We start from the raw sequence: 60948 nt of genomic DNA, 5'->3' as shown, positions 1-60948 counted from the left end.
TTTTAGGCATTGATTTTTTTTCTGTATTTAATTTAATTTAATATAAAATATAATATGTCAATTTGTATATTTACTTAAAATTTCGTTTCTGTATTTATGTGGAATTCTTCATTAATTCATTCCCAATTCTGTTCTTTATGAAAGAAGAAATACATAAATAAACAATTACACAGAGAAACAGAGAACAAATAAATAAATAAAACATAGTCATACATATTTGTCATTTTTTAAATAATTTTGTTTATTCATTTATTTATTGAGTCAAACATACAAATTAGCCACCAGCACAGCATCACTGCACTATATTCTACAAGCCTCTGGAGTTGCACTGGAGGGATGAACACCATTTTTCCAAAAGATATTTGGTGTTTTGATGATGGTGGTGGAGAGTGCTAACATATTAGTCCAAAACCTCATATACAGTGGATTGCAGTTTTTGTGATGTAAAAAAAAATTAATCCAAGATAAATCATGATAGATCTTGTCCCACCTTTAATGTGATATAGCAACCAACAAAATTCAGGTGAAAAACAAACAGAAAAGTTTTAGAAGAAAAAGGAAAAAAGTACATTAACCTGGTTGCACAAATGTGCACACCCTTTTACAATGAGGTATGCGACTGTGCTCAGAGTTCAGATTCAGATTCAAAATCCAGATTCAAACGCATTTCCAAAAGTAATTATCATACACCTATCATCAATGAAGTGATTCTGATTAACCCCAACTAAAGATCAGCTTTTTCTGTGGGATTTTCTTGACATCATTTTGGTGTCATCTGACTGCTGATGTCATAGTCCGCAAAGAGCTTACAAAGCCTGTACAGGATCTCAGTGTCGAAAGGTATCAATCAGCAGAGGGGCACAAAAGAATTTCAAATCATTAGATGTACCATAGAACTCAGTGAAGACCATCATCAACAAGTGGAGAAAATAAGGCACCACAGTGACATTACCACGAACAGGATGTCCCTCTAAAATAGAGAAAAGGACAAGAAGAAAACTTTTAAGGGTTGGGGGATTCCAAAAGACCTGCGGCGAGCATAGATAGCTCCAAAAAACAATCTATTTTGGCACAAAAACAGCAGGCCTCTGCAAGACCTTCCAGCAAGATATCAACCCAAAGCACAAATACAGGTCAACAAAGAAATAGCTACAGAAGAAATTGATCAATGTTTTGTAATAGCCCAGTCAGATTCCAGGTCCAAATCCTATTGAAAATCTGTAGAATGACCTGAAGAGGGCTGTGCACAGGAGATCCCCTTGCAATGTGATAGATATGGAGCATTTTACAACTAAGATTGGAATAAAATTTCTAAATCAGGATATGCTAAGTTACACCAAAACTTAGCATATCTTACACCAAAAGACAAAGTGCTGTATTACAAGCAAAAGGTGCTTTAAAAACAGTATACGTTAAAAGCTGTGCACACTTGTGCAACCAAGTCATTGTAATTTTTTCTTTGTTTTTTTCACTAAAATGTTTATATTTGTTTTTCACTTGAATTTTGTTGGCTGCTAAATTACATTAAAGGTGGAAGAAGAGCTGACATGATTTATCTTGGGTTCATTTTTTTTACATCAATAAAACCTGCAATTTTAACAGGGTTGTGTAGAATTTTTTTTTAGCCGCTGTAGGTGTTCAAATGAAAAATGGTGACTGCAAGGGCCATAGGATTTTCATCATTTTCATACTCATCAAATCATTCAGTGAGCCCTTGTACCCTGTGGATGGGGGCATTGCCATCATTTAAGAGACCAATCCCATCAGGATAGAAGTGTGTGTGTGTGTGTGTGTTTCTTTTCCTTCAGTTGAGCACATCTGTTCCTCACACCATTCCGTCCTGAAGACTGTCACTCCACCATCTACATGTATCTTGGTGGAAGGTTATTCACATACAGAAGCATAACAATCTTTTTATATAAAGTCATATCAGATTTCTTTCACATGACAGTACTGTTGTCCCTTTAGGATTAGAATTAAGATGTGTAAGAAACTATTTGCAATCAGATATTTATAGGTACAGGACTATAGTTAGAGAACTACAATGCAATACTTTAAAATAAAAAATAAAAATCTTTTAAAAAATCTGAATTTAATATTAAAAACGTTAAAGTTGTCAACAAAAAGGTTCATGCAAAATAATGACCAACCCCCAATAGACAGGTCAGCATAGTCCTTAAATAGTTTTAATGAAAAAAAAATCGATATTTTTGCAAATCAGCTGAATGTGTAGCAGAAGTGTACAATATGTACATCACATACATTTTATTGCAAAGCATCATATGTCACCTGATCACATCATACTCTTTTCATTATGATATTTGTACATTGGCAGGACACATCTAAATATTTTTAATAAAAAATACTAAGGTCAAAAATACATGCATTTACAGGATTCATAACATGCACCACTTTTTCAGCTCAGGAAAATATACCACCGCTGACAATTTAAGTGAATTTTTTATATTTTGATCTAGTTTAATTTAGTTCAAAAACCACAATGCAAATATGAATCAGTAAATAATTTGTATACTACAACACTATACGTTTTAAAATATACACATTACTTGATCAAAATATTATAACATATTATAACATATTATAACATATTATCTCTGGTGATGCTTGTTTTGGAGCAAATTTCTCCAATTAATTTATATAATTTTTTAATGATAACACAAACTTTCTATATTTCTTCCAAGATAAATAAGCTCTCTAATGTTTCAGCAGTAATTTTTTTTCCAATTTGTACTGACCCCATAGAATGCCAGCTAAGAGCAACACTGAATTGAAGGCAGTTGTACACTACGATGCTTATGTAATGTTACCAAACTATCCCCCAGTATTTCAGTACAGTTTACAGAATCCACAATTCTGGATATTTTATCATACATTAGCTATCCTCAAGCCCTTTCCTTAGATGACTTCAGATAAGCTTCATTGTAAACCTCCCTGTGTCTGCACCATCTCCACCTCCTCCCATAGAAGAACGTGGCACAAAGTCAATGGTGGCTGTGTGTTTAATCTGGCCCTTACTTTGGCTCCAGAGGAACATGAACACAAAACAGATGACCACAGAGCTTAGAAAAGAAAGGAAACCCATAGTAGTAGCAATGACAAGAGTCTTGGCATCAAAGGGGTAAGGGCTTGACACTTGTGCTGAAGAGTTGGTGGAAGGAGGCAATGAAGTTTCAACCCAACTGTCATCAAAGAAATTGGGAGTTGTATAGTTTCGAGGGGAGTTCCTCACAAGAAGACTGGCAGAAATACTATCATTCCCTGCAGCATTAGCTGCAATACATCGGTAAGTTCCAGTGTCCTGCACTTGGGCATAACGCACTTCCAGAGTTCCATTTGCATGCACTCGTATTCTCCCCATACTGCTGAATGGAGTCTGCTGGGGTGATAACCAAGTTATAGAGGGTGGGGGATACCCATCTGCTTTGCATTCAAACTGCACATTTGTTCCCTCATCCACCTTTGCTTCTTGCAGCTTACGTTCCAGGATACACGCCTGTCTGCAGATGAACACTTTTGGGAGCTCTGCCTCTGAAAAGTCCCGAAACTCCCGTTTGTGACCACGTTCAGGTGCAGAACATGTAGGTTGGCGACCATCAAAGTTTAACCTCAAACGGCGTCGCACCACCCACAGTAGCCTACAGTCACAAGTTAGTGGGTTCCTGTCTAGCCGCAAGGTCTGTAGGTTTCCGACTGCGTGGAAGGCACTCTCTTCTAAGGTTGTAAGTCGGTTTGAGGATACATTGAGCAGCTGAAAGTGAACCAGACACCTAAAGGCACCTGGCTCAATGCGGAGCAGTTTTCCACCTACCAAGTGGAACTCCCGAAGTCTGACCAATTCCCCTAGCATATTGCCCTCTATAGATGTAATAGGGTTGTAGGACAGATCTAAGTAGATCAGGTGTGTTAAATGGCGCAATGAGGCATATGGTATGGCACTCAGATTGCAGTTACTGATAACCAAGGTGGTGAGGTTTAGACTCATAAGGCTGTTGCTGTTTAAAGTCTCTAGTGAGGGCCACTGAAGTATCTGCAGTGTATGCAGCTGGTACAGCCGACGAAAGGCATTGTTGGGCAATACATTAATGTTGAGTCTCCGTAGGTGCAGTTTGGTCAGGCTTTGGAGCTGAGAAAATGCTTCAGTAGGGATAGAGGTAAGGTTACTGCGGTCCACGTTCAGCTCCTGTAAGCTCTGCAGACCAACAAAGGCCCTCTGTGAGATAAACACCAGGTCATTTTCCCCTGCATTCATTTCCCGTAGGTTCACCATCTCCTGAAATGTGTAGTCTAGAAACACAAGTATCTCATTCTTGCTAATGTCCAGGCTGAGAAGGTTCGGCAAACCAGAAAAGACACCAACTGGAATGATCTTAAGCCGGTTGTTTTTTATTTTTAAAATTTGTAGGTTTTTCAGACCCTGAAATGTTTCCACTTCAATCATAGATATAATGTTCTCACTGAGGTCGAGCTCCTCTAGTTGGGTTAATCCATAAAACTGTCGCCGACTCAGTGTCTTCAAGCGGTTGCCAGAAAGATTCAGCCGCCTGGCACTGATGTGCAATCCTTCTGGAACAACTGTTAAGTGTTTTGAAGAGCAGTTGACCTCTAGTGTGTCCTGCCTACAAATACACTTTTGAGGACATGGCCATAGGAAATCGGACGCTGATAATTGCAAACAGTATAGTAGCAGGAGTGCTACTATAGAGACCCACTTCTGATGACACAACTCCACAAACATCTTACTTCCTGCCTGTTGGAACCACAGAAACAGTCTCAGTTAGGAGTGATTTATAGAGCAGATCAACATCAAATGAATAACATTATAACAACATTGCTTAATATTGCTAGGGGTGCAATGTGATATACTGTGAAGGTACAAGCACCATTTGAAAATACAAGCAAGTTTACTTTTGCTCCCTACTCAGTTTGATCTATTTGGGGTTTAACCATGTTACCAATAGAAAGAAAGTGACACATATGTATTTACACACTATAAAAATGTCACATGCTAGCTCCAAACCTAATTGTAAGTGAAGTATGGTGGGAGTTTAGTGAAGGCAGTGTAGCCATATAATAATAATAATAATAATTATTATTATTATTATTATTATTATTATTATTATTATTGCTGCTGCTGTTGTTGTTCTTGTTGTTGATGTTGTGGCTATTCTTGTGCATTTTTAATGTGTACCTTATAAACTTGGATAAATGTTGGACAAACATACAAGAGGAAGTTTCAAAAATATTTTAAATGAAGGCTATTTGCTACTAAGCAACATAACATGATCATGGCATATAGTTTCCCCAAATATTCTAGATGGCAATTATGTACTCTTTCTCTAACGTGTTGTTTTTTTAAAAGCTTCCTCATTTTCAGTTAGTTGTACACTACCAATGAATACAGTAGAGCCATTTAATGTTAATAATCAGTAACATACAGCCAATATTATTCAAAGCTATTATAATTTCAGATCTAGATCATTCTGAAAAACACAGTCCAAATTTAGATTTTCTGATCTGATAGTTCAGATTTTTGTTATATAAAATAAGCCTGATAACCACAGCGTTCAAGATCATGTGTTGTCTGTTAGAGTTAATATAAACATTAATTCTGCCTCAGTTTGCACTGTATTAAAGAATGTACTCCAACACAAACAAAATAAACGTACTGAATACACTCAATTTCCTATTAAATAGACATAATTAATATTGAATAGATTTTTTGTAACCACACGAATTACATGAACAATTTGAGTAAAGTTAAATTTGGTGCATGCCAAAAAGGAAAACATGTAAATCCCTTAAATAAATCACTCGTTTATAACATAGAAACCAATTCAAACCTGTGCAGCTCAAAGTCACTTGCTGTTCTCAAGGACAGTCAATTTTTCCTTCTGATATAATTTAAGAAGCAGCAGGCACATGACTGTAGACGCCAATTCAATTTGGTTTCAAGCTTAGTATTCCCACAGAGGGTCTTCTACTTTTAATGCGGGTCTGGCAGCAAGAATGCTGGAATGGGCTGTCCTATTCTAACAGCATGGAGACTATCTGTGGAGTGAGAACCCGGCTTACAAAAATGAAAGTGTTGATCCCTCTGTTTGATTTAGACAGGTGCACAAACTTGGGTAGTGCTTAAGGAATGACTCGCTTTATTACCTTCTGTATTCCTACCTTTTCATTCATTCACTCAACATGTACCACATTTTCAACATCCACAATAGCTTTGGGAATTTTATGGTTTGTATGTGCCTGATGTATGTGCCTAATGGTTTAAGGCACATACGGTACATCATACAGACATTTTGAATCCCTGTGTTTCATAGTAAATTGTATACATAACAACAAAACTCACTTAAATATGTGATTTTTTTAAAAAATCTAATGTAATCAACAATGACAAACAACTAAAAACCATATTATTGCCAACCTGATTACAGTACACTTCCCCTTAAGCACATGTGTGGTCAGTGTTCTCCAATTTCACCAACAGATAAACCTCATCAAGGCTGGACAGCTTCATTAGGTTGCAGCTAAAGTCTTAGGACCAGGTCAGATATGACTTTCTTATAACACTCAGCAGAGAAATCATAGCAACAAAGACAGGGTGAATAGTACTCCATGTAAATGTACCTTTGTTTGAAAAGGACTGCTGTTTCAGGCAGTCTGACATTGAACAAAATATACAATAACCTTCAAGACTTTTTAACTTTATTTAATATTCCATCTGAGCCAATGAAGCATTAGACAGAGAAATGTATGAAAGGTCACTGGCCTCTGTATCTAGCCTGACATTTGACCTCCATGTGCAGACCTGAAATGCTGACTCGCTTGCCCTCTTTTACACACTGTGGTGCTATTCCTACCTTGCCTGTGTGAGAACTAACCCCAGCTGCTCACTAATCCCCAATTAGAATTCCACAGATAAAACAACAATAGTTTGTGCATGTGAGAGAGAGCTGTTTATTGCTCCAGCAACTGGCGCCATTTCCACGCTCTGCAGAATTCAGCAGGACTGCACTCGTGAGTATTAAAGGCTCCTCCAGCAAATAACAGGTGCAGGAATGAGTGATAGAAGATAACAGAACGCCTGAGTGTTTTCCCCATGAGAAAGGGTACAGATTGATAATTGGTGCAGATTTCTTTTGTTTTCTTCATATGACTAATTAATTAGGTGATTCTTATTTGTTTGATTAATATGCCTAGAATTACTATATGTAAATGTCTATAAAGATATGGCCTTCTATGTTGGGCCTCAGAAGTGACATATTTTTATATGGGTTATCAGGACCAAGCCCAGAAACTTAGCCTGTTGGGACAAACTGGGAAACAATAATGTAAAACAAATAATATGGTAAGTAAGGTGTAATGTAATAGTTGAAGGGTCATGTATAAGGTATGATTTATGGTCTTTTCTTAGCCATAGTGGAAAGAGAAGTGTGTTTTTTTTGTTTGTTTTTTTTGTTGTTATTCCAGGTACTAATATAGTCTTTTACAAATCTGATTATTATTAAGTTTTAAATTTGCTTTCCTATCATTTTCTCTGCTGTAGCATTTTATTTTCACAATCTGCATTTACTCTATGCATTGTATAAAAACTGTTCTTGTACCCAAATAAACACTGACAAGGAATATTTTATGCCTGATTGCACTTGGTCATTTTTGTAATGAATACTCAAACATTCTTACAAGGAAAAACATACACAAATATGAGTTATAAAACAAATAAGAAAGGCCTATGGATTTCTTCACTCTTGCAAATTTGTATATAATATAGGTTCTCAGATTTATTCTTGGTATGTGTAGAACAGACTGATTTCTATGCTTAAAACTAAAGGAGAGATATAAAAACAAAATGAGGTTTGTGTACAAAGGCTTCAGGCCCATAACAAAAATGATTACATTAATCATTGCTTATATATACATCAATATCAATCCCAAGGCTGTTGCACATGCAGAGGTGGGGCGTGAAAGCATGCAGCTTTCTGTATTGGCTTATTAGTCAGATTTGATTTATTTTTTGCAAGACACAATGGAAAAAATGTCCTAATTTGTTGTCCTTGTGTTTAAACAAGGAACAGACACAGGATAACCTTATTTTTTTTCATCTTTGGTTAAACTGACATTGACATTCACTTTTCTTGGCTACATTTTTAAAGAGCTAAAGGAAGCTTAATCCAAAGTCTAACAGAACATATTCTTAAATTGAAGATTATTGAAGATTATTATTTCAGCCTTGTGCTGTACTCTATAGCTGACTAAAAAAAGGATTGCGTAGAGAAACGGGACATGCACTGATGACATACATCTGTGATGGACTGTTTTTTAATGAAAGGATCTAGTTTTACCTTTGTATGTCTGATTGGCAGCACTAGCATGTAAACATATCACTTGTACTGGGAAAATGGATGACCCGTGCAATACAACTGAATATGTATGCATTACTGTAATAAGGTAATTACATTTGTTCATTGCACTTAAAGGTTGAGTTTTAAAAAAAATAATAATAATTTTAAAGCAATGTGTTCCTCTACTGAATGCAGTGGATTAGACACCATATAACCAGTTCACAAACAAATATTTGCATAATCCCTTACAGAGAGCAGACAGCTGGCTTCTGTTTGACACACATGCTGGTTGGTTTGAGCTGATATAATTTGCAAAGTCCTGGTTTCAGACCAGATTCCAGTAATAGGAATTGGCTGTTGCTGGGGGAGGAGTATGATTCAAGTCTGTTTCATGTGTATACCAGCCTGAGATTCCTCGTAAGCTTAGAATTAGATCATATACTTAGATCAGGGGTTGTTTGGCCAGTTTCAGCGTATATGGACTACTATGGACTTTCTAACTACATAAGGGTCAGACTGTTTCCTGATAGATTTGTGTCTGGGCAGTCCCTCTGCTTCTCACCATCAAGATTACAAACAAAAATGCAAATAAAAATGTGGAAGTGACAGCTGACCAAAGACAAGCTGATTGCTGCCAGCAAACTTTCACACACTGAAAGCTTTTGAAGCTAAAACGAAATGTATGAACCTACAGGGTTTATATGTTAATGGGATTACCACTGATATATTTACATTAAGTGATTACTTAGCTCATATACAAAGAAAGGCCTTGTAAATGTATGATGTGTATAATAAGTTGTATAGCACCACCTATACAATGCAGCCTTTCATCAGATTCTCACTCACCTATAATTGGTGCTCTTAAATCCCAAACTAATTAATTTGAAGCTTGGTAGGCAATATTGACAGAGTGACTGAGCAAAACAAACCATCAGGGCAACCACTCCAGGAATTACAGGAGTCAGAAATAAATCAAGCAGCAGGTGGGGACTGTGACACGGGCTATGTATTTAAAGTTAGCTGATTAAAATGCTCATTTGGATTTTCCCCAAGTCTTCTCGCTTTAGCCTTCACTGAGAAATTCCCCTCACTGCACATTACTGGTAGAACAGGCTGCTGTTTAATCTCCCAGTACAGGAAACTTTCACTAAATGCAGGCTGCTGTGCCCCTGCTCTCAGTCTGTACAAGTGCCCTAGACAATACAATTATTATATATACGGCCACCAGGAGGCAGGATATTATGTGGGTATTAATTTACACACTAATGAGATTTCAAAGGGCAAAAAGGCAATGTTTTAAAAAATGTAGTCTCAGGAAATAAGCAAAAGTAAATCAGACCATTTCTATAATAGGCAAATACACCTCAGTGAAGTGTATTAAAGTCTGACGCATTTTTGGCATGTGAATAGATATAATTTAATGTGTGTAGTTGTCATATTTCTCAAATTTAAATATGGTAAATGATATAAAACATGTTTTTTAAAAACCCAACTCAAGGAGCTTATATGACAAGGCTTACCATTGAGATTTGCAGATCTGGGATCTTATCAAGGTTTGTAATGACCCCAAAAGGTAAAATTAGTCTTTGCCCAGCACTATGAATCTCAGACATTGTAGAGGTTTTTTTTTAGCCCTTTTTTTTAATCTTTAATTCTGTTCCTGTAATAAAAACATTTATCACTGAAGGTTAAGGTCTACAGTGTATATAAAAACTCAAAACATCCCTGGTAAAATGGCAAGTTTTTGTGATGAAAAATATTAAACCAAGATAAATCATGTCAAAACATTTCCCACTCTCAACTACAACATATAAAAAATAAGTGAGAAACAATCAAACATTTTAGGGAAAAATAGGAATAATAAAAAAGTTACAATAACCTTGTTGCATAAGTGTGCACATCCTTTCATTATTGGGGATGTGGCTGTGTTCAGAATGAACCAATCACATTCAATTTCTTTTTCAAATGTAATTATCATACAGCTGTCATCAATGAAATTATTCTGATTAACCCCAAATAAAGACCAGCTGTTTCTGTAGGATTTTCTTGCCATCTTCTTGGTTTCATCTGACTGCTGAAACCATGGTCTGCAAAAAGCTGAAAAAACCTGTACAGGGTCCCAGTGTCGAAAGATATCGATCAAGAGAGAGGTACAAAAAATTTCCAAAACATTAGATGTACCGTGGAACACCACGAAGGCCATCATCAACAAGTGGAGAAAATGGAGCACCACAGTGACATTACCAAGAACAGGACGTTCCATTTGCAAAAGGACAAGACAGAATTTACCAGGGAGGCTACCGAGAGATCAACAGCAACATTAAAGGAGCTGCAGGAATATCTGACAAGTACTGTCTGCATGTGAGAACAATCTCTCGTATTCTTCATGTGTCTGCGCTATGGTGTAGGGTGACTAGACAGAAGTCCTTTCTCACAAAAATATATCCAATCCCAACTAAATCACCCCAAACCATGTGGCAAAATGTGTTATGGTCTGATGAGACCAATTCCTAAAGGTATAATAATTTCATAAATCCAAAAGGTATGTTTGGCACAAAAAAAACACATCGCCAAAAGAACACCATACCCACGGTGAAGCATGGTGGTGGCAGCATCATGCTTTAGGGCTGCTTTTCTTCAGCCAGAACTGGGGCTTTTATCAAGGTGGAGGGAATCATGAATACCTACAAATACCAGCCGATTTTAGTGCAAAACTTTCAGGGGTTTGCTGGTAAGCTGAAGATGAAAAGGAATTTCACCTTTCAGCACGACAATGACCCAAAGTATACAATCAAATCAGCAAAGGAATGGCTTAACCAAAAGGGGATCAATGTTTTTGAAAGACCTAGCCAGAGCCCAGACCTGAATCCAACTAAAAATCTGTGACCTGAAGCGGGCTGTGCACACGAGATGCCCTCCCAATTTGATGGATCTAGAATGTTTCTGCAAGAAAAAGTGGGAAAATATTGCCAAGTTACGATGTGCGATGCTCATAGACTCTTACCTAAAAAGACTGAGTGGCTTAATAAAATCAAAAAGTGTTTCAAAAAAGTATTAGTTTAGGGGTGTGCACACTTATGCAACTAGGTTATTGTAAGTTTTTTATTTTTCTTTTTTTCCCTATAAAATTTTCTGATTGTTTTTCACTTTATTTGTATACTTTGCAATTGCACATTAAAGGTGAGAAAAGATCTGACATGATCTGTCATTCTTTTACTTCACAAAAACCTGCGATTTTAACAGGGGTGTGTAGACTTTTTATATCCATTGCATGTGATGTCTATGTGAATTGAAGCTGAAGTGATGGTAACAGAATCTGTGCCATGTGCCACACTAAAGCCAGGTTTGCTCAAAAATCACATATAGTAAAAGAATTATTTGGTCTTGAGCTGAGATTTGCAGTCTTAGAATGCATAATGTGACGTGGTCACCAGTTTCCGATTTAGTGCCATTGTGACCAAAGATGGTTAACAACAAAGTTCTGGTAGTGTCCGAATTTTTTTAATTAAAATACCAGAGTGTGGTTGCTACTAAACCACTTGTCTAAAAGCCACCAGCAGGAGAATAGGACTATGTGAAACTCATGGGACAGCTACAAAAACAGTGATGGCAATGGTGAAACATGAAGAAAACATGCTAATGGCCAGAAAAATATCCTTATTACCTCAAGCTCACACTGAAGAATGTTTATGCGATGCATGAGCCCAGATTACACTGATTGACTGCAGAAGGCAGTAATTTTCTTTAATAGCAAGTCTATTGTTAGACAATGTTCATAGAGAAAAAATGTTATTGTACAGTCTGTTATAGAATTCTGCCAAGATTTTAACTGCGTTCATCTTATACAGTGTGACAGGTAATAATCTTAAAAGACTACTGTAATCAATCACACAGCCTCAAATCAACTTAAGACAGTGACATACTCGAAAGTTGTCAATGCCATTACAGTACGTCTTGAAAGAACATTTGTTTCTTGAAGAAACCACAAATCTAATGTGGCTAGCTTGACCCAAACACCTGAACAGTGATTAGCTGTATTATGTCCTGTGTCTTCCTTGAACACAAGGCAAAGTTATGAATAACAACTAGGTAAGAGTAGTGGGTGTCGTATGTGTGTGGGTGGTGAGAGTTATGAGATGGAGGGTGCCTTTTTTCCTCTTTGATCTCCCGAGCACCAGAATGTGTGTGTACAAGCCTGTTTATTAATATTAATTGACAATTTGTGCAGGCGAGCCAAAATCTGAATCAGGAAACCTGAGCTCATCAGAATGTGGCAAGAATATGAAAGGAGCCAGATTTTTTCCCCCTGAACCAGTAATTTGGCTCAGTTGGAAATTAGATTGACTGTCAGAGGTTCTTGTTTTAACTGTGACTCCTCCATTTTACCTCCTTCTAATTATCGGGATGACTGCCTATTGTAGTAAAGTGAGAGTAGTAATAGAGACAAAAGCCTTGCTCTTCACCACATTCCCTGCAAACCTGTAGCATAGCAGCGGTGGAATGAACTTCCCTATCTGTCTGAACAGCTGAGTCACTAACTGCTTTCAAATGAAGACTAAATACCTACCTCTTTACCAAACACTTAAATGAGCACTAATCTATGTTTTGTTTTGGTGTTGTTGTTTTTATCCCTTGACTTGTGTGTTTTTCTTACTGTACTAACTTCTTTCTAATACAGTTTTAGTTTAAGGGTATTGCTAGACCCTGACTTCAAAGCACTTCTGTAAATTGCTCTGGATAAGGATGTCTGGGTTACAGTCATTCAAAACGCATGTGTTATAATCTTGAAGACATTTGGGTTCCTTAAGTTTAATCACGGGGGCACAGTGATTTAGTGGTTAGCACATTTGCCTCGTTTGCGGGCGATTCCCGTCTCTGCCCTGTGTGTGTGGAGCTTGCATGTTCTCCCTGTGCTCCGGGGGATTCTTCTCCCAGTCCAAAGACATGTATTGTAGGCTGACTGGCATCTCTAAATCATTACATAATCACGGATATGTTTTTGGTGTTATTGTATTGATACATGTTTGTTATTTGTGATAACTTATTAGATTTTTATTTTAGGTTGCCACCTTAAAATTTGGCAAGGGGCAACAGATGAAAATTAGCCTGCTGGGCTAATTCTGGCTTATTTACAGTATCTGACTGTTGATTAATGAGCACGTTTCCTATCCAATAAATAAAATTAAAAATGTAGTAAATTGTCCGGGGTGTGTGAGTGTGTGTGTGATTGTGCCCTGAGATGGGTTGGCACCCATCCAGGGTGTCCCCCACCTTGTGCCCCAAGTCCCCAGGGATAGGCTCCAGGCTCCCTGCAACCGTGTATAGGACAAACGGTACAGAAAAATGGATGGATGGATGGATGGATGGATGAAAGTTCAGTTACCTAAGCTTACTACCATGAGTCACTTCAGATAGTTCTTGATATCTCCAGGTGAAAAAAGGAAAGAATACATGTATGAATGAGAATGAAAGCAATAAGCTATTGTACAACCCATAAATTTGGAACTCTAGCAATTGCTTATTTTCATATTGTTTCACTGTATTGTTTCATATTTTCATAAATACTTCTTACTACCCCATAAATCTTTTCTCCTATAAATGAGAATGCTATAAATGAGAGCTCTTACACCAGCAGGCACACTAATATGCTATTTATCAAATCCACCATGACCTGTTACAGCAGGCTTCTCCCCCAGTCCAACAGTGACATCCCGGATCAAAACAAAGCTGCTAGCAAACCATAGGGGTAGTTTCATAACGAACCAGGAAGCAGTGTGATCCTCAATACGCACATGGAAACTTTACACACTATTCATAATATAAAACAGGAAGTGTGCGGTTCCCCTCACATTCAGTTGAGCAATATGATAAACAAACATGCGACTTACGGGAAAGTTAACGTGAGGTCTTACCAATGATGCAACGAAAAGCTGGCACAATTTTCCCAGGCGTTATCCGCATGTCTCTCCTCATTCAGCCTCCTCTGCTCTTCGTGTCCTCTATCGCGGTAATGAGCGAACCTGTCTGGAGACAGGGGTCGAGCGTTTTAATCGTTTTACTCCTTCACTAATTCCTTCTGTCTACGCCGCCTTGTCCCCTGGGTCTATAAAGATAATTGCAACCATAATTTAGGTCGACTCTCCTCAGCCCTCCCGCAACTTCGACGCACTTTGCCATCGCGCAAATGGAGCGAGAGATGAGATTCATTTGGGACTTTATGATGGCTCGTGCATAGAAGAGGGGAAAAATGAGCTAACATTATTCGCTCGAGACAAATCAAAGCATCCTCTGCGCGTGAGCTCTTGGGTTTAAAGAGTGCGCTCGTGAGCTGCGACTGTCCTGACAGGATTTTGTAGTGTATTAGACACACACTCACGGTTGGAGTTCATCCAGGACAACACACACACACACACACACACACACACTTATCTATCGTGAGAATAGAGAATAGGCATTATTGTTTTATTTATTTATTTAGGCCTGTTTGTTTGTTTACTTATTTATTCATTTTTGAGAATAGACATTGTGTATAAACCCAATTTTAAGTAAATTTGAAGGTGAGCAGCAAAAGGAAACAATTAAGGCTTGTGCGAATAGAGCAATATCCCCAGTGTCCTCTACAGCACTGGTTAAAAGTACAGTGTGTCAATAAACCTAATTAGTTTATCCAATTGGGATTGTAGTGTAAAATATAAATTGGCTGTTGCCATTAAAAAAAAAAAAAAAAAAAAAACTTACTCTCAAATACTCCCACTCTGTTATCAGTGCATTTTCCCAGTGCATCTCCTTAAATGGACAGCTGAATGAACAGTTATTTTGTTTTTCAAGCATACAAAAGGCTATCTGGCCCCTAACAGTTGTGTAACAAACTGGCACATTTGATGGCAGGGTTGACTAACATTTCCGTAGGATCGTGTAATGAACCATATGGCTATCTTACATTACTACATACATGCCAGCTGCTTCAGAGAAGGAAAAAAAAGGGTTTCTACAAAATCTCATTATCATTCAGAGCCCTTTCTTCATAACCCAGTTTCATATTCATCCAAATAGTTTGCGTCCCAAATTTAGGCTAATAATAATTGTGTTAAGCCATAATGGATTGGTAGAATGACTACCCTGGATTCAAAGCCCACATTAGTGGGAGGACCACATGAGCTTAAGTTTAGATATTTAGTTACTTCTTGAAGCTATATTGCATAGGCTTTTTTGTTAAAAATGGGGGAAAACGAGTATATACTGTATAATATGATCCTGAGCAATTTGTATGCAAGTAAGTTATATGGCAGCTCAGATATGTCAAACACCAAGCATCATGTACTTGTTTTCCTGCTTCAGGGACGAAAGAAGTCAGACTATATAGACAAAAAAAAAAACCTTTACTCGGTGAGGGGAAAGATATTGAGAAAGCGTGAGAGTGTAAACATTGCAAATATGAGTGGGAGGTAAAAAGTCTGATATTGTACAATAAAAGGAGAAAAGAAGCAAGATTTATGTGGTTGGGTCCAGGGTTCCCAGTTGGGTCCTGAGCTCAGGTTACTGTCTGTATGGAGTTTCATATGATCTCCCCAGTGAGCATGTGTTTCCTCCAAGTTCTTCAGTTTCCTCCAACCTCCCAAAAACATGGTGGTTTAGGTATGCTAAATTATCCCAAGGTGTTAAGGAGTGTGTCAGTGTGTGTATCCATGATGCCCTGCGATGGACAAGGTGTTCACACCTCGCAGGCAATTTGCCTGGGGTAGGCACCAGATCCACTTTGAGTCTGACTAGGACAAAGTGGTTCTTGAAGAAGAATAGATGGGGTTTTAGGTTTTTTATGTTGTTGTTGTTGCTGAACAGCAAGACTCTAATTTGATGAGAAGTTAGTGAATAATAGTCATCTGATCTGTGTCTCTTTATTTTCTGGTGTCAGTTTTAGCTAGCATGCTAACTCTATCTGGCTCATGCCAAACTTTCCTGCCAGGCAGGAGAACAAAATACAAAGATTACATTAAATATACAGTATACAGCAGTATTCACAATGCACAGTCACAGCTGCAGCAAGAACTAACCAGCTGACGCTAGCTAGAGGTTTTGCTTTTTCATCTGGTTCTCAGTAACTGTGACAGTCACAGTCATGTGCACTGTGATGTAATGAGCAATTGTGAAGTCCCAAACTGTTTGCTACTATAATAAAATAGTATGTCACTACACCATTGATGTTATTGCTACTTAGGCATACTACTTAGTGCGCAGTATGTGGTTTATGCATTAGGCTGCTTATTTGTTTTGGGATTCAATGGTTTTTAGACATTATAGGCCTATTATATCCTCAAATGATCCATCTGCCAGTAGCTGGTAAGCTATTCTCCCGCAGTATGGAAGAAATATATTGGTCTTCCCTTAATGTTAATGTAATGCACCAAACTGAAAACAAGAAAGGGAGATAGCAAATTATACTTTATGGACTGCTTTCAGTAGGAAAGGCAATATAGTGTAACAGCATGGCCAGTAGTAGGATCTAAGTGCCAAAGTGACATGACAGACAGAGAGAGAGAGAGAGAGAGAGAGAGAGAAAGTTTTACTGTGGAAGTATTAGGTTAGGAGTACAGTGGCACCCTTGGTGTTGCCTCCAGGAGTCTAATTAAATCTGGGAAATGAGGAAAGGGATTGAGAATCAACTTTTACTATAGTAATACATTCACATTTATTCCCATTAATTGTTGACTTCGTTAAATGCAAAAGAAGTTCTACAGCACAGCAAAAGACTGTCCCAATTTTCTAGAGTTTCTTGAGCATTTAGACAGCCAGGCCCTTGTGACTGACATCTGGCATGTGGCCCTCTACAGCCTTGGTATTTAGAGAGCATTTATTTTTCTTAATTAATATGATTACTCTGGATTCATTGTGGGTTTGTCTCATCACCTTGCCCCCAGTGTTTTTTTTTTCTTTATTTTGCATGTGTGAATAAACCACTTTAAAGGAAAATGGTTCGGAAGGATGTAGACCGAGCTTTAAAGTCATTGACAGAAATGAAAGTAGAGGAGGACAACTCTGTTTACCAATTTATCACATTTGAACATCTAAGGGCATGAAGATTATAAAACTAATAACAGAGATAGGCTTATGTAAGTAAATAAAAGACAGAGGACAGAAGGCCTGCAATGACTGCACTACTAAAAAGGCAATTTATGGTGATGCAATGCATTGTACAGTACAAATTTCAGATTACAGATTGCATTAATAGCATTTAGGGCTCTTCTGAGTTTTAATTAGAAACATTTTAAGAAATATATTTTATGCATAATTATATGAATTTTAAAGAACAATACTGAGGAGGTGCTGAATGGGAAATGAAAGTCACCATTAGTGGTATTAACTGGGCTCTACTAGTCTAAATACTATTGTTTATACTTCTGCTTCGCGTGTTTTTCTTGCTTCTCCATTGACCAGACATGTAAGACTCATGCTCACACAATCTGTAAGACAAACCCCAGAGTTGGCCTAAATCCCATCAATCCCATGATCACATGCCAGATGGTATCATGTGAAAATTGTGAATGTGCAGAGGATGTAAATGTGCCTTGGTCCTAAGAGTGATGGATATTGTGTTGTCTGCACTGATTTACAGTACACCTAATCCTCAGCAGGGTGACATCTGTACTTCAGTGGAAGCAATACCACCTCTGTCAGCATGGAGCTGTTATTTATGAATAATCTAATGCACTGCAGGCTCACAGACCATGTGTCAGTTTAAGATACACCTTATCTCTAATTTGGGTAGTTTTTGGCACCTGTTTTTATGTACTTCATTTTGACACTTTTTGTGGAGCATCTTGGTTTAATTTTGGTTCATTCCTCTTGGCAAACTGTGTTCAATTCAACAAGGGTCCCTCTGATGGACTTGCAATTTCAAAGTCCTCCATAAATCTTCAATGGGATTCAAATCAGTAGATTGAATAGGCCATCCAAGACCTTCTCCCCAGATTAATTTTTTTTGACAGATGAGACTAAATTCTCCTCTAATATGTCCTGGTACATCACTCGATTCATGCTTCCTTTGATGAAGTGTAATGCCCCAGTACCGTTTGCAGAGAAACAGCCCCATATCATGATGCTCTCACCCCTATACTTCACTTTGGGTATGGTGTTCTTGAGATCATATGTGTAACCCTTCTTTCTCCAAACATGACAAGCTGAAATATTGCTAAGGAGTTCTATTTTTGTTTCATTTGACCAGAGTATATTGTTCCAAAAGAGGTCTGATTTGTCTAAATGCTTTTAGATTCACATCTCTATGCTCCATTTTCAGTTTTGTATGGGGTGTAGGCACAGAGATGACTGCAGTGCAGTATATTGCTTATTGTTGTCTGTATACTTCTTGTTCCTGCTGCATTTAGATAATCCTGCAACTCTTTTCGAGTGACTGCTGGCTTCTCTCTTGTGCATTGTGAAATCTTAAACCTGTATCTTTCCATCTGCATATTATCAAATACAGAACCTGTTTTGCATCATTTATTTCTAGAACTTGATTTATTTCTATAATCTTTGAAATCTGCACCCGCAACCTGCAACTAGATTCCAGAGGTTCAGGGCCACTTGGTCCCACTCACTCCAAATTTTAGAGACCCAGAGAGTCCTTCAAATCAGCTCTCACCTGTCACCCTAGCCCCACCAGAGTATTTATAATTTCAAAGATTACAAATACATAGCAGATGGTAAGGTTTTACTTGGGGTTGGATGTTGTTTAGATTATAGGCTATTTATTACATTTCCATTTACCTTAGATGATCAGGTTGCAATTTAATGTATGTTGTAAATATGCTGAATCAATGTTACTGTCAAATTTGTAATGCAGTTTAAAAAAATTTGGTAGCCACATTTTCCTGTAATGGATGTTTGTGAATGACAAGGTTGCATAAAACCTGTGACAATAAAACTGTCATTCAGGTAGCTACTGAAATCTATAGGCTGAAATAAAAAAGAAAGAATAATGCTACAGCCTAGCTAATGGTAATTTGTTGGTGATATCTAGCAGAGATAGCTAGCCGTATCCGAGTAATTTGGACTACCTTTGTGCAGTTAGGTTTTTGGGGGGGATTGGCAGCCATATTTTCTAATGAGAGCGATTGAATATGAGAGCGATTGAATGATTTGTGAACTTAGTCTTATGAGGTTCTATCTTTGATTCAATTCAATTTTATTTGTATAGTGCTTTTAACAATGGCCATTGTCACAAAGCAGCTTTACAGAAATATATAAATTCAGGATATAAATTTTAAACACATAAATATATCCATAATGTGCAAGCCAGAGGGGACAATGGCAAGGAAAAACATATGAGGAAGAAACTGAGAGGAACCAGACTCAAAAGGGAACCCATCCTCATCTGGATGACAAATATTGAAATTATAAATAATTCCCTTCTATAACTGTGTACTACATGGTCAACAAGTGCAACTGTGTAAACAGGAAATTCATTATAATTTTCAGATGAAGTATATTTTGTTGAAGTTATCAACTGTTCACTGATGGAGACTGGACTGCAAAACTGTTTGTGGCAATTGCAGTCCAAAGCCATCTTCATGGTTTTTACATGATACCATCCTCAGCAATCACCTCAGCAACAGCGAGTGAAAAAACTATTCACGAAAGGCTTGACTAAACAAATATGTTTTCAGCCTATAAATAAATACTTCAACAGTCAGACTGTGTCTGAGTCCTGAACACTAAGTGGAAGGCTGTTCTATAACTGTGGGGCTTTGTAAGAGAAAGCTCTACCCCCTGCTGTAGCCTTCACTATTCAAGGTACCAACAAATAGCCTGCACCATTTGATCAAAGCAGGCGTGATGGATCATAAAAGACCAAAAGTTCACTCAGGTACTATGGTGCGAGACCATTCAGTGAGCTTTATAGTTCAATAGTAGTATTTTATAATTAATACGAAATTTGATTGTTAGCCAATGCAGTGTGGATAAGATAGGGGTGGTCATATCTTCTGGTTCCAGTAAGGACTATCGCTACTGCATTCTGGACTAACTGGAGTTTGTTTATGGAGACTGGACTGGACTGGACTGAACATCCAGACAGTAAGGCATTACAATAATCCAACCTAGAGGTAACAAAAGCATCCAACCTAGAGGTAACAAAAGCATGAACTAGTTTTTTTGCATCGTGTAGTGACATTATATTTCTTATCTTAGCAATATTCCTGAGATGGAAAAGGATATCTTAGTAATATTATTTATGTGAGCTTCAAATGAAAGACTGGAGTCACACCAAAATCTTTGACTGCTGCACATGATGAAACAGAAAGGCCATCCAGAGTTATTATGTAATCAAAAAGCTTACTTCTAGCTGCATGTGGTCCTAGTACAAGTACTTCTGGCTTGTCAGAATTAAGTAGAAGGAAGTTAAGAATCATCCAGTGTCTAATGTCCTTTACAAATTCCTCTACAAATTCCAAATCTGGCTGTGCTGAAACAAATCTCTCATTCATTTAACCCAGATAGAACCTTATAATACTACTGTACATGTTCTTGTCAATACTGAATGCACAATTTACAGTCTACATAATCACAGTCTAGGTTTTTAAAAATGTGAAGCTGTGGCCTAGCAAAAAACTCCAGAAATTAATTGCAGTCAGTTGTTCTAATTATTAAGATTATAGACGTGCCCTGGGGTTATAGGGTTATAGACATGCCCTGCCTTATGAAAAAAAAAAAAAAAAGACACACAAAGCCTGGTTATGGACGGATTCTGCTCTTCTTAAGAAAGATGTTCTGGGTTCATTTTGAAATATTTGATGGGTAGACAAGCATTTTGTTTTTCTTTATCATTCTAAATTGTGGTTTGGATCTCTCATTCATTATCACAGCAAGTAAATTGTATGTTAGCATAAATTATATTGTAAAAGTTGTAAAAATGCTGTAAATCTTTCAGCCAGTGTAATGATTCAAACCTTCTACTAAGGAGCATGACCAAAAAGCACAATGAAATGACCAGTCTGTGTAGATATATATGAATAATTGACCACCAAAAGAGAGAAGTTAACTTTCATTTCTCACGGCAAACAGCAGTCTGCAAAAGCTAGGCCTTAAAGGTCTTGTGACAGTCATGGAATTAGTCATGTGATCACAATGGAGGCTGCTGGGTGCACTAACATCCTCCAGATCCGCTCTACTTTGAGTGGTATGCAAAATAACAGGAAACACATGTTGCCTCTTTACAGTTCTCAGCGAAGAAGCTAGTTGTGGAAGTCTGTGTGAGACCGTCGTAATAGTGAAACTTACATGAAATAGGACAAAAAACATATCATAGACCTCAAGTTGTAGTCATAAAAGTCAGTGCAGTTCCTTTGCACTGTAGACTCGGTATTAGTGCTACTGCACCTATTTTGGAATGATTGTTGTACTTAAATGTTTCCTGATTGTTCACAGCATATCTTGTACTTTCCAGCAAAAGTACTCTGTCAATTTATTAATATACTATAAATTTAGAACCACCAGAAAGCTTTAATGCTTTCCTGAATGCTGTCAAATAAAATCTAAAATATTTGTAGTAAAATACTGCCGAGTCATTCTTAAAGAAGTAAAGCGCCCAGTTCCCTGAGGGATAAACCATAGAAATCATACTCTTTGCGCCAGAACTGTTTCTAAAGATCTGGTGACTGGAAAGCCCTTGAAAAGTCCAAATGTGTACTTGCCATGTGTTTCTTGAGGGTTCATCTCTTTACGTGTCTTAAAGTCTTATTACTCAATTCATCCTCAAGGTGTATTATTCAGTAACTACTATAAATTATTCAGTAACTAAAGTAAAACTAAGTGAAACTACACAGTAAAATGTAGTATGTAGTTACAAGAGTGACAAATTGCAAAAATGGGGCATATCACATCAATTGATTATATGCAAATATACCATATGCCAAAGGCTTAGTGATGGGCAGTGGCAGCTCAGCAGTTGGGGCTCTGGAATACTGATTTGGAGGTTGTGAGTTTGAATCCTGGTCCTGCTCAGTTCAAATGTGAGTCACTTCAGATAGAAGGGTGGATAGAATGGTCGAATTGTGTCAATTTAGCAGTCATAGACACTGAATGGCCTCAAATCCTTTGACTATGTAGTGCAACTTTACATTGCTTTTTTTTCAAGTGCTCAGAGTTTTGTGCTTGTTTCAGCAGGTTTGGTGGTCCATTGTGTTTACACTGCTTGCAGTTTCAAAATAGTAATCCTGTCATAATCACAGAAGTGCTGATTCAATTCTGTGGCACTTTTGAGGCTTTGTGATTTTTAGCAGCTACCTTGTCATTAAACTTGTGACTGGTGTTCCTCTTTATCTATGTTTGGCAAATGATGTCACGGCAGGCTTGGTACCAGAGTGGTGTGACGTTTTGTGTGAGAAACATATGAATTTAATTGATCATTATGCTAAACATAGATTGCAAGGCAAAAATCTGAAAGAAATACTAACCTTTTTAAAAATGAACATTTTTTGTTTTAAAAATAACAGACAGAAGATTATTAACATAAAATAAAAGAGTATTAATCATATACTCCTGACTCTCACACTCAGATGCAGCCAAAAGCCTGTTTAACTGTCTGGAGTCTGTTATGAAACTGTGAAAATTATCTGCTTGCTTCCATACTGTTGATCTGCATATATATATATATATATATATATATATATATATGTGTGTGTGTGTGTGTGTGATAATACACACACACGTATATATTGCAGATCAACAGTATGGAAGCAAGCAGATAATTTTCACAGTTTCATAACAGACTCTCTCTCTCTCTCTCTCTCTCTCTCTCTATATATATATATATATATATATATATATATATATATATATATATATATACATATATATATAAAGCCTTTAGTAAATTTGTCACAACTGTCAGGCAAATGTGTGATTAAAGTTTGATATGCTTCTTTCGCAGAGTTTGGCACTGTTTATCCAGATAATTCCCTGGAAAGCCCCCAAAAAATCTCTAATGAGATGTTTCAGATTCATAAAGTCATATCTCAGGATCTTTACTGTTTATTGTTAATTACTTACCTAACCCACAGTGCCAAAGCAGAAATATACATATGTATCAATTTGTAAAATGTACCAGTCTTTTAATTATATGTGTGTATGTGCATACTGCAAATATCTTAAATAAATACAATTTAAATCCAACTCTAAAACATACGGTCACTGTTTTGTACCCACAACATTCGGAAGAGGATCACATAAATGCTTTGGAAATCAGCCCATGGCGTTCAATACTACATCTCCATCTTTGACAGGGAGTAATGAGTGCTTATTTATTCAGTCTGGAAAGCAAAGGCTTTACTACAATTACCTGTGACCTATGTGACCTCTGCTTAACTGTAAGCTGCCTGGACTACATATGATGCATAGAGCTTTGGCCTTGTTTCATTACACAGAGTGGTGATAGGATGAGAGTGTGTTTCAGCAGAAGCTGCACCCTGCATTTTCTCACACTCATACTCAATCACGATCTCACACACAAGTCTACAATACGGACTGAGTGCATCATTGGCATGCTTCCTGTTAGTATGAATTCATGTATGCCATTTCTGTAGGATTAATAGAAATAATAGGTTTTGCTCTTTGTTCAGGAAATGCTAATTACAGATAATTACAGATAATTCCCTGGAAAGCCCCCAAAAAATCTCTAATGAGATGTTTCAGATTCATAAAGTCATATCTCAGGATCTTTAGATTTTAAAGTCTAATACTAAATGCTAAATATAAAAAAGAATAGTGAATTTAAGGTTTAAGTGCAAATCTTTATATATGGTTTAAGTGCAAATCTTTATATATGTTTCTGTGTCACTGTCATGCCAACAGGTGGTGCTATTTTTATCATGGATATTTATGGAATTCTGGTATATTTGTGACTAACATGCACACGGCATGCAGCTATGCATAGAAAGGGAATTGCCCATTAAACATATCAAACACCCAGGGTGACATAGTCATGGCCATCAGTATGTCTGTTAGAAACATCACGGGACAGTGTTCAAATATACCTTACATGCTGAGTAAGACACAGCCATGCCACCTCAAGGTGCTGACTAACAGAGGGAAGTAAGTTCTTATGTAACTTATGTAACAGCTTAGTTCATTTATATATATATATATATATATATATATATATATATATATATATATATATATATATATATTGAATTAGAGAAATCATGCTGTGGCACTTTAAATTACCATTTGTTTAATCTATGTATCACTAAAACACGAAATGCTTGTGTACATAATGTATTAAGCATGTAATAATATAAGAATAATAATAGTATGGTAATTAAATTGATGAGATACATACACAGTATATGGTAACTGAAATATAATATAATATAATATAATATAAAGGTGTTTGTGGTGTATGTGAGATGGAGAGTGGTAAGTAGACCTACTCTTTTGACCTGTAGCCAGCTTAGCATCATTTTATATATAAAGTTGGGCCCAAATATTTAATCCAAGTGACAATTATTCTTAATGAACACATTATTTATGTTTAATTGTTTGTATGAGGAATCCTCGCATGAAACTAAACTATAGCTTGACACATTGTTTTTGCTGTAACACCAAACATGTCATTCAAATGGAAACCCATATACTGTATGATATTCTCCTAACACAGTGCAGATTGCTGTAAAACCTGTTAACAAATATAAACTAATATTAGTAGTATAATTTCTTTTAATATGGATTGTTTGAAAAATATTATTTGATAGTATACATAATTGATTGAATAAAAGCAGGTTTTGGTGGTACACCTAAATGGCTAGATTTAAGAAAGTAAAGTCAATAATAAAGTCAAAATAAAATAAAGTCAATTAACATTATACACCTAGTTTGGATTACTTTTAAGATTAGTGATAAATCACTAGAGTTGTACAGGACTAAAGAGTAAAGGGAAATAGCTATAGGTCTACAGTATGCACTGGTGAGTTTCCTGATCCTGAACACTGCTGTAACTCGACACCTGACATCATCACACTGGACTGGAATTCCTGAGGAGAAAACTGCCTTGAAATCTTCCCTCCTCCATTTTTTTCTTTTTGTAAAAAGGAGCACTTCCTCAAAAGTTAGTACATAAAGCAGTTGTCTGCTAACAGTTTCAGACCGGGTTCGAAACCTTCCATGCTACAGAAGCGACTTTGAGACTTTTTCCGAGCTCACTTTAAGGTATGACTGGTTAAATGAAAGGTTTTTTAGCAGTATTTCATCCATTTCGTTTCCTAAAAAGAAAAACATCCGCGGGTTGAAGTAACTCCATACAGTTTCTTTAGTTTGTTTTAGCATTGTTTTCAAAGTTTGAGCATATCTAGGCTATTGGACTTAGTCCTCTTCTTAAGCAAGGCTTTACATCACTTTCACTTTCCTTTAAGGCAGTACATATGAAGATTTATTTTTTCTCTATCTAGAGGTCAAATAACGAGGGATATACAGTATGTTATGGTGAAATATTAGCGTTATTGTCGTGTGGGATAAATGATATTTCTCAGGTATAGATGGAGTCAGTGTGAGTCTGTCGACTGTCTGTGACTCAGTGATCTCGTGACTGTTTCCTTGCTCCCTCAGTCACTATGTTTGAGTATGGGTTGGTGTTATTCCTGCTGCTGGGCTCTGTCCTAAGCCAGCATCAGGATTCCTTATCCCTGGACTCATCATGGGAAAGCTGGAAAACTACTCACAGGAAGGAATACAATGGCCTGGTAATGTACTCTATACTGTATAGCTAGTAAAGTTCTTATAGAACAAAATATATGCAGCTGTTGTAAGAATAATTATTGTCTCATCAGCAATTCTGGTTTTGCTGGTTTGACAGGTTTTGATTGCATAGCACATGATTTTGATGATCATGATCATGTAATTAATCCTCATATGGATAAAGTAGGCATGTCTGGCATGTTATTCAGTGTTAAATATCAATAAAGTTGTTATGCCAGACATATTACTGTTTGTAATTCCAGTCAGTTGGTGGTTTTACCCAATTATCTGAAAAGGTTATTTCCGTTTTTAATACAACCTCATTTTATTGGGATTTTGGCATTGTATCAAATATAGTAATATAATGCACAAATGCTAATCATGTACAAAACTAATCACTTTGTGTGTGTGCACATGGTAGGGTGAGGAGGCTATTCGGAGGACTATCTGGGAGAAGAACATGAGGTTGATTGAGAGCCATAATCAAGAGTATGAGCTGGGCCTACACTCCTATGAGCTAGGCATGAACCACCTTGGAGACATGGTAAGTACCACTTTTCTAAAGGAACCTATTGTCATGACAAAACATAAAAAATACACATGGTTTGGTTAGAGTCTTGCCCATTTTTATTTTCACCAAAACTCTAATTACTTATTAATTTTCTTAGTGCTTCGTTGTAGTATGAATGGCCCTCTTTGCATCTGTTAACCAGGAAGTGAGAGCAGGTTGAGATCCAGACAAGAGGAACTGATCTTAGAGCTTGAGAAATTTTAAAGTCTTGAGAATTTTTTTAATTAGTCAGGAATACCTCAGATCTTTTTTTTTTTCTTTCTCAGAATCACTTTTGTTCATTCCTAGTTCATTAGAACACCAAGATAGCACCTCTAGAACTTTTATCAGTTAATGTAGGTCTGCTCTTTGTAGTTCAGTGCTTTAGGTAAAATAGCTACTATTAGCTTTTGGAAGTGAATGGTTTTCTAAATGATTTAAAATTTCAAAGAACAGTATATAATTTTACCAGAGCAGCTACCAGCTGCCAACTGCCAACATCACCTGTGAGGAACAAGACAACAGAAAAAATATATAAGCCTAACCACAGATCATTAAAATGGAAACTAAGAATAAACCAGTCCTTTTTTTTTTTTTAATTTTTGATATGATACCTATGTCAGAGCTTCTATTATTACTTGATACTGATTTATTTCACACATGGTCATGGTATAAAACGTGCCAAATGACAAATTCAGTCCTTTTTTTGACTTTGTTTACATTGACAGTACTGGAAACAATAGATCAAATACAATTAATGTTACTCAGGTTACTGTTAGATAAGGTTGAGCTTAACTGTAACTGTAACTGCAACACATTTTGTACCCTGTACTCTTGAACAGTCTTTAACTGTCTATCTCTCCATGTTAGACAACAGAGGAAGTAGCTGAGAAATTGCTGGGTCTCCAGGTTCCTAATGACAGTGATCCCATGAATACTTATTCTCCTGACTCACTGGATAAACTGCCCAAATCCATTGATTACCGCAAACTTGGTTATGTTACCCCTGTCAGGAACCAGGTGAGAGATCATGATACAGAGGACCTCTAACCTTGCTGACCTCTGACAGCAAGAATCTTAGTAGCTTTATTTTTTTCATGATTGTTCTTAATATAAGAGGTCAATATATGAGTACAGTTTGACAAGATTTTACTAGCTAACTTTTCTTTTGACCTGAGGTAATGCTTTCACAAGGAGACATATATGTGCTTATGAACAGCTGTGTTCTGCTTTTCTCTCTGTTTAAGGGCTCATGTGGCTCCTGTTGGGCCTTCAGTTCAGTTGGTGCTTTAGAGGGCCAGCTAATGAAGACCACAGGCAAACTGATAAACCTCAGTCCTCAGAACCTGGTGGACTGTGTGACTGAGAATGATGGCTGTGGTGGTGGATACATGACCAATGCTTTTAACTATGTTAAAGTCAACGAAGGTATTGATTCTGAGGAGGCTTATCCCTACGTGGGACAGGTATGCCTCTCTTCTGCATATGAATATTTAAGGAATAAAACACAATGGGGCTGATGATGATGATGATGATGTGTACCTTCTGTGGTAAATTGGTCTATAAAGGATTTTACAGTTCCTGTAATTCAAATCTCCAATTTATGATCTCTGGCATTTTTAAGGAACATTTCAGATAATGGACTTAATTTTATCTGGGGTTTCTGGGAGATCATTTGTCTTGATTTCCAGCATCCAAACATAGATATTTGATGAAGATATCAGATTACAATTAAATGCAGGTTTTTAGTGTTCTCTGTGAGGCTTTCTGCCATTTTGCTTCTCATGTTTGTGTGAACATTGCCCTCTGCAGGACCAGCAGTGTGCATATAATAAATCTGGGAAGGCGGCAGAGTGCCGAGGTTATAAGGAAGTGAAGAAAGGCAGCGAGTATGCACTGGCGTCTGCTGTTGCTAAAGTTGGCCCAGTTTCTGTAGGCATTGATGCAATGCAATCAACTTTCCAGTTTTACAAGAGAGGTGAGTGGCAAAAACAAAGCTTCATGTTACTCCTGCATTAACAAAGCCTTGTTAAAGACAGAAGCAATGCCGCTTCATGTGTAGGATGCTCAACTTCATATGATCTTTCTCCCAGGTGTGTATTATGACCCCAACTGTGACAAGGAAAACATCAACCATGCCGTGCTGGCAGTGGGCTATGGTGCCTCACCTAAGGGCAAAAAATACTGGATTGTCAAAAACAGGTGTGTTACTTAGAACTGTTGATTTTCTTTTTACCATCAGCTATGTTGATGTTTTGAAATGTTATTTATTATTATTCATTATTCTTACTTCCTGATTACCTGTATATCTTTTAATCTCTCTTTTTCTCCTTTTATAGTTGGGGTGAGGAGTGGGGAATGAAAGGTTATGTCCTGATGGCCCGTAACCGCAATAATGCCTGTGGAATTGCCAACCTTGCTAGTTTCCCTGTCATGTAAAACTGTTTAGGCATGTTTAACTAACCACAACAAGCAACCACTGACACTAAGCAAACACATGAGGGGATGAGCCATACTTCTTAACTCATTAGACCCCTTGCTGCTTTTCAGTACATAGGAAAACACAGTTGAAATAGTATTTTTTAAATTCCATGATTCATCATTAAAATATAAATTCTGTATACCTAGACATGGAATGTTCCTGTGAACAGTTTAATTGTATGTGCTTTATGCAATATGTAGCCAGGTAAACATATCAGTGAATATACAAATTCCTCTGGTAAGGATTTGATGTGGAATATTTTGTCTTGTAAGGCATAATATAGGGAATTTTTGACAAAATGAAATAAAGTTTGAGAAAACATGCATTTGTTTATTACTTTACCCACTAGGGATGTAACCAAATACAAATAGCTTATACTGGTTGAACAGATAATGTGTTCTAAATAGATACAAATACAGACACTAATAGGAGCCATACTCTTCATTTTTTTAGAAAGTTTGCCAGAAACTTTCACAGAGATTCTAGTTGAGGCTAGAGCTGTGCATCGGGACTGGGAACAGGTCCATGTTTCATGTGTTATGGCACGAACTTGAAGGGCGCAAATATGAAGCTCGTAGGAATTCATTAACAAATTCGCAGGAATTCATTATCACATTCTTTAACAAATAAGAGGCACACTTTTCTTCTATCGGCAGTGGTTTGATCCACTAGCATGACCTAAATGCTGCCTTACTTAGGTCCAAATTTCACAAAAGAAATATGCTTTTATTTATAGAGCCGCTGCTACGTATAACCCACACAGACCACACGCTGTGTACAGGGCAGCATATCTCTGCTGGGGTTTCCAAAAAATAATAATGTAATTCATTTTAGAAATATTAACTTAGTTCATTGCTCATGTATTTCTTAATTTTTAGATGAACATTCTCCATCATTATGAACATTTATAATGAAATGCTGCTCAAAGGACCCCATTTTGTCTAGCAGCAACATAGCATTCCAGCTTCACAGTAGATTCTGATTGCATGTCAGGCAAACATTTTTGATCTTTCTGGAATGTAGCAAAGCCAAAAACCAGAGTAAATCTGATAAAATATTATTAGGTGACTATTTTTGTCAAATAGAAACAGCAGTTTCTTGATTTGGGAAAGACATTCTTGTTTGGAAAGATAGCATACTCAGTGACATTAGATAGAAGCTTGCCAGAGTTGAGGCCAATTATGAACTCAAGTGAAGTAGCTGAGGTCAATTTATTTTCTCATCAGAAAGCCCCTAATAACCCTATTAACTGCACTTAGTTTCTTTGGCTCCAACATCACAATGCAAGAATCTCCTGGTCTGAGCAAGACATCACAGCCTGGTCTCCTCACTGTCATGAAAAGTTTCCGTGACACCCCACTATAACTATAGCCTCTATCCGGCATGTACCCACTGCCCCCATCTGAAACCAAGCCCGTGGAAGACTACATCTCATAAGCACCACAGCAAGGCTCCATCCGGTCCTCCACCTCTCCTGCATCTCCAGAGGTTTTCTTCTTACACCTTCTTCACCAAGCATGATCTGCATATAACTTCACCAAGCTTGAGCGTATAACTTGAAATGAATCAGAGATGAGGAGTGGATGCATGTGGAACTCATGCGGAACAGTCTTTTTGTGAAAGGAGAGAAGTGGGAATTTCACAGGTCACATTTCTCGGGTATTTTTATTGTAGCACATAGGTGTTTGTGAGCATTCAATCTATGGTTACAATAAGAGGAAACTATGCCACCCTGGAAATGTCACCAAAGAAAATATCTGCCCATGCTGAAAGGTATGCAGTTATGTAAAGCTAGCAAAGCACGAGATGTGTTTAACAAACAAACAAACAAACAAAAAATAGAAAATGCCTTATTGTTAACAACAAGTCACTGATTTTTCTAGACAGATAATAAAATTATGTAAGACAACACACTGCATACAAAGTAGCCCACCTTGCAAAGAGAGCAGGTAGAGTCACTGTACCCAAGAGGAGGCACACACTCACAAAAAAATTAACAACACAAACGAAAGAGAAACAAACAAACAAAAACAAGTAAACAAGCAAAAAAAAAAAAAAAACAGAACCAAATGCAGGAAAGAGCTTAGTCATCCTGGGAGCTATCTAGGGGCCAATACCGAAGAACATGCAAAAACATGTGGGCAGATAAAACAAAGCAAATGTAAACAAAGCATGATAATTACATTTCAGTTGGGCTTTTTTGCATCCTACATATTAAGAAATGCAGCTAAGCAATTGAGAGAAACCATAATTAATGAAACAAGCCTAGATTTGGATGTTATAATATGTAATACTGTTCTCCTTCTAACAGTGATGTAGTTAAACTACTAATTGAAATAAAGAAAGCTTTAGAAGGTAGATGTATCTGCATCTGCTCTGTATCTATAATCTGAGGAACTGTCCTGGTTGTAGGCATTCGGTTATTGAATGCAGCAGATCATTTGTGTCACTAAGACAACAAAAATGCATATTATCCAAAAATTATACAGGCCTGATACACCATACAGTACATGTGTAGCTAGTTAAATGCATGTTTAGCATACACTAGCTGGGGGAATATTTCCCATACTATAAAAATTGTTTTCATACAGTCACGGAAGCAGGATTGAATGTGTCACATGCTGAGGCTTGGTACATATTGTGCAATCATCAAATTTTTCCCTTTCCAATTTCTTCCCTTTCAACAGTGACACACACAAAAACTACTCATTGGCCTTGTGGAGAATCTTCTACCTGCAGTGAGTAAGTTAGTAAGTGAGTGTGTGTGTGTGTGTGTGTGTGTGTGTGTGAGATCACTGAGTTTGTTTACACTGAGGTTGTATATTTTGCCTACACACACGCACTCACACACACACACATACACACACTGAATTCAGTTGAAGTCACAAAATTTGTCAAAAAATATCATGACTCATTCACATTTTTGCATTTTGAACAAAATGGCCACACTTTCCAAACACACCTGAGCTTAACAAGAAATTTCAGTGGCTGAGACTCATGACAGAAGCCTGAGTTAGAGATTTCACTTCCTCATTTAGTTTCCCCTTTATCTCTTGACATCAGTGTGTTTTTTTTTTTTTTTTTTCTTTGCCACTTTTTTATTCCATGACTTACTTTGTATTGACACCACAGTGGACTACCCACTGTGACCCACAGTGGACTAAAAAGACAATCAGACGCTGGTTGCGAAATTATTGTCACTGCTTGTTCTCATGCAATAAAGTTGTCTTTTTTGTTTGCTGTTTCTCGGGCTTTCACTTTACTAAAAGTGAAATAATAATAAATAAATAAAATAAAATTGTTCATGAGTATATTTTTTAATTTGTTCATGCATACTTTCTAGTCAACCTCTGTTTCTATATTCAGAATTTAAATCAAATAAATTGAAGTGTTTAAATAATTAAAGTCAATTAGTCACCCAAATTCTTTATGGCTGCCTTTTGTGCATTTATATGGCTTATTTTAGAGTTTCAGGCATACCCTACACTTGTCTGAACACTTGTCACACTTAATAAATTATTAATATATTTAATAAATTGTTATTAAACTTAATAATGATGTCTTACAATACTTCATTGGTACTAAATCTTTGCATACAATAGAATGTGATTACTACAATGTGAGCCTCAATTCCTCTGACGAATACTGAGGTAGTAACAAATCAGCAAATTAGATTAAAGAGTAACAGGATAGTCTGCTTTGTAGAATTTACTAAGGCATAAGTTAGATATCACAGTCCATTTACGGACTTATTAAAAATTTGGGGAAAGATTGGCAAAAAACCAGGTGAGGATTTTCCAATCTTCAAGTATCCGGTTTAGGTGAACCTCTGTCCACCGTATCCTCAGATTCCTGTTCTTGGCTGTCAGGAGTGGAACCTGACGTAGTCTTCTGCTGTTGTGGCCTCAAGATGCTTTTCTTTTCACCCCAGTTGTAAAGATTGTTATTTTTGTTATCCTTCCTGCCAGCTTGAACTGGTCTGGTCATTCTCCTTTGACCTCTCTCATCAACAAAGCGTTTCCGCCTGCACAATTGCTACTCACTTGATGTTTTTTGTGAGATCAGCATTTTCTGAAATATTCAAACCAACTCATCTAAATCCAACGCCACATTTTTCCCCATCTGATGTTTGATGTGAAAATTAATTGAAGCTCCTGACTTGTATCTGCATTATTTTATGCACTGGCCTGCTCTCACATGATTGGCTGATTGGATAATTGCATGAATGTGCAGGTGTACAGGTGTTCCTAATAAAGTGGACAGTGAGTGTAGATTTAACCTTTTTTTTTTAAGTTTACAGTGGCATGCCCTGAAGGAGTCCAGATAGAAGGCTTACTAAAACATTCCAGAGGATACTGAAGATGAATTGACATATGGATGGATGGATGGATGGATAGATGGATGGAATGAAACTGACTCTGATACACGTCATTCTATAGATTCCACTATGAGGTATAGGCTTATGATTTAAAGTCAGAATGCTTACACTGAAGAATGAACAGATTAAAGGGAGAAATCACAGCAGTTTTTCTTGCTGACTCATAGCTCTCGAATGATCTACGTTTCCCAATTATGCATGTAGGCTGTTAAAAATTGCCACTACATTAAAAAAAAAGCAGAAGAGAAAAGAGAAACGGTAGAAAGCTTATCAAGGCGCACACTGAGATTTTGACAATAATTTTGGGGGTCAAAAAAAGGGGCGGGGCGGGAGGGCGGGGCTGCTATGGCCCCATGGCCTCTAATAAGCCCACTTACAGCAGGCCAAATAAACATATTTATTACTTAGCCTGGTAGTAGACGTCTATAATTATATATTTATAATTATAGACGCCTACTAATATATAATTATAATTAATGTAATGGGGCTTTCCTACTTTAGAACATGAAACATCGAGGACATATATATATATATATATATATATATATATAAATATAGCCTATATCTATCTATCTATCTATCTGTCTATGTGTGTGTGTGTGTGTGTGTGTGTGTATAGGACTGCATTTGTCGATATTGTAAATTTGTCCTGTCAGTATACAATATGTGACAAAAAGGAAAAAATGATCTCCTGATCTCATCTGACACGTGATACACATTTTTATAAGCCGAAACCGATACAGGCATGTGTCACTCAGGTTCTGCTTCCTCCTGGTGAAGGTTGTGTAAGTCAGAGGCACACAGAGGCACACAGAGGTAAGTGCTGCTTAAAACTACACGGTAGAAATATCTGAAACTTGTCGCTTTTATTCCACATTTCGAGAAAATCTGGAGAAAGCCTGTTCTGACTGTGTCTACCAGTTTCCCACAGAGCTGGCGAAGGTTTTACTTTCGGTTTTAGTATGACATTTTAAAGCTAGGCTGTGTTTGTTGTTCTGTGAATAAAGTGAGTTTGGGAATCATTTTAGACCTTTATCTCAGTTTTTTTTTGGTCTTCAGTTTGTTGGGCTTGCTTTATTAGAGGACATGAAGAGGAAAGGGGAACATGAGCTGATTTGTGAGAAGTGGATATTTGACACTTTAACACTGTGGTACATGAAAATCAGATCAGTTGTGAAATCAGTTTGTTAAAGATGAAATGTTGCCTTACAGATTCCCTTGTGATATTGCTATAGCAATTGTGTAAACTCGGTAAAATTTGGTTTATCATTCTTTAAAAAAACTCAACAGATGCGTAAAAACAGTTCTGGTTGACCTTCTTCCGTGTGGTCGTACTTTTTCCTCATGTAAACCACACGGAGTGTGTTCATAAGATGAATAGGGCGACTGAGAAAAATGAGAAAGAGAGAAAAGTGTGGAAAGGGATGAATGATTGAGTGCTTGAGGAGGATGTCATGAGGAAGTTGGTTACTAGTCGGACTTTGTTTCTTTTTTTCTTTTCTTTTGTTCTGCATGCTGAAGATTAGATAAGGAAAAAAAAAACCCTGTGTTAATGTTAACTGGTTCATTACAATATTAGTCCAGCAGGTGGCAGTATTTATACACAGTGTGCCAGTGTTGTCAGGATTAATGACCTCTTTTGGTGTTCTCTTATGCTGTAAAATGACGGAAGTAAAAACACTTCTGATTTAAAAAAAAAAAAAAAACACTTCGGTGGAAGTTCACATGCTAATGAAAGTGGTCTGGGTATCTCTTAGTAGTGAAGTTTATATCTTGTTTTGGGCAACATTGAAGATTAGGATAGGAGAGGATGAGAGGATTCTACAAGGCATATAGAAACTTATGACACGCCTTGTAGAATCTGCAAAATGTTAATAATTTAAAAAAAATTTTTTTTAGTACTGCCTTGAATAAGCCATTTCATGTAGCAGATGTTTACGTATAGTCCACAAGACAAAATAATAACTGAATTTACACAAATGAACCAGTTCAAAAGTTTATATACGCTCGTTTTGTAATACTGTGTTTTGTTACCTGGATGATCAACAACTGTTTTGTGTTAGTAGTTCAAGAGTCCCTTGTTTGTCCTGAGCAGTTAAACTGCCCACATTTCTTCAGCAAAGTCCTCCAGTTCCTGCACACCCCTTTCCAACAGTGGCTTTTTGATGGTGAGATCCATCTTTTCACATTCAGGACAACTGAGGGACTCATACACAACTATTACAAAAGGTGCAAACATTGACTGATTCTCAAAAAGGCAACACGTTATATTAAGAGCCAGAGGGTGTAAAATTTTGAGCAGGATGATCGGAGAAACATGTAAATATCTTATGTAGCTTCTGAAGGGCAGTACTAAATGAAAAAAATAAGATCTTTAAACAAAAAACATCAAATAAAATAAAAAAAACTTATGACCCCCAATTGGAAATTTTACAGAAGAATAGGCTATAATACCTGGATTCACTGTGGCATTGGCAAGATTAGAAAAACACCTTCAGATGTGTCATGTACAAGCATTGATATGAAGGTTGAAGCGGTATGTTGTTTGTACATAGTTAAGTCTTTCCATAACTTCTCTCCAGAGTTTGGTCATAGGACTGCTTGTATAACCAGTATTTTAACTTCCCTTATGCTTTCCGTTCTGTGTAAAGCTTGCAGCTGGCAGAAGTATTTGACTTCTCTAACCTAACAGGCATCCACATTAAAGCCAAAAAATAGTGTAGTCAAATTTCCTTTCCATAGATCTGTTTTCCCTTGTATGACCAGTTCGGTCAGGTTAACTATTTGTCTGATTTTCAGCAGGTGAATATGTTGTTGAGGAGCTTGCTGTTCACAGTGATCTTTGGGGCAGTAGTGGCCCTTAAAGACCCAAGCCTGGACATGCACTGGCTGCTGTGGAAGAAAAATCACAGCAAAACTTACACCAGTGAGGTGAGGATAACTGCTAAGACTGCCATGAAATTTGTATAGCAGAACTGTCACTTATCCTTATGTTAGATTTCAAAAACAAAAAGCTGCTTGAAAATTGGTCTTACTTGAGATGAATTTGTGCCAAGTATCTTGATGTACAAATGATCTACAACAGCTTTGTCCAAGGATAGATTTGCACTAGACTAGTCAATTTGGAAAAGGCATTTGTGGGCAAAATGGATGTCTGTAAGAGCTACATATAAAAGTGCACAGTATTTTCAGTATTTTGCCTCAATAAAACCCTTCTGTTCAATGAGGACCTTGACTGATGGAGTATTTAGAACATTTTCCCCTCTCTGTAAATTCACTAACAAGGGGGCCAAGCACTGAATGTGCATAGGCACCTTGTAGTGATCTTATGTTTTCTTATTATTTAAATATGATTTTACGGTTTGATATTTAAATTACAAAGAATGCAATTCAGATACTGGCCCAGCCAGTTTACACTGAAGTTAAGGTCTACACACAGAGCTCCAACCTAATGTTATAGACCATGTTATGTTTCCAGAATTGGACATTTACAGCTGCTCTGTAGTCATGACTGTAGTAGTATTGTGAGTAGCCTTAATTAAGGTATGGTCCCGTTAAAGTTCTTCATATTGAGACCTTTGCATGGCTGATTATCTGCTATTCTGTGTCTGTGAGGCACTGTAATTTCCAACAACTCCAAAGATTCAAAGATTCTTCATTTCTCAAGACTGATTTTGCCATGAAATGACCTCAGATAGTGATCCTGAGTTCTCATTATGTCTTACCAGGGCTCCTGGCCCAGGGCAAGAGTCAGACAGAAGCCCTATAGACTTACAAATCATAAAATTGTCAAATTCAAAACATGGCAATATTCTACTTGCATCACAATACTTGTATTCATTTCTGCTATACACAACATGTATCATTATATATAGATTTGATAACAAACTGCTAACAGAACTGTTGTGAAAACTTGAATTATCATTTTATCTGTGTACAAAAATTTATTTTAACACTAATGAATATGAAATATTTTTTTTGCCACTTTACAATTTTATTGTATGATGACAGTTGACATGAGACATGATTTCAAAACACTAATATTATATACCCATATTGAACATCAATGATAAGTCCTTAATATGCAAGAAGTACCAATACTTTGTAAATGTGTGGTGGCAGTTGGAGGAGTTGGGTCGGAGGGAGATTTGGGAGAGGAACCTACGCTTGGTCACTCTGCACAACCTGGAGGCCTCTTTGGGAATGCACACATATGAATTGGGCATGAACCATATGGGAGACATGGTAAGATTTTCCAATTATGAAAATCATGAGAACTTCAAAATCAGCTAATTGGTCCTATAGGCAAATGCAAAAGTACTAGCAGTTGTACATTTCTTGTGTATATTTGTGGTATTTGTGATATTAGTCAAGAAACACATGCAGTTCTGTTAGCTTACTTCATTTTCTTTATCACTAATGTCACCTTTAATTATCAATGAGAAAATCTCTGCACAAACAGGAACAGTTGATTCAGTAGAGCATTTTTTTTTCTTTATTCAGTCTGATATTCTATAAACTAAAAGTGGACTTTAAGCCTGTAAATGATTCTTACTGTAACACTTTCTCTAAATTAATGTCAGACTAGAGAGGAGATCCTGCAAATGTTTGCTGGGACTCGTGTACCTCCCAACCTGACAAGGAAGTCTCCATTTGTTGCCTCTGCTGGAATTTCAGTACCAGATTCAGTTGACTGGAGGGAACAGGGCTATGTAACAGAGGTCAAGAACCAGGTAATATTTTATTATATTTTTGATTTAACATGCTCTAATATTAACAGCCTGTATGCAGTCAGACCCTCTTTATGATTCTTTGATTCTTTCAGTATGTCAGATTTCTTTGCCCAGAGTCTAAACCTAATTCTAGAATTAAAAAAGGGTGTATAACATTTTTAAAGAGGAGCACCCATGTGCCTATTTTCTATTGGGCTCAAATCTTCTTTCTTTTAAAAGTCACCAGATCACTAGAATTACACTGAGTTGGTATTCCATATATTGTGTTGGCGTTGCTATTGGCCCAGAGCTATAGGTCCTAACTGGTGCCTATGATTCTGATTTAAACTGTTTGTAACTGGGCTTTGTGTGAGTGACATCAAGGCCATTATACTGGGAAATGTGCCTTTAATGTCATTTCCTCCTGTCAGGGTTCGTGTGGTTCATGCTGGGCGTTCAGTGCTGCTGGTGCACTAGAGGGTCAGCTAAAGAGGACTACAGGTCAGCTGCTTTCTCTCAGTCCACAGAACTTGGTAGACTGCTCTTCTAAGTATGGAAACGAGGGCTGCAATGGAGGTTACATGTCCGCTGCCTTCCAGTATGTCATTGACAATGGTGGTATAGATTCTGAAGAAGCCTACCCTTACACTGCAGTGGTACAGTAGCTCTTTAAACTTTATATTAAAATGTTGTTAGATTATTTCTTGTGTGTACTATATGGAAATGCAAATATTTGTCCTTAGTGTTTTTTAAATTGTTTTCCAGGATGGACAGTGCAAGTATGACCAATCAAAACGTGCCGCCAACTGCTCCAGTTACACTTTTGTTTCTCGGGGTAATGAGGAGGCACTTAAGCAAGCTGTGGCCACTATTGGACCCATCTCTGTGGCTATTGATGCTACTCGCCCATCGTTCATCCTGTACCGCAGTGGTACGGTTTACTTTAACATCTACAAATGGTCTCAAAACAATATAAATAGCTGATGACTTTGTATTTTTACACACATGGATATGTTGATTACCATATCCCAACTGTAAGTCTGGTTTGCATTTGAATGAATGAATTCTAAACACATTGAGGTACACCACATGGCAGTACACTCAGCATGATTGTGCTCGTGAGGCATGTCTTTACTGCCACTTTAATGCACATGAATTTAAAAATGCTGTGGTCTCTGCAGTATGGTCTATGTTTGGTCTATAATTTGTCTACTTTTCTTAACAGGTGTCTACAATGACCCAAGCTGCACCCAGGATACAAACCATGCAGTGCTAGCTATAGGGTATGGCAGCCTGAATGGAGAGGACTACTGGCTAGTGAAAAACAGGTACAAGCTACAGTTTTAATCATAGTATAAGACAACAGGCTGATTTCTCAATAGCAAATAAAACCTTGTGAATAAACGGACTGTTCACTGTTTTGCAAACATTCTATATTTTGCTTTCATTTAAATGTACATTTGCATCTGATAAACTGAAATGTTTACGATAAGAATATGCCATTATATATCTCAAGAATGATGACCATAGTCTTTCTGTAATGTGTGTGTCTTTCTGTGACAGCTGGGGTACTAGATTTGGAGATGGAGGCTACATCCGCATAGCCCGCAACAAAGGCAACATGTGTGGCATTGCAAGTTATGCTTGTTATCCAGTCATGTAGCACAGAACATATTCTTAGATTTTTTTATTACCTTTTCTAGTATGCTTTTAAATCAGGTGTTGTATGATTTTATCTTTATCTTAAATGCTATTGTTTTACTAATAAATTGATTTTATACTGGAACAGACTTTACAGAAATTGAAACTGTGGCATGAAAACATGATTCTAGCCCACTGAATTTACAAGTGACTTTTTATTAGTGCAACATCACCACAAACAATTTCACATGAGGTATCAAAGGATTTTCAAAATTGGTACACAACATCCAGTTATGATTGACACATAGACTGTCATGATTCAAAACCTTTGGTTGGTTAGCAACATTCATAGGTTAACATGAGGAGAGAATGGCACAATGACTTACTGACAGATGTCCCAAATAAAAGTGACACAAACACGATGAATGGCAATGATTTTAAAGCTTTTTGGTACCTGTAACCTTTATATGTTTTAGAGATCACAATATTGAACACCTTTGTAAGAAGAAAATCAGATGCCAACTTCTGTTCTAAAGTGTCTTTCAGTTCTACAAGCTGAAAGGTCAATTGTGTATATACTTCGAACATTGTCTTCTAAAATTATATTCTATTTAGACAAATTACAAAACGTGTCCAGTGGCTGTAACTATATTATGAACAGACACTTTACAGTTTTAGTCAAGTTTGGCTCTTAAGTCATCTATGTTCAACTGTCACCTATTCTTTTTTGATTTATTTTTTAACCGGTTACACTCTTGTGGGAAGAATAAACAATCATAAATACAGCAAGACCACCCTTTCCTGCTTCGATTGTCCCATTTGGTATCTGCATCGATGATTTTTATTTCCCTGTCAACACACAGACAACTAATATGTTCGCCTTCTGTATGTATGTTTTATCTCTGTCTGTAGATAAAATTGTGATTAGCGCTTTCAGATTGATTCCAGCACATTTGGTTAGAAAAAATGAGACACAAACTCTCCCTGAATGCATGGGATCTTTGGTACAGTTACATATCAGCTACAGCACACAAAATTGAGGTAGATGAATTCTTCATAGTAGTGAATGGGTTGAGTTGTTTTTTCTGATGGCAAAAATGAAGTCACATGTACAGTCGTAGCCAGAAAATATGGGCCAACCACTGTCCCGGAATCAAATGGGGATGCAAATGCTTCCATACAGTAGTGTACACATATATGCGCAAGGAGAAATGAGAGACATTAACAAGAATGTATGTTTACAGCATGTACATGCCAAAACATCCCTAGCACAGTGCAGTCCAGTTTCTACAGACCAGCTCGTACAGCTCATTCACACCCCTTTGGCCTGTATTTGTGTCTGGCCCATCCTCTAAACCTTCAGCCATTTTCTTCTAAGAGACAGCAAAAACCTTCAACCACTAGGGGCTCCCTAAGATTGCTACTTTCAATGAATCTTTATACTTCCAAGGTTGTTTTGGGTTCAGAGATGCAACATGCAAATCTGAAATAACATTTCCGCTGTATCTAAAATGCTCCTCTGGCCACACTAGGAGAACTGCTGCACCCGGACAACTGCTGAGTGTTAACACATGCGCTGATGCAGACGCCCTTGTTCTGCTCGCAGCACGCTTACAATTGTCACTCATTAAAGTTTAATTTGCACTCTCCAACACTCCCTCCCCACTCACTATCCCTTGGTTTGGTAATGCAGCCCTTCTCTGATCTGCCCTCCCCTCTGAATGCCCTAAGCCCATGGGTCTGACTGAGTGAGCGGCGAGCCTCGGCCCCAGCCTCCAACAGGACACACATAAAAAGAGCCTCTTTCATGTCAGTAAAAGTCGATGGCCTCTTTCATGGTCCCGCTTTCAAGTGCATGCTGTGAAGGGGGCCTCACTTCACACCCTGCGAAGGTTAAAGACGGAGTGACACATGCGAACGCAGCCAAAACGGCATTGCAACTTTGTCTTGTACCCCTGAACCCCACGTAACACTGCGCCGCACATCCCAAAAGACACAGGGCTTGTGTATATGTAGGGCACAATGCATTTAAACTGAAGGGGATCACATGGATCCATTCTGACTAAATTTAGTCCAGCAAAAATGGGAAAAGCATTTCGGAATTTGGATGCCTCTGACATGGTCAAAAAGCATCCACAGCCAGGCTGAACCTTCAGACTGTTTTCCCAGCTAGCTCTATGTGATTCTGGTCAACAATTCTGGTCTTCCAGCTGGTGTAGTTTCTAGATTTGTTCAGTGTGTCAGAGGTGCTCTAACTTGAGCATGCATTGCATGTGACTTTTTTTTTTTTTTTCAAATGTACGTTTAGAACACTAGCATTGTAACAAAAACAAACAACAGCTGAGCCTACATTCAGGGAGGACAAACCTTCATCTTTGGTATCATGATGGGACTCCCATCAGAAACAAGTTAATAGACAAACATGTGATGAAATAAATACTTACAATATTTAGCAAATAAATAACCAGGAAATAAATACATAAATACATAAATAACTGCATAATAATAATAATAATAATAATAATAATAATAATAATAATAATAATAAAAACTAGTAGTATGTTTGAGTTCATTCAGTTCAGATTTTGAGCTCAAGTCACAAATGATATGCAAGTTTTTTTGGTTGGGTATGATAAGTGATATGCCTTTGAGATTGAACAACAGGCATTAAGTAATCCACCATGGCTTGTGTGCTTGATATTTGTAGAAAACCTTTATCTGGTGATAAATTTCTCCATTGTCCAGTATGAGCACCAAGTAAAATCTTGCAATGGATCTACAGGAGTTTTCTCTACTGGTCATTTTCAGGTCAGTGGATGGAAATTACAAATGCTAATAACTGGTGCTCACTGTACATCTACAGAGGATTCCTCTTCGTACCATTGTCTGTATTTCTCTGCAGCAGCTCCCATGAGATTCACCAATCAATCGATCAGTGCTCTTGAGGGTACTCTTTAAAAACGCATCCTCTGCCCCTCCTCCCTCTCCTTCAGGATCCGTTTTCATCCCTATAGGATTCAGGCTCATTGTTTAGTTTGGGAGGATGCTAGTCAGTTCTGTTCACAGGCTCAGGCTATCTCTACGCAGAACCTTGGGCAGCAGGATCGGAGGGTGAGCTGTAGCTTTTGTTAGAATTTATCCATAATGAAATAAACCCCTAAAAATCCACACAAAGTTACTTTCAAGCATTTCTCAAAGAAGGAGAAAAACCTCATTCCACATTCTTTTGGCATTTCTCTTTGGTCATAATTTTCTTTAAATATTGTATCAATGGAACTTAAAGCACTCAAGTTGTTTAGGCAAAAATTGTCCAAGTGATGTGTCTTGATTTTTAAAATACTGATACTGTTTTCTGTATTAAACAAAAGTATTGATACCACAAATGACTGCTCACTAAACTACTGCAGCATTCTTGATTAATCACCTTTTACTGAAATTAAATCAGACAGGATTTCTTCCATTAAAAAGAAAATCCTTGTTCTATTCCAAATTAAAGATGAACTACCAGTTAAATACTGATAACTATACTGAGAAATCTATCTCTTCTGTAGTGTTTTATCTTTGGTTTCAGTTGTACTTTAATTCCTGTGTAAAACATCTCTGATTAAAAAAGAAAGAACCTCTGTCAGCATCAGAGATGTTAGATCTTTCACATGCTGCGGAGATCTGGCCTCTTCTCGTATCACGCCGTAGTGCAGGAGACGTTAGGGGAGGAGGTGCTGGATCCTGAGGACCCGGTGGAGGATGGGCGTCCCTCCTCGCTCCAGCGGTTGAGGTTTCTGCGACGAGCGTTCATGAAGAAGTTGCTGACGGTGGAGAGCTCGAGGCCCAGTTGCTGTGCAATGGTCACCTGAAGCTCTTTGGCAGGACGCTGGTTCTCTCGGAAGATCGCCATCAGTGTACGTCGCTGCAAGTCTGTGAAGACCAGCCGAGTACGCTTTGGTCCCTGGTTCCTCTCCTGCTTAGACTGCTCCTGCTCCTTCCGTTTACACGCTAAGGGACAGAGACAGAGAGAGGGAAAGAAAGAAAGAGTGTCAGTTTATCATAATTAATGAAGTAATTTAATTAATTTATATAAATTTATATATAAATGTTATTTCAGGCCTAAATTTTAGTTATTCATTATTAAATAATTAATATTGCTGCCACATGCATTTCAGTCTGTGTGTTGCAGTGGAATAAATATTCTACAAATATTTTACAAATACAAAATTACTAAATGTAACTGTAAATACTGCAAAAATCTATCTATTTTTGTCTATAGTTATGTTTATTTGTGTCAATTGCCTGGAACTGTGGAATCACCTTTCAGAAACAAAGAGAAACAATTTACAAAGCGCAAACTGTATTTTGCAAAAAGTAAAAAGTGCTATTAATTGATATCAAGCCATTTAAGAAATTATTTTGTACTGTTGTTAATAATTACCAAAGAAAGATTGTATAGTGTAAAAAAGTAATATTAACAGTTTGCACAGGTTCATGCTGCCAGCCCTTGTAGATGCAAATATTTTGACTTCCTGGTTGATTCCACTATTCAGTAATAAAGAAATAGCACTAACACATGTCGCTATCCACTTTATATGTACGTGTTAGAGATTTATAAGAGTGCAAAGTGTAGCGTCTCCCTCCCATTCTCCCTGCCGATACTTGCCAGTGTAGCACCAAGCATTAACTAAATGCTTCCTCGTGTTGTAATCATGTGTAAAATGCTGGGAATTACCATGCTATAAATCCAAAGCACTGCACCTCTTTCACAGGCATAAACATCCCCCCATAGAGTTCTTATGATCGTGAGAGCAGACCTTAATCATGATGTATGCCTCTTGTCTCAAGTTGCCGAAACGTGATCGAAAGCACCCCTGTTCTTCATCCACCCCCCACCATCCCTCACTACACTACCTCACTGCCCCCTCTCAACCTCCCTCTCTTCTGACCCACCCCCTGCTGATTTCTTGGGCCATGGGCTGATAGAAATTATTGATTAAATCTATGCTGCTCAGACTCCTCGACCTACAGAGCCTGGTTAACCCTTTCAACACTGCCATGGCTTCCACTGAACAAATACACAGTTTATTTTAAGGCTCTGCAGGCAAAACAATCATGCCTCAATCTCAACCATGTCAATTTGAATTATAGACAGGCGTGTGCTCTTGCATGCCTGTTTTGCCCATCAACAGAGTTGCTAAATGACTCTCAAACTCGCTGATGTTGCAGAGACAGTGAGAGCCACTCAAGCCTTTTTTTATATAGCATTTATTCATTTAGAGTTTAAGACAAGGGCTTCAGGCTCCAGTGCTCGTGTGTGAAATCCCTACACTGCCAAGGAGCTGAGGGATAGAGTAATGATCTCCATCCTGCTCTGTTACTGAGCCACTCTCTCTGTCTAGCTCTCTCTCGATCTTCTTTTTCGATTATAAGCAGTGCATCCTGCATACACCTACATTCAGCTCACAGGGCAAAGACACACAAAGAGCCAAAGAAAGGGAGGGAAAGACAATCACACTATATATTTTTTTCAGCGCATCATTAATAATAGCTATAACTGGGAAATTATCGATATCTAACCATCTATCTATCTATATATATATATATATATATATATATATATATATATATATATATATATATTTATATTTATATACAAATATAGAAAATGTGTCAACAGATTTTAAAAAACACATTCCTATATTACAGCTATATTAATACACATACTGCAGCTTGTGTGCAATGTATACAATTGATCTAAATCCTAATAATTTCCAAAACACGAGATATTGGAAGCTAGTATCACTATGAAGTTCTGAAATTCTCTGAAACTGTACTGCACATCTGCAACTATATTTTAAACAAAATTGCAGATATTTCATTAAGAATTAAGCTATATTTCTAAATGGTATTTTTTTAAACAAAGCCTTACAGATCCATAGCAGCTGTGGAATTTAAGAAAATTGTATGCCAATATAGAATACTGCATTTGCAGATTTTTGTGTAGTATAATTCAGATTTGCAGTGTTGCAGTATTTTTTTCACTTAGTTCTATGATAGGTCTATGATGTTTGGACATTTAAAAATTAGACATAGGGGTTTGTCTGCCAAAATCCAGTTTAAGAGTGCAAGTCACTACAAAAGATTCTTAATATTAATATTGAAAATACGTATGTTACATAATTACAGCCATGATGTTTTGTTCTGATACATTTTTCTGCATTAATTTGGGTCATCTTTCTCCCGGTCCATGTTCTGCATTAAGTCTCCTGCTCTCTGAAAGGAGGCGTGGGGCTGCGTGCATTCTAATTCCAGCCTGCGCTTGCTTATTCACAGGAGCTGTGAGCTGGCGGCCTGTGCTCTGCTTTCCCAAGGAAATCAATACCAGCTGATAATTAAACAAAAGGCTTGGCAAGAAACGCCAACCCTTGTGGAAAGTAGGTTATATAGAAAGGCACAGAGGTGTCCACCTTGTGCCTTTGCCAGGGCTAAAAAGACTGTATATGAGTGCGTGTCTATTTGTGAATGCGCATTGGCCAGACAATTGGGAAGATATATATGATACGTATGATGATCAGATGATAGCAAATATTAATATACTTGATGTATTAATCTACTGCAAGAATATTTTTAGTGCCCATGAATCTAAAATGAATCAAAACTTAAACAACTGTTTAAGACATTTCCAAAAATACAAGTGATCAATTTTAACTAATAATATTGCTCCTCAGGACCATACATATTCGACTGCAGTTACCAAGCTACTCACATTAGTGTATTCAGGAAGTGGCACAAAAACAACAGCAAGATGCAGTACCATGCGGGCAAACAGGGCATTGATTTATTTTGTGTATTTCCGTGCTAAGAACACTCCTATGACTGAGAGCACATTGTTCACCAATCAATATCTGTGGTGGTAATGCAAGCAGAATAATTCATTCTGAAACACATTTCAGGCTTTGGTGATTGATCGCTTGGGATTTGAACAGACTTTGGCAAGGCGGCATTCACGTTCGTCTTCGGTGACTAGCTACTAGAGAGCGCTGTCCGACATTTTGAGAGCCATTCTCATGTTACTGTTTTTCTGTGGAGCTCTTTGTGTGCCATGTGCATCAACTGGATATTCAGCCCTAGTCTTGTCACAACACTGCAACACTATAACAAGCACTGGATTTCAAAGCAAATCTCTGAAGGATATTATGTGGCAGCCCACAAAGGGCATCACTTCTTAGTATCTTGTACAAAATGAGATTAGTGCAATTGCTGCAAACTGAACCGATACTTTTTTCCTTTCTTTTGTTCTGAGCATTGTGTATGTTAAGACAATTTTAGCAGGAATGGTCAACAGGGCAATACATTCAAGCAGCACAGTTAGCTAATGAAATTTAAAAGGAAATGCATCTGAATAGAGATGTCTTTGTTTGTAACTATATTGTTTTATCTTTTGTCTCTGGAGAAAGACAAAAATTGCAAAGAAAAGCTTGTGCCCAAACTTTAGTCTGGTTTTACAGAAAGAATGAACAAAACTAAACTTCTATCATTTTGAATTCCACAATGAGTGCTTTCTTGATATATAGTGAGCTGTGAATTCACACTGAAACTAGATCTACATGTTAGCTTGCTTTGTCCACCTGATAGGCAAATAAGGATGCTTACGAATTTTACCTTCCAGGCGCAGAGATGCCATCCTCTGAAATTCTGGCTCTTGTAACCAGCGGGACATCCTCTTGAAGGTCTCACGGCCAGACTTGAGCTTGCTCCAGGGCTTTGGGTTTCGCAGCAGATCGGACAGGGTGCCCTGAGATCGGCACAGCACCCTCTCTGCAAAGATGGCCTGCGGGATGCTGTACCTCTTCAGCTCTGTGATGATCCGCTGGGCCACATCTTTGGTGTTGATCTCCTCGCTTGCACTGCTACTCTGGGAGCCAGCCAACATACCCTCCCTGGTGAGAGCAGAACTTGAAGGGGAGGAGGAAGAGGGGGAAGAAACAGAGAGCTCACCCAGCTTTGAGGCCTGCTGGCTAGGGTGATGATGCTGGTAGCTCTGAGTATAAATATGGTGGTGGTAGGTGGGTATGTGCTGGTGGTGACTGTCCATCTTGTTCAGATGATGGCTGACCCCATGGTCACTGCCCAGAGAGGGGGGTGACATTTCCCTCCCAAAGTCTGCCACTGTTCGGCAGAACAGGTTACCCCCATTGCTGCCCATATGGACCTCATTGCTGCCTGTTAACATCTGGCCACTGTGTCCATTCTGTGTCCCTAAAGAGCTGTAGCTGTGCATAGCCGGTTCCAGACCTGAACTGCCCAGAGGTGGAGAAAGAGTCTGTGCCATGCCCAAGTCTTTGCTGTAGGGGTTATAGAAGTTACCTCCAAGGCCTCTGTCCTCACGCATGAGTGTAAAGCTACCGATTACATTGCTGACAGGCAAACAGGGATGGTGATGATGATGATGATGGTGAAACTTGTCGTCAAAAGGCTGCAGGGGGGTGAGCGTGGTGTAGGTGCTGCCACAGTTTGCAGGGCTCTCCCTGCCATAGCCCAGCGCTGTCATACTGTGCTCGTAACCAGGGCTTCTGTGCTCATGTTCCAGGCCTATGGGGGGGCTTCCCAAAGCGGGACGCGAGAAGGCAGCAGAGACATCTCGTGAGTGCAGCATCACTCTACTGTCTTGGCTGTGTGCAAGCTCCACATGACTGTGAACCGACACCTCTCCCATATTCCCATCCATTTCTACAAAATATGACTTAATGTATTACTTTCAGACGTATCTGTCTGCAAAGTGATATAAAGCAGAGTCACTGTATGTCCACTGAAGGCCGTAAATATTTTTTGGGTTCAGTCCGATTTCAAAGGGGGATACAGGAGTTCATTTTCAGTATTTTATGTGCTCCTTAAATACACCGTGTCCTTGACCGTGGAAAGCCTGTGGAAGAGATACAGTAGGCCGTGATCACTTGATTGCTTATTGATCAGTTGCTCATGAAACCTCGTCGCATATTGATCACGTACTACAAATTCTTGGCCAACCACTGACAAGTTTAGCAACAACAGCGCAACAATTCCTCTAATTCTCCGCGGCAATTACACAAGTGTACATCATTGTGTGTGGTGTTTTATTAACTTAAGTTCCAGTTCATTGAACTCGTAGGCTAGTCGCTTTGTGTTTCGGAAGCTCTAAATGACTGAAGGTAATTTTGAGTCCTCTTGGTGTTTGGTGTTCTTACCTCTGCGCAGCGCGGTGATGCTGGAGCAGACGCACAGCAGCCGCGGAGGGAAAACAACAATCCGGAAAATCTGTGATGTTTTCCTGTCGGAAGAGATCGATAATCCAAACCCAAACTGCTATCGAGCTGAGATACTTCTCATCACCATGATTCTGGGTCTGAAAAGGCGACGGTCCGTCTCCTCAGTTTAGTTCACTTTGGGGTGAATCGTTAGGGAGGCAGAAATGAGCGGGATGCAGGAAACCACCTCTGCTGCTGAATCGTGCAGGCGCTGTGCTCTGCTCCACACGGCCAAGCGGTCTGTGTGTGTCTCCAAGCCCAGCTCCCTTTCTGTCATTATCTCCGTGCATCCCCCTCCTTCCCTTTCCTCTGTCTCTCTATCGATCTCAGCCCCGTTTTTCTCTCCTCCTCCCGCTCTCCCCCCCTTAACGTCACACACTTAAAAATCTGACAGATGTGGCATGAATTTCTAACTCGGATTAACTCTTTCGCTCCTGGACCGTCCTCTAGTCACTTGTATTAAGCGATAACGCTCTTTGGTAAAACATGTGGCTTATCATCATTCATTTGACCAGATTTTGCATTTTGTGATTCTTTTATGGATAATCTAGCTGTTCAGCTCTGCAGAGAAAATCCTCCCACATGTTGCTTAACAATTCATGTATAGAGATTTGTTAACCGTTAAACATAATTATATAGGCTTATCATTAAAAAGAATTATAAATAAACCAACTCCATTTTCTGTTCTAATCCTGTTCGTTCTTCTTTCTTTCTTTCTTTCTTCCTTCCTTTATATATATATATATATATGAAGTGGCACATCATTCTTTTATACAGTAGTAATATAATTGCCATAGCTTGCCTATAATAACAGTGTGTCAGTAATTAACGCACATGTGTAGGCCTATACGTTCCTTTTTTTTAATAAGTAGGCTTATAAGAATCTATTCGACTATTCACTCATTATAGTACCAATTATTTTCTTTAAAAAATGACAGCTTTCAAAAAAAAAATAATAATCACCTGCAGTGATTTTAAGACCCATAAGTTTATTTAAATGTCTTTACTGTGTAATCTTCTTGTGATATTGCATTGTGTGTGTGTGTGTGTGTGTGTGTGTGTGTTGATGGATATATTCTAGTAATTTTTAACTGGCAGATTCATTTTCATCGATGAGCAGGTTTAAATGCCTGAAATATGCGGATGTGGTGCAGGAGCCGCTGTGTTGGGGCAGCAGATGCTGCGCTATCGACACACACACACACACACACACACACACACTCGAAAAGCTGCAGGGAGAACGATCAACGCCTTTCCATCCCAGAAAAAAAGGGAGAGAGCCTTCAGAGGGGAAAGTTCACTCTCGAGCGAAGACAAAACACTCGCCTGAGAAACATCAGACCAAGACAAGTCGATAGCGTTCAATCTTGTTCAAAATATTTCACTCTGCAAGGATTATTAGGGTTATTTTTAATGGTAACATTATATTTCATTTCACGCAAATGTTATCTTTTTTTGTATGCCCATTTAGCAAATATGGCCTACATGGCAGGTTTAAAGAGCCCATGACTGAAGCCCCACTGACACTGTACATTTTAATAATAATAGTAATAATAATAATAATAATAATAATAATAATAATGTAAAATAATCCATAGTTCAGACTGGGCACTTCTTCCCTTTATTTAAACCACCAATGAAATCAGTTAATTTATTTATTTAAAAAAAAAGACAAGATATTTCATTTCCTGCAACAACAAAGGATTAATGGGCGTGGTATGGTAATATAAATACAAACAATATTAATTCTATTCATACTCTAAATCACATTATATTCCACAGACTGGAAGTAGCTAATAATAATAATAATAATAATAATAATAATAATAATAATGATAATTTTGTTGATCACTGGGAAAGTGCAGTAGTTGAACTGTCTCTATAAACATTTCTTTTTGTGTATATAATGGTTTGGTCTCTACAGTAAGAGCAGCTGTAGACAGAAACTAACAGGTGAAGGCCGCAGCAGAGACTGTGCGCTGCTGCTGAAATGTCCCTGAGTGATCGAACACTGATCATGCCTCTCAAATCAAAGCTGTGGAGCTGATAAATTATTTAAACGTGTCTCTGAGAACATATGGTGCGGTCACACCCGCTGCTGCGTGCTGTACAGGTCTGTAGATACTGTACTGGCAACTTTGGGTTGATTGCATCAGTAAAAAAAAAAAAAAAAGGCTTCCGTCCTGATGGTCCATCTTCATCCCGTCGGCTGGCTTCATCTTCCTTATCAACACATATATATATATATATAGATAGATAGATGTAGATATAGATATAGATATAGATATAGATATAGATATAGATATATAATCAATATTTTTTGCATGTTTATATTTTATTTTTCATATCCATCTCATTGATTTCTCTCGTGAAAACTGACAGCCTTTATAAATTGTTTTAATTTCAAATAAAATGAAAAAAAAAGAAGCAAAGATTTACTCCTCAAACAGCATTGGTGCAATAGTTCCATTCAAACTGGAGAATAAATAGTGAGCAAATGTGCACAGAAACAGAAAGGCTGTTTATGGCTGATCGATCGATTGCAAATCACAAAATATGTATGTATGGAGGGGTGGGTGGAGGTGAAAGACATTTTACACTGATGATAGTTTTATTTCCACAGAGGCGAGCAGAAAGACAAAAAAAAAAAAAAAAAAGCTCATTAATTAATGACTAAAATCTGTAAATATATACTACAGTGTTGTACATCTATAATGTACTACATTATATTTTCTTATCTTGAGAATAATAAGATGAGCTACACTACACTAAACCTGTTCAGAGGTGCACATCGAAAGTCATAAACTATTGCATCTGAGCATAACTCCACATCCTGCTCTATCTACACAGTATAACTCACACTGTATCACACACAGTCACTGACATGTGCACTGTAAATACAGGTTTTGTGCTGTCATAATTGTTACAAAGTGTTTAAAGATTAGATTCTGGTTTTAATAAAGCATCGGATAAAATAATATAGAAATTTAATGTGAAAGCTAGAGTTTCTCTGAGCACTGTAAAAGTGTGGATTTTGCGAAATTCAATCCACCCAAAGAGCTTATTAATAGTCTAATTTATTTAAGGTGCTTTATGTTAAAGTTATGACAAAGAAAGTCCCTGTGCCAAAATATTTTTTTTCCCCTAAGTAAACCTCTCTGAACAAAATGACATGGCTGTTACTAAATTCATTAATCTAATACATCTGAGATCTCAACATATGCAATTTTAATATTTAAACATGCTGTCCTACAACATTTAGGAATATTACACAATCGACTAATAATAATATTTTCACTTAACAGCTTCATTAATAAACCGAAGTATTCATATAAAAGAAATCTAAAAATATGTGTAGTCTTCAGAAAGCTAAATGGCAGATAGAAATCGACCGAAGCCTGAAGTCAAGAATTCAATTAACATGATCGAGTTTCTCAGACAGCTCTATTAAAAAAAGTAGCACTGTAAAGACCAATATAAACTCCTAACGAGGAATCTGTGCCATAACAAGAAATTAAACCATGCGCTCTATGCTAAAAAGTGTCAAATCATTTTTCATTTCATCTCTTAAAATAAATCAGCTGTAATATTTCAGCAGTCGCTTATCAGGTGAATTAGGCCTAAGCGTCTTCCATTAATCAATATTGTCTTCATATGAAATTCTATAAAAACTAATGTGACAAAATTCGTTTAATTCCATTCTGACCTAAGGTGACTAAATCATTAAATTCAGTGGTACTTCGTCTAGTTTTATTTTATATCATTTTATGTTGAACAAATTAAAGTCGCACGAATTTTAAAAAAAATACAATTTTGTATTTTTCATGCTCTTTTTTTCTTAATATTCATGTTTCTGTCTAACATCCAAGACTTGTTTAGTTTAATCAGGACATAGCCCTTCCCATAACCGAGAATTCAAGCTAAAATATAGCCTATTTAAAAACACACCTGAACTATTAGATTTACTATCAAATTTGCTAAATATAAAAGTAAATAAATAGATAAATAAATAGTTTAAACAGGTCGGTGGAGTTTAGTCTAATGTATGACTGTGGAAACCTGATTAGAGATTATATTCTAAGGCCAAAGTGAGCAATCAGAGTATTCTTTCCGAAAATATTCTTTAATGTATGAGTTCTGAATAAACACCTAGAGAGCTGAATTATCACACTGGAAGAGTTGGTACAGCTCTGGAGATTCAGTGTTCTAGCCTAGTTTTAGGCTTATTTCATTGCAGGAAAATGTAAAACTAAAGGGCGATGGTGTGTGTGGATGAGAGAGGAGGCGCACATCATTCTGCACATCTAATACAAGCTTTCTGAATACACACTCAGCTCCGCAAGTCTCTTATGTTTATCTACTACAAACCAAGCATTAACATTAATAGCCACTTAAATAATATTTCAACATGGAGCAGCAGAAGTTGTCAGCTAGACATATATTTCACATGGCCCTCTCCCCCTCTGCCATCTGAGAGCCTGTGGCCTATCGATTAGGGAAGCAGGAACATACTGTAATTACCACACAATGTATAAGCCTATCGAACTACGTGTTGGACTATGTGTAAACTATAGCCTGTTATGCATATGCACACAAAATGCATATTATTTATAATGCATTAACAGGACTGTTGGCATGCAGACTGTTTGTTACCAGTGAAATCAAATCAGGCGTGAGTGAGATGTGATATTAATGTTAAACAGTGGATTTACTTTGATTTAACGAAAAACTATTCATTTCAAATGCAATGATAGGCCTATAATAAAATACAATAATATAATATTAAAAAGCTAATAAATAAATAACAGTAATACTAGTCTTCTGGCTCTGCAGCACAGGTAGGTTAACAGTTGGAGATTTTAGGTGTATAGGTGTATTATATATATATATATCTCCAAAGGTTTAATCAGTTACATAAATGCTATTGCCGTGGTGTAAGCAGAATTCAGGATCATCATTAAACATAATACTTTCAAATCCAAAATCAGAACAACCAAAAGCAAAATCAGATGGGTGTATTTAATGGTAGCTTTTCAGTGGTGCTGATTGTACTTATTCCTACTTGGGTAATGCAGACACCTCTTTTACATCCACACTCACATTGCACTTCACTGGCAAGCACAGCACACTACAAGAACATCAAGCTAGAGCTATCTGCTACAGTTTGCTATAGTAAAACCCTCCCACACTACAACATCAGCAATACAGACAGATGGCTGACATGCATTATTGGACTGCAAACATTAATAGATAATATTTCTATCTGAATATGAACATATTACTATGCATGAAAGACATATGCGTGGATGTGTGAATAAATGTGTTTGCGTGTGTGTGTGTGTGTGTGTGTGTGTGTGTGTGTGTGTGTGCGTGTGTGTGTGTGCGTGTGTGTGTCTTTTCCCCAAGAATGAATCCAGTAAGACAACGGCTCCCTGGCTGGGTGGGAGAGGAAGTCTCAGTGCAGCCAATGTGCATCTTTCCTCTTCTCTCTCTCTCCCTTTATAGCCCTCTCTCTGGTCCTCTCCAAGGTTAAGGTCAGCAATTTGAATCCATTTCCTCCTGTTCTGCAATTTTATTTGCTCCACCAGCTGGTATTCTCCAAATTCCCTCTTCTCTCCATCGCCTGTATCCTGTGTCTCTTCTCAGAGCTGTGCTGCTTATGCCTCAGCGCTCAGTGTGTGTGTCTGCTCAGTGTTTCTCCCCTGCTCTTTTTAATCAGCATGTTAATAAGAAAGGTAACTAATCAATACGTTCAATGGCCTGGCCCTACGATTGATACCATCTCGTCCTCCCACCCATCCCTCCATTGGACACACACACACACACACACACTTGCTCTCTCTCTCTCTCTAGCTCTCTCTCTCACAGTCTTGAGTAAGAACATAATGTAATTAAAGCATATTATTTTAGCCTGACCATTGTTTCACATCAGACCAGCTCTACATAAGGTACTAATTAATTTACAACTTTTGTTTTCTTTTTTTTTCAGTATTTCCACACAAAGTATATCACAAAATATCATCTCCATCCATTTGAATATTCGATACGTAGTTGCCAGAATCTTAAATGCCAATGTTTCTCTACATGAGAAAATATATAATTCTTTAAGAAGGGATTTCAGTCTGCACTATTCCATAAAAAAGCTAAGGGCTCTAAATGCGCAAAGAGAATTTTTTTTTTTCTTAACCCAAAAGACAGAGTACTTCTCCTCACATATACCCCCATGGTAAAAATACCTCTGAAAGCTGAAAGAGTGTGTGTTTTTCCCACCCCAGGGTAAGGTCTCCCACAACAAATGTCTGTGCATCAAGCAGGCCAACTAGAGAGTGATGGCAAAGGATGAAGAGAATTCCCTCACAGAAGAAAGTGTCAAGGAAAAAAGCTGAAAAACAAAACACACACAAACAAACACAAAGTGGCCCTTATAGCTGCCATCACAAGGCTATTGTTCAGAGTGCAGTATTGTCTCTGCCTAGCGGTAGGTTCTCTGCAGTGTGAATATGGCAGAGCTTCTGTCATAAGAGTGGTTGATTCCAGCATCTCTTCATCTTCATTGTCTGAAGAAACATTGTTTTATTTGGCATCTGCTGGCACTGACAGTATAAAAAAAAGCTTATTTTACTGTATAAGTTTAAGACAAAGCAAATATCACAATCTTTTCCAAGTACACATCTAGGTAGATGTGATTGATGATGAATGACAGTGTTATTAATATAATGTTATGATGCACTCATAAAAGAATGAATACATATCCATCTTTGATTTCCCCAGTTCTTTCGGGAAGCTTCAGCACTGAAGTATCTTTCAAAGGGGAATATCGAATATCAGCGCCCATTTGTATCAGAGTAAGAAGGCTAAACTACGATCAGGTTTCCTCTGTTCATAGTAATCATGTGCAAATATATGGAAGACAAAAACATATCTTCAATCAACATGTTATAAGAAGTTCTAAAAATAGAGACCCAAATTCTAATCATTAAGACAGACTTTGCACCATCTTACAATGAGCTGTGATATTTTGGCTTGCACATGCAAGCGTCCCATGGGAGTTTGAGTGACCACTGCCTATCTGACCCCCCTTTAGGCTGACAGCCCCATCACCCACACCTTCATCAGAGATGCTGCAGTCACCTAGCAACAGAGATCTAAGGTCAGGGGTCAAAGACCACAGGCTATTTCAAATATTACATACGTGTTCATGTACATGCACACACACACACACACACACACACACACACACAGAACCTTCACCAAACTTATTGTCCATTGCTTATATGAGTCGATATTGAAATAATATAATACCAAATATACTCTTATCTTAATATAACTTATATACAATATCTGCTTGTAAGAATGTGGTTTAACAAAACTCAAAATGAAATGGGCCATCTAATGGTACCTCATTCAATCAACTAGTTGCCTACTCGTAGAAAAATTTCATTCTCTTTGTCAGTTTATGTGTAGTGAGAATCTCTTTGTTTTGCTGCAAATCCTGGATGACCATTTCACTCTCCCCTCATACAATCAGCCTGGGGTCATTGACCTTAGCTGACCATGCAAGGAGGATGGGCACGATCCAATCACCTTAAACAGTTGGAGGCAGAAGGATGGACAGAGCAATGAAAATGTGGGGGAGGAGAGGTGAGGGTGGATAGCTGTAGTACTAATCTGTGCCTTGATCAGGTCTGAAGCACCCTGAATGGAAGGATGAAGTAAAAAGGATGGATAAATGTAGATCCACCTCTTCTCCATCTGTGCTGGGTCTTTGCTCTGGTTTGCGAGAATGAAATGTGATGAGTATGTACTCAGTGCTGTTTCAGACTAAGGCTTTTGCAATTTTTCACAATGTATGCTTTTACAGACAGTATGAATGTACTTATACACTGGAATTTCTAAAATGTATGCAATTATTAGCAGTGTAATTTAAATCATTAAATTAGAACATATGTGTTTCTTAGCCAGTGTCCTTAGTGCAATAGTTTCTGTGAATCTCTAAAAAACATGAATAGTTTCTCATGAGCATGAATGACTACCATTGTAAGAATTAGCTAAAACTGCTTGGTGGCTGTATGGGATGCCGCATGCCTGCTGCTATAGGCCAGCTGTGCTGTCACCAAAGAGCTTGAGCACTGGGCAACTGTCACTTTATTCCACACACACTCACACACACACTCCCCCTCCCCCACCTACTCATACACAGATGGCTGGTCAGCACGTGCCCGGAGGAGGGCACAACAGTGACCCCCCAGCTGGACATTGAGGACAGGTCAGTGATACTCAATCCCCTCTTTTAGGCCAGCTGCTACTAATGGAGCTCCTGCTAACATACACACACACAAAACACACGTACAAAGGCCAAACCCTCAGGCCCCCACAATACCGACCTGTAAAAGGCCCATGTTGGGGAAAGGGGAGGGGAGGGCAGCTGGACATTTACCGTTCTGAGCTTCATAGGGCAGAGTAATTGTGTGCACGTGCATGTGTGCGTGTGTTTGGAGAAAGGCTGGGAGTGACTAAAAGCCACAAAGGTGACACATAAGGGCAAGTCAGAGCCATAAGATGCCTTTAACAGTTCAGCTGACAGAGGGCCACTTCAAAAGGATAGGATGACCATGTGGTTTTTCGACAAAACTTTTTTTGTTTTAAGGTCTCCTACATTATGCTGATTACCTCCTGTGGTACTGCCACGTACTTACATAAAACAAACTGTAAAAATGTGGTTGCTGATTATAATTACTCAAATATTAATATTAAAAGAATGCTGTAACACATCCGAGTACCTCAACTGTAATTTGAATGTTACACAAGTCAATATGAGTAGGAGTAACTCAGATGAGTCAAGGCTACAAACCAGGCAGGACAACACCAGTATTAACACTAGTATTTCAATATACTACTATTAATACTAGTATTTCAGGATGAAATGAGAACAAGTGATCCAGAAGAAACAGAAGGCCCTCTATTTTTCAGGTAAAGTGAAATATACATTACCCTTGACTTTTAATAATTTGACTAAACTCTGCAGTAGGTTTTTGGAATATCTTGTATTGACTGTATTGTTTCGCTGTCTGTTGAGCAGCATACAGTAGGCTGCAGCTGGGTAAGTAGAAGTCCAGTGTGCTGCAGCTCCAGGCTAACCCAGTATGGGAGAGGGTCCTGGGCCAAGCTGAGCCAAGCAGTTGATAAATCAATAAGACATGCATGCGCGCACACACGTGCACACACACACACACATATACACCCATGCGTCACTGCAGGCCTGAGAGGCCATATGAAACTACCATTGATCGGAGGGGGTAGGGAGCAGACTGATTTTTGCCGTGTGTGTATATGAGAGGAGCTTCATAGTCTGCCTCCATTCCTGATGCAGAAGTAGCAGGTAGCCACAAAGTGACCGAACAAAGCAGTCGAACACACATATACCAACAAGCTATGTGCATGCTGAGGAGAGAGAAGTGTGTGTCAATACAGCTCTGTCAGAGCTCACAAGACAAGCTCAGTGAACTAAAGCTTTGACTGTGCATCTGCCTCTACTTCTTTTCTTCCCTCCATTCCTCCCTCCCTCACTCACTCACTCACTCAGAATGCCTAGAATCACCCAGTGCCTATTAATAGTGCTCTGCCAGAGGTTCTCAGACTCCACTGTTTTTAATACACACAAACTCTGTTATAAGCTCTCTTAGCAGAACAGCACAGTGAATTTCAACAGAGCGAAGTGGTTAATAAACCTTGTCCTCAGCTCCAATTTTACCAACAGTTCATCTACCCTTTAGCTGGTACAAGAGTACTACTTAAACAGCTTTGTCTCAATAACATAATAAACAGGGGCATACTCTGCAATGAGTACTTAACAGACAAGTGCCACTTGAGTCACATATGTATCCACACAAAATGTATTGCAGGTTGTGTCTAGTGTTGCAGTGCTTGACTTTTTGTTGTTCTGTTTCGGTGTGTCCTTTTTTCAGGGCTCTCTCTTATTACCCCATCGTGTGCGAACAGGCGCAGCACTGTTCATGTTTACTTGACCTGCAAATTGGGGTCAACTCAAAGCAAAGACCTGTGCACTTGTGCAAAGATCCCTCCACTTTGCACAGATGAAAGAAAAGACAAATGTGCCAAAGAAAAGGATCTGCCGAAACAGAAATATTGCATTCACAAGCATAAATCTGTTAACATCACAAATATCCTACGGAGAGAGGGTGAAAAGTAAAATTCAGCTTTAATTCACCGCTCCATTACAAGGTTACATTGCAACATAAAATATCACAGTGCTTGTCTGATAAACTGGTCTGCACATCATCTTCATTCATTTGTTCCACTGTTCTGAGACCTGCAGCAAAAGCTGTGAGAGGGTAGACAGGTGTAAATAAACGGCGGGGCTCTGTCCTTGTTCGGCGAGTTGCCATGGCAACGGCTGATAGAGTATCCTATCGATCGCGGTGTCCAGTTGGAATTGTGCAGCCCCTGAACCCAGGTTTTTTCTCTGCCATGATGGGCGTGGATCAATAGGCTGATATTGTATGCCTCTTTTGCCTTGTGTCTCCCACTGCCTCAATAATAGTGATAATGATAGCGAGAAGGAAGAGGAACCAAAAAGAAGAGAAACAATAGCTAAATGTCAGATGGATCTTTTCATGTAAAAAGAAAAATATAGTGGAAAAAATCATCCTCTTTATTAACTGAGAAGCCACGTTTTCAAATAATGGATTGCCATCTTTTCAGAAACGGGATTGATCCCACTCCTAAGTGATATGACGCCATTCTAGACCTGAAAAAAAAAAAAAGTCTAGATTTGTCCTGCTCTGTCCTACAGTAGACGCAGTGCACTCCAGGTGGAACTCCATTGGCAAGACATAACATCTGTCACATTTAATTCAAATGTCCTCAGTTCCCTCTCTACATATGCAAACAGCCAGGCAGCATTTACCTAAAGTGGAACCATTTACTCTCTGGCCACTTTTTTGGTTATCATGCAAATATGCATGACAGCAAGCACGGGCCAAGGTGCTGCAGTAAGTGCAGAGAGGGTGGGAGAGGCACCATGGAGGACCTAAGGGAGCTCGTTTAAATCTGGCCTGAGGGATCCCTCCAGCTAGGGGTCATGGATGGAGTCACAGCACGCTGGATTTAAAGGTGGGCCTCCTTAAGGTGCTTCTTTTGCCTGCAGGCACGGCCATCACAATTCCTGCAGTGCTGGAAATGAAAGCAAGGCCAGGACAAAGGCTCTTCCCTTGCTTATGGCCACTGCTGAGAAACATTACCCAAATGATTGAGATGTCCGTTACATCTTTCTCTTTACCTCCACACACTACATCAAAGCAGTGTCTTCTAAATTATTGCTTTCTCATATAGGCAACCATGTAATTGTATGTTGCAGCCTGGGCAGTAACCTGGCTTACACTTCGCTGTGTCTTCGATCTGGCAAAATTTCTAATTTTACCATATTTAGCCAATGGTTTGCTGTATGGTCTTGGATGCTTGCCAAGAACCAGGCATGCAAATAGACCAGGACATGGGCTGAAATCCAGGGCGGGTTAGTTCGGGTGTCACTTGGATGTGTGGACATGAGGCAGAATTAAAGCCCAAATGGCACCTAGGTAGGAAATAATGGTGTCTGTTGGTATTTGTACCACATTACATGTCCAATAGGAAGCATCTGGGATTCATTCAGGGGGACTGGTGCAGTTCTATATAGTCTGTATAGTTCTGTAACCGTCTGCGTCCTGTGCTCTCCAGGAAACTGTGCCGCTACCGGAAATGGCGCTCAGCCTGCGGCGGAAATGGAAATGGCGGCGCGCTGCAGTGTGAGGCTGAGCGGAGCGG

General features: G+C 38.1%; 4 protein-coding genes across 8 annotated transcripts; 2 read left to right on the top strand and 2 right to left on the bottom strand.

Moving 5' to 3' along the window:
* Window positions 1-2164: 2164 nt before the first annotated feature.
* Window positions 2165-14707, bottom strand: lingo4b (leucine rich repeat and Ig domain containing 4b). 3 transcript variants are annotated; one of them, XM_026926201.3, is made up of 2 exons: window positions 14255-14707; window positions 2165-4768 (listed from the first exon to the last, which is right to left on the bottom strand). In XM_026926201.3, exon 2 carries the CDS (start codon window positions 4754-4756, stop codon window positions 2927-2929), a length of 1830 nt encoding a protein of 609 aa, XP_026782002.3. In that variant the 5' UTR covers window positions 4757-4768; window positions 14255-14707; the 3' UTR covers window positions 2165-2926. The 3 variants fall into 3 exon arrangements, with proteins under 3 accessions (XP_026782002.3, XP_053088212.1, XP_053088218.1); XM_053232237.1 differs by having other exon boundaries at window positions 14279-14707; XM_053232243.1 differs by lacking the exon at window positions 14255-14707 and adding an exon at window positions 5862-6475.
* A 10691-nt stretch (window positions 14708-25398) lies between these two features.
* ctsk (cathepsin K) lies at window positions 25399-29445 on the top strand. Its single transcript, XM_026926534.3, has 8 exons — window positions 25399-25565; window positions 25962-26095; window positions 26512-26634; window positions 27511-27660; window positions 27888-28106; window positions 28453-28618; window positions 28734-28842; window positions 28980-29445. Exons 2-8 carry the CDS (start codon window positions 25967-25969, stop codon window positions 29077-29079), a joined length of 996 nt encoding a protein of 331 aa, XP_026782335.2. The 5' UTR covers window positions 25399-25565; window positions 25962-25966; the 3' UTR covers window positions 29080-29445.
* A 4669-nt stretch (window positions 29446-34114) lies between these two features.
* Window positions 34115-40644, top strand: ctss2.1 (cathepsin S, ortholog2, tandem duplicate 1). 3 transcript variants are annotated; one of them, XM_053236981.1, is made up of 8 exons: window positions 34115-34316; window positions 36300-36431; window positions 37623-37745; window positions 38084-38233; window positions 38644-38868; window positions 38978-39143; window positions 39438-39540; window positions 39776-40644. In XM_053236981.1, exons 2-8 carry the CDS (start codon window positions 36309-36311, stop codon window positions 39873-39875), a joined length of 990 nt encoding a protein of 329 aa, XP_053092956.1. In that variant the 5' UTR covers window positions 34115-34316; window positions 36300-36308; the 3' UTR covers window positions 39876-40644. The 3 variants fall into 3 exon arrangements, with proteins under 3 accessions (XP_053092956.1, XP_053092961.1, XP_053092954.1); XM_053236986.1 differs by having other exon boundaries at window positions 34217-34316; window positions 36303-36431; XM_053236979.1 differs by lacking the exon at window positions 34115-34316 and adding an exon at window positions 35567-35668.
* On the bottom strand, window positions 40006-49418 carry onecutl (one cut domain, family member, like). Its single transcript, XM_026926450.3, has 3 exons — window positions 49066-49418; window positions 47504-48764; window positions 40006-43846 (listed from the first exon to the last, which is right to left on the bottom strand). The coding sequence occupies exons 2-3, from the start codon at window positions 48567-48569 to the stop codon at window positions 43536-43538; spliced, it is 1377 nt and encodes a 458-aa protein (XP_026782251.3). The 5' UTR covers window positions 48570-48764; window positions 49066-49418; the 3' UTR covers window positions 40006-43535.
* Window positions 49419-60948: the final 11530 nt, after the last annotated feature.

This window comes from Pangasianodon hypophthalmus, chromosome 1 (genome assembly GCF_027358585.1).
Source record: "Pangasianodon hypophthalmus isolate fPanHyp1 chromosome 1, fPanHyp1.pri, whole genome shotgun sequence".
Classification (NCBI taxonomy): Eukaryota; Metazoa; Chordata; class Actinopteri; order Siluriformes; family Pangasiidae; genus Pangasianodon; species Pangasianodon hypophthalmus.
This window is presented reverse-complemented; position numbering and strand designations above follow the sequence as displayed.

Excerpts from the sequence above, each read along its gene's own strand:
- lingo4b (XM_026926201.3), bottom strand. The coding sequence starts at position 4,756 with ATGTTTGTGGAGTTGTGTCATCAGAAGTGGGTCTCTATAGTAGCACTC.
- ctsk (XM_026926534.3), top strand. The coding sequence starts at position 25,967 with ATGTTTGAGTATGGGTTGGTGTTATTCCTGCTGCTGGGCTCTGTCCTA. Across the intron at positions 26,635-27,510 it reads TGAACCACCTTGGAGACATG|ACAACAGAGGAAGTAGCTGA; the intron begins GTAAGTACCACT and ends TCTCCATGTTAG. Across the intron at positions 27,661-27,887 it reads TTACCCCTGTCAGGAACCAG|GGCTCATGTGGCTCCTGTTG; the intron begins GTGAGAGATCAT and ends TCTCTGTTTAAG.
- ctss2.1 (XM_053236979.1), top strand. Across the intron at positions 38,234-38,643 it reads TAACAGAGGTCAAGAACCAG|GGTTCGTGTGGTTCATGCTG; the intron begins GTAATATTTTAT and ends TCCTCCTGTCAG. Across the intron at positions 39,541-39,775 it reads TACTGGCTAGTGAAAAACAG|CTGGGGTACTAGATTTGGAG; the intron begins GTACAAGCTACA and ends TTTCTGTGACAG.
- onecutl (XM_026926450.3), bottom strand. The coding sequence starts at position 48,569 with ATGGATGGGAATATGGGAGAGGTGTCGGTTCACAGTCATGTGGAGCTT. Across the intron at positions 43,847-47,503 it reads GGCATCTCTGCGCCTGGAAG|CGTGTAAACGGAAGGAGCAG; the intron begins GTAAAATTCGTA and ends TCTGTCCCTTAG.